The sequence below is a fragment of the Papaver somniferum genome, chromosome 5 (assembly GCF_003573695.1).
Source record: "Papaver somniferum cultivar HN1 chromosome 5, ASM357369v1, whole genome shotgun sequence".
Lineage (NCBI taxonomy): Eukaryota > Viridiplantae > Streptophyta > Magnoliopsida > Ranunculales > Papaveraceae > Papaver > Papaver somniferum.
In genome coordinates this window covers 199,887,327-199,959,415 of record NC_039362.1, presented here as the reverse complement: position 1 = coordinate 199,959,415, position 72,089 = coordinate 199,887,327, and the positions used below count along the sequence as shown (strand labels likewise).

Sequence of the window (72,089 nt, the reverse complement as noted above, 5' to 3'; positions counted from 1 at the left end):
AACAAAAGAAACCCAACTACCGGTAAGTGTTAACACACCTTTTCCTTCTTTTACGAAAAGTAGAAACCAAGAAGCACCCCAACATATATTCCCTGTAAATACCAAACCTAACCAAATCACGTGGTAATTGTATCGTACTTATTGTTTAGATTCCGAAAATAGTAAACAACCAGGAGACATAGCATACTAGTAGATATGAATCATTGTACATTGTGCCATACTCCCATTCAGAATTAAACTCTTTGAGCTGAATCCACCTACTCATGGTGGATGTGTACCTTTTGAATTCAACTTTGTCTTTGAACCATGACAAACAATAGATAAACAGGTAAGCTGTTTATGCTTTTGGATAAGCATGGAAATTAATAGTAGTACTGATTCACGTTCCAGAAAGTATTACCAATTTAGATATATCTACCTACTATAGTCCTATACAAAGTGCACACAAATACACACTCTACAGTAGGGAGACATAAATGATGACATTATGATGATGATTCAGTGACGACTCATGTCAATCCCACTAGTCGATATCACACTCACTATCTGTATGTTTTTATTAAGAATCTCTACCTTTTTCCAGTATGTAAATTGTGGCCAACAACATATATATAGTGGAAGACTGAAAGAACCCTGAGCATGTAACATAGACTTTTATTTATGGAATATGACTAACAATATGTCTTACAGAATCATTTAATTCTAGATTAGGAGCATTGCAACTGCCCAGATATGAGCGATAGATTACCTCGTATTCAACCTTGTGCTTCTGAGATTCTTCAAGAGGAACGTAGTACTTTGCAAGACGAGTTTTCCCTTGTCTGTTTTGCAACAATATGAATCAAATCTGCAGTAACATACAAACAATTAAAAAGATGCAGGAATGGTGGTTTCTAATAACCGTATACCAAATCAATCAGTACATTTGTTTCAAATCATATACCCATTATTCCAAAAAGGGATTAGCTAATAACCGTAGAGAAATCGAAAAGAAAATCATACATGCAACCCAGAAATTGTAATAGATATTCATACCTAAAAATTGCTGCAAACCCTAGAACTTGATACCAAATCAATCAACCCATCTGCTTCAAATCAAACACCCGATTAGTCCAAAGGGAGATTCACTGATAGCCTAAAAGAAATCGAAACAAAATCATGAAAACAAAATCAACCCACCTCCTTTGGGAACTGCTCGTTTCTGAAGGAGAAGAAGGAAAAAATGAAAACGATGAAAACGATGAAATGTTGTTTTCGTTTTAGGTGTTTTCGAAAACAAAAAACGGGTAAAAAACGTTTTTAGAAAAACTGCTACCAAACACGTTTTCCCATCGTTTTCTGTTTTCCCTGTTTTTGAAAAGTGAAAACTGTTTTGAAAAACACTACCAAACAGGCCCTAAGGCTTTTTACAATTGTAAAAAGAATAATGTTATGAGGAAAAATGACTAAGTTGTTGATCCAAGAAATAAGAAAAGATTTCCAAACCATTCTTCCATAGCTGAATAAAGTGTTGGATCAAAAGTGTATACAATTCCTGAATATATTCTTATCAATAATCGTGTTTCGGAACTCAATACCAGTATAAATAGACTCAAGTGTAGCATTAAGAAGGCAAAGAAGGCAGAAGCTTCAGATATCTCTTGTCCTCCTTTATTGTTTCTCTTAAGACTAACTCTGTTGATTTCCCTGATGATATTCAAGAAAGGAAAGGGGAGAATGTCAATACCCTTGATGAGCAATACCCTTTACGGATCATTATATAAGGGGGAGTGGTTTTCATTGTGAGTGAAGTATTGACTAAGGGGGAGTGATACAAATAAACATAGTATTATTGTCAAAGTTGTGATACAATTGAACTTTGATGTTATGTAATAATACTATGACACTGTATATCAATAATTGTGAACATTCCTTTTCTTATTGTTATGGCTACGGATCTTCAACAACAATGATGATGAGTTGAACACGTTCAAGGAATATTGAATAACCAAGGAAATCAAGCATGTTGGATGAGAAGCTACAAAGTTTACTTATTTTGTAATCCATATGTATTGATAGTTTTGTCACTAAAATTGACAAAGGGGGAGATGGTGGCTCTCTAAAAGAGTCACAGAAATGATACCTGCAAGTGCACAGGGTCAGTTGCAGTGAGTGTGCAAGCAGGGTTTGTCCACAGGGACAAGGTGGGAATATATTTGCTATTTTTGGTTTCTTGCTTCTTTTGCTAACTTGTTCTTAGGGGCAGTGAACAGTGAGGTTGTGTGGTGTTATTAACACCACAGTGGACAATTGATGGGCTGTAGAGACAGCAATGGAACAAGAGAAAAAATTGAAGGAAAACAGAAAAATAAAAGTGGACAGTGAAGGTGGATGAGTGAAGATGTTATGGATGGAATAGGTGAGAACTAGGGGTTTGAATTCACCCTAGCTTAAGCTATGCATTCTCCTATAGACATGTTAAGCTCAACTATGTTCTATTATTTCCAAAGCACTAATTGTCTTTCTAAGGTACAACTAGTCAAAAGATTTATGAATTCAGCTTCAGTTGCAGCTTATCAACAGCTCATGAACCTAACTACAAAGTATACTTGGCATACATTGTGAGAGTGATCTGTCACTAAACTAAGTTCATTCAAACTTGCTTAACATTCAGGAATACTACACAACAGGGCTAGGGCTTCGTCAAGTTTTAAACATGAAATTAAACTAACTAACATGTGAGAAACAAAAATTGAAAGATGGAATTAAACAGCAAAGAACAAACACGAACAGAAATTGAAGAACCCTAAATATTAAATTGAAAATTAAAACTAAAATTAAACAGTGATTAACCCAAATTTGGGGGTATCTCGGCTAACCAAGAACACCCTTTTACATTCCCTGCAACTTGCCTTTTATAGCTTTTCAAAAAGCCCTAATTTTGTGAAACCCTAAAATTCGAAAACCTAAATTTTTAATTGAAAAACATTCCTTACTGTTCTCGCGATTTTGATGTCGACCCATGCTTTATCTTCTCTTCCTCCTGCTCCTGCTACGTTTCTAGCTTCATAGCCATCAACCTAGTTCGTCACTTTCACACGCCAACAGTGAGAAGAGGGGCGTGAAATCGACGAACTCGACTGATAGCTAGTAGGGGAGGTCAGTGGTGATGATGGGTTTTAGTTGTTAGGGTTGTAGGGTGGCTGTGGTGGCTGGTAGGGGCGGAGAAGGTGGTGGCAGGGAGTAGGTGGATCTTTTGCAGAGGGATGGGGGAGAAGATGGAGAAGAAGGTGGTCGATGGAAAATTGGGTAAGGTCTGTTTGGCTGACGGGTATAGGTGTTAGGTGCTCGGGTGTTGGGCGGTTGTAGCAAATTGGATGAACAGCGAGGATGAGCCGTGGGATGTGGAGATGATGGATCGATCTAACGACGAGATGGAAGGAAGCGAGGAGCGACCGTTGGATGCGGAAGTACAACGAAACTGACGGCTCAAGATGGAGTTAGGTGCTATAGTGTTTTTCAGGATCTTCAGATTTTGATGCACTATGATGAAGCGACCGTACGATGCTGAGATGATCCAATCCGACGGCTGAATATGAAGGCGGGTATGGATATTGGAAATGGGTTTGGGTGAGGGTTTTGGGCCTTGGGTATGCCAATCCCATATCTTCTTTAAGAACAATTCTTCCTCTTCAAGCCCATTTCTGGTCTTGCGCACAACATTCTTCGCGGCTTCCTTGTGTGATTCCTCTTGGCTTCCACCACTTTTCTACTCTTTTTGCTCCGCTATTCATCCAAACTTTATTTATTACCTAAAAATGCAAAATTAGTTAATAAAAATATTTATTCTTGAAGACAAAGAAAATACAGAATATGGGATAAAATGTAGAATTAATGCACAAAAGATGAGTTAAATGCCAACAAAAAGATATAGAAATATGCACTTTTTAGGACTCATCAAATACCCCCAAACCTGAATTTTACTTGTCCTCAAGTAAAACAAAACTAAGGAAATCCTACCTATACCACTGTCGCTGGTCTCTCGAATGCATTTAGCGTATGCACTAATCCTTTTAAACCACTAAGTGTCCCTAGTGGACGAGTTAAGTCTCGTGAAGGTTTGCTTAGAACGTACCTACAAAGTTCTAGGTCAAAATATAAGCTCATATTACATCAAATGTGACATGTGCAAGACAGTTTAAGCTCACAGCAAAATGGAGATGTCAATCTAGCTATCAAAGGCACAATCCTAGCACTGATAACAAAAAAAGACATGTGATAAGAGTGTAAAGTGTATCTACACATGTGTAAAGAAAGATCTGAAGTTATGACTACTAATCACCAAGAGATAGTTTCTCAGGCTAAGAACCAAGGTCGAAATCTAGCTAGTTGTCCGGACTTTACGAGAATTGTGAATGAGTTGGAGGTATTTCACAATTACTCGCGTTGTACATCAATGGCATACACCCTCCTTGCTTATTACAATGAAACAACAAAATGACTATTTACATGACTCTTATTTACATTGACTACTCTCTTTTATTTTTGGAACAAGAGAGGATGGAATTGAAAAATACTTGATTTTTTTTTTTTATTTTTTTTGAATAAGGAAACATTTTTGATACATATACAAAAGGAAACAAAATATTACATGACACTTTGCAAGAGGTAGCCCTTTTTGATGCACCCAGTTAAATTCGATGGTTGTTTTTCTTAATGTAACCTCCACCTTCTATACCAACCAACCAAAGAACAAGCTAGTCAAGTTTCATTCAGTATTCTAAAGTGATTGGCAATCGTGACTTCCTATCAAACACCTTGAAGATCGAGGCTATACATGTATTGGTAGATCGTGCGCGTGCAAATTTCTTATCACTATGTGAATTGTGCTAGAATCAGGGTGCCTAAATATCTAGACTAAGACTCCTAATAATTACATATTTGCACAAGAGTCAACATTTCAAGGTAAATGAGCTCCATTTTTATGATTTTTCTATTTTTTATTTTTTTTCAATTTTTCAATTTTTTTTTTTCAAAAAGAAGGAGTTCTTGTTTTCAATTATGGCATATTATCAAAGTATCTACTTTTCACCCCCAAACCTAAACTAAACATTGCCCTCAATGTTTCAAAATATGAACAAAATTATAATACAACATATGAAGAGGATCATGTTGAGTAGAGAAAAAGGAAAGAGAATACCCGATTTCGGCGAAAGCAATATTAGAACTCCGTTATTCAAGGCAAGAATCCAACATATGTCAGCCGAGATCATATTGGATTAGCAAAATATGTACAAAAGGAACAAAAAGGTTTTAAGAAATTTTATATACTGGATTATATACAAAAATTCACCATACACTAACAATCTAAAGAGTTGAGGATCAACCCAAAAGACAAAGTGTAGAGGTTTCAACAGCTTCACACAAATATAACAGGAAAGAAACGCAAGTGAAACTGTGAAACAAAATGAGCTACCCCCAAACCTGGATTTTTCAACGGATAAACTTTTGGAAACAAAATCTCGCAGTTTTGGGGGTTCATCATGTATAAGATCCAACTCAAAGTAAACTGTGCTAGGGACGGGCAAACATGCTAATTCCAACTGTGGCTCCTCAAAGATATTATACTTAGATGCAAAATAGTCCAAAAGGACTTGGGAAGCACACAGTTCCAAACCTAGATTAGGGACTCTCAGAAAAGTCGGTTTGACAATATGGGTACAAACTAAATCTAGGTTGGGTGAAAGGCCATCAGATTGTGACTTATGTAGGACGATAGGCACATCATTATTAATCACATCAACATCTCCTAAGTCTTCTACACGTGTCACAACATGCTCACAATCATCAAACAAATTGGCAAGATCACAATCAGAGTCATCAACATCATCAGAAGAATTATTCTCATGCATCGGCAAATCAGTGGAAACATCACAACGTGACCCAGGTAGAGAATCAGACACAACAATTATATTTTCATGCATATTAGTGTCAACAGAAGATTCTATATTACCTAAGTCATCTTCATAGGACAGATGCACATGCTCAAAATCAGTATCAACATCACATGTATATGGAGTACTAGAAGAAACATCATTCATGAAGGTCGAGGCAGAGAAGCCTAATGTATTTGAACCCAAAGGTTCCATAACATTTTCAGTATAGACATGTTCTTCTAACATAACATCATAATCATCATCATCATCATGATAGGGATTTTGCAATCTAGGATAATTTTCAATCCTAAGGTCGGAGCTATCACAAGAATAAGACTCTAACTCATGGGGGTGACTCATACCATGTGGTGTTGTCCCTGTTTCCCTAACAGATTCCCATTGATGGGTTTTCTCTGCAATCTCAGCTAAAAATTTCCATGCATCATCCACAGATTTATCAAGAAATTTACCATTACACATAGACTCAACCATGGTTCGAGATTTAAAGTCTAGTCCCTCATAGAGGATGACGACAAGTCTCCACTTCTCAAATCCATGGTGCGGACATTTGCTCAACAAATCATTAAAACGTTCAAAAAAGTGAAAAACAGTTTCCTCATCCAATTGGACAAAACAATTGATACTTTGACGAATAGCGATGGTCCTATGATGTGGAAAGAATTTTTTGAAAAATAGATCTGTGAGTTGGTCCCAAGTGTTGATTGATTGTGGTCTCAAACCGTAAAACCATGTTTTGGCCCTTTCCTTTAGAGAAAATGTAAACAAACGCAATTTCAGAGAGTCTTCGGACATATGATCAGGTTGCATAGTTCGACAAATTTGTTCAAACTCTCTTACATGAGTACAGGGGTTCTCAGAATCGAACCCTCGAAATATAGGAAGTATTTGTATCATGCTTGCATTTATTTTAAAAGGGTTATTGGTTTGAGGTAATACAATACATGATAATGGAATTTTTATTGTCGGATACATGTATTCATGGAGAGCACGAGGTTGGCCCATATTGAAAAGACACAAAGCCCACTATTTGGTTTTAATGGGTTTGGATTTTTGGGAAAAATATTTGGTTTTAATGGGTTTGGATTTTTGGGAAAATTTTGGTTTTGATGGGAATGAAAAACATTTGGTTTTTATGGGTTTTGAAAACTTTGGTTCTTATTGGGATAAGCCCACTGTTTTGGTTGTGCTTTGGTGAGGCAATGGGTTTTGGGAACTGTTGTGAAACAGAGCCCAACTTTCGGCCTAGAGTTTGGGTACACGTCCCACTAACGACTTCAGCAAGCTCAGAAACTAACGAAGCCCACCTGAGTTGGTAGGTTCAGTTAAACTTGTTTAGGTTGTTTGTTGGGTTTTTTGAAACCCAAAATTTTGATAGGGACAATCCCACAGTTAAGCTCAAATACAAACCCAAAAGTTAACTTAAATTACAAGCCCAACAAAAAAAAATGGAAAAAATTATTACAAGCCCACAAATTAAAAATGGAAGCCCACAGGTTGGGTTCTCTTAATGGGTTTAGGCTTACTTGCTTAAGCACAGCCCAGCTGCTCTGTTTTTAGTTGCACAGCCCAGTTGGGCCTTGTTCTTTTCCTTAGATTGTGTAGCCCAGTTGTGTTTTGGTCTAGCTACAGCAGCAGCAGACAACAACACCAGATCAACTCAGCAACAGCAACCCAGCAGCTCCAGCAAGGGCAGCTGCAACAACAGCAGAGGCAACAGCTTCAGCAACAGCAGCTGCACCAGGGTCAGGCAGCTTCTCCTAGCACCAGCTCCAACAGCACCTGCAAGCAAGAGAAACAGCACCAGTTCAGTGCAGCAACAATGCCTAACAGTAACAGCCCAACAGGAGTTTCAGCAAGCAGCAAGGCAATGCACCTGTTGGTTTCAGAAGAGAAGAATCAGCAAGCAAGAGAAAAAGCAAAGAAAGAAAAAACAATTTCGCCGCTACCGAGTCCCCGGCAGCGGCGCCAAAAACTTGGTGGCTCTCTAAAAGATTCACAGAAATGATACCTGCAAGTGCACAGGGTCAGTTGCAGTGAGTGTGCAAGCAGGGTTTGTCCACAGGGACAAGGTGGGCATATATTTGCTATTTTTGGTTTCTTGCTTATTTTGCTAACTTGTTTTTAGGGGCAGTGAACAGTGAGGTTGTGTGGTGTTATTAACACCACAGTGGACAATTGATGGGCTGTAGAGACAGCAATGGAACAAGAGAAAAAATTGAAGGAAAACAGAAAAATAAAAGTGGACAGTGAAGGTGGATGAGTGAAGATGTTATGGATGGAATAGGTGAGAACTAGGGGTTTGAATTCACCCTAGCTTAAGCTATGCATTCTCCTATAGACATGTTAAGCTCAACTATGTTCTATTATTTCCAAAGCACTAATTGTCTTTCTAAGGTACAACTAGTCAAAAGATTTATGAATTCAGCTTCAGTTGCAGCTTATCAACAGCTCATGAACCTAACTACAAAGTATACTTGGCATACATTGTGAGAGTGATCTGTCACTAAACTAAGTTCATTCAAACTTGCTTAACATTCAGGAATATTACACAACAGGGCTAGGGCTTCGTCAAGTTTTAAACAGGAAATTAAACTAACTAACATGTGAGAAACAAAAATTGAAAGATGGAATTAAACAGCAAAGAACAAACATGAACCCTGAATATTAAATTGAAAATTAAAACTAAAATTAAACAGTGATTAACCCAAATCTGGGGGTATCTCGGCTAACCAAGAACACCCTTTTACATTCCCTGCAACTTGCCTTTTATAGCTTTTCAAAAAGCCCTAATTTTGTGAAACCCTAAAATTCGAAAACCTAAATTTTTAATTGAAAAAAATTCCTTACTGTTCTCGCGATTTTGATGTCGACCCATGCTTTATCTTCTCTTCCTCCTGCTCCTGCTACGTTTCTAGCTTCATAGCCATCAACCTAGTTCGTCACTTTCACACGCCAACAGTGAGAAGAGGGGCGTGAAATCGACGAACTCGACTGATAGCTAGTAGGGGAGGTCAGTGGTGATGATGGGTTTTAGTTGTTAGCGTTGTAGGGTGGCTGTGGTGGCTGGTAGGGGCGGAGAAGGTGGTGGCAGGGAGTAGGTGGATCTTTTGCAGAGGGATGGGGGAGAAGATGGAGAAGAAGGTGGTCGATGGAAAATTGGGTAAGGTCTGTTTGGCTGACGGGTATAGGTGTTAGGTGCTCGGGTGTTGGGCGGTTGTAGCAAATTGGATGAACAGCGAGGATGAGCCGTGGGATGTGGAGATGATGGATCGATCTAACGACGAGATGGAAGGAAGCGAGGAGCGACCGTTGGATGCGGAAGTACAACGAAACTGACGGCTCAAGATGGAGTTAGGTGCTATAGTGTTTTTCAGGATCTTCAGATTTTGATGCACTATGATGAAGCGACCGTACGATGCTGAGATGATCCAATCCAACGGCTGAATATGAAGGCGGGTATGGATATTGGAAATGGGTTTGGGTGAGGGTTTTGGTCCTTGGGTATGCCAAGCCCATATCTTCTTTAAGTACAATTCTTCCTCTTCAAGCCCATTTCTAGCCTTTTGTTCTTGCGCACAACATTCTTCGCGGCTTCCTTGTGTGATTCCTCTTGGCTTCCACCACTTTTCTACTCTTTTTGCTCCGTTATTCATCCAAACTTTATTTATTACCTAAAAATGCAAAATTAGTTAATAAAAATATTTATTCTTGAAAACAAAGAAAATACAGAATATGGGATAAAATGTAGAATTAATGCACAAAAGATGAGTTAAATGCCAACAAAAAGATATAGAAATATGCACTTTTTAGGACTCATCAGGAGATTGTTAGAGCACTGCTCGGTCAAACTCGCAAGCGTTTCTATCTCAATCTTGTTTGGCAAGTTTAGGTGATCAAAACTATAAGTCTTCATTTCTAGTCTACTTATAGTTATGTCTCGAATTAGGATGGAATGTGTAGTTGACTTTTAGACTTCATTGTGTACATCGATTGAAGAAGAAGATCTACTAAGGAGAGCTTGGAGGAACTTCACCAACAAAAGGTATCTGGAGACTAAAACATCTATCACTCAGAAGTCTATTATATTCTATCTCCTAATAAGACTAAGGCGTATAGCTATATAAACTTTTACATTATACACGTTTGATATTTCGAGCCGAGTTTATCCCGCTTATCTATTTCTCGAAATATGTGTTGGAAGCTTTTTGGTTTAGCTACATTCATCATAATTCTTGACGAGTTTCGTTAGAAATAATTTATTTGTTGGAAACTAAATAATAAGTCAAAAGATGATCATGTGAAAATTGCCTTGAAACACCTTTCATGATTTGTGTGAGACATTCACTTGATGTCGACTCTGACTGTTTCATATTGATCATTCGATCACTTGAAAATTACTTATAAGCTAATGGTATGTGTGAGACAGCCATTGTCGTCTTCTAAGGATGTTTCAATGATTCAAATGCGAGTTTAGAACAATTAACCATTGTCTGGTATATCACAGTATACAAACTGTTGTGGTATGATTCAGGTCGGGAAACCAAGTTTGCATACCAGTATGGGAATGGTTTTAACTATGAAAGTTCGAGAACCAAGTTTGCATACCAGTATGCGAACAATTCTACCTGAATTAGGTCCGGGACGACAGCAAAATTTCACATATGACAAAAGTGAAAAAAATACCTTCAGCAGCAGCAGTTTCAAAAACCAAAGGTAGTCAACCTCCAAAGACAACTCATATGAGAACAATTAATAACATTCCTTTTAGTTGTTATTATTGCGGAAACAAAGGTCATCTTGAAAGGAGATGTCGTTTCCGTTTACGAAATGAGAAACTTCATAACATTCTTGTCTAGATGTCTAAGGAAGTAATCAAACTTGTTTCTCATATTTCTGGTTTTAAATGTCCAACCTTCAGACAAGGAAAGTGTTATGATGACCCAATTCTTTCCTGTAAGAGTAACACAAAGGCTTTTTACAATTGTAAAAAGAATAATTTTATGAGGATAAATGACTACTTTGTTGATCCAAGAAATAAGAAAACATTTTCAAACTCTTCTTCCATGGCTGAATAAAGTGTTGGATCAAAAGTACTTATAGTTCCTTAATATATTCTTATCAATAATTGTGTTTCGGAACTCAAGACCAGTATAAATAGACTCAAGTGTAGTATTAAGAAGGCAAGGAAGGCAACAGCTTCAGGTATCTCTTGTCCTTCTTTATTTTTTTTCTTAAGACTAACTCTATTGACTTCCCTGATGATATTTAAGAAAGAAAGGAGCGAATGTCAATATCCTTGATGAGCAATATGCTCGTTAAATTACCACTTGACTGCATACAATTGTACGTCCTCTTTGAGACCGTGTGAGGATGCACATAACTCTCAAGAAGATACCTTCTTCTTGACAAAGTGTTATTTGTTATATCTGTTTTCTTTTGATTTAAAAAGTAAAATAATGATCATCTTACTGTTGAGATCTGCTCCAGTTAATTATTACACGGTGTAATATAAATGATCGATAACTCTTAAGAAAATTCTCTTTGTTGTTCACTTTGAAAAAACTTCGTTTTTTTCTCTTCCTATAAGACATTTGACTTGTTGTTTTTCAACAAATGTCTTGTTCTCTAAATCCCATTAGGATAAGACACTCTGTCATATGTTTAGAACTCGTTTTTGATATTTTGTCAAAATGTGCTTCTAAATTAGACACCATGGGTTCTTTGGTTCTGAATTTTAGTTCATAATAACGAACGTATGTGCACCTGATCCATGACCGAACGTAAACGTGTAACCCTAGGGTTACCCTATGAAAACACATATAAATATATCAAGGATTATTTTTCTTCTGATATATGATCGTTCTGTAACATCAAGAATTCTCTTGTAATATCATGGAGTGCACAATGGATGGACGCATATAGGAAGAAAAAGTTGAAGTGGGCAAAGTTTTTGAGTTTCATAGGAACCCCCTCTTCATAACCTGCTATCATGCAGTTGATCATGAAAACTGTTAGAGCACTGTTCGGTCAAACTCGCAAGCGTTGCTATCTCAAGCTTTTTGTCAAGTTTAGTTGCCAAAACTATAAGTCTTGATTTCTAGTCTACTTATAGATAGGTCTCGAATTATGATAGAAAGTGTAGTTGAGCATTAGACTTCACGTCGTTCATCAATTGAAGACGAAGTACTACTAAGGGGGGCTTTTGAAACTTCATCAACAAAAGGTATGTGTAGACTTGAACTCATAAATCACTCAAAAGTCTATCTACTCTATCTCTTATTTGAGACAAAATTCATATAGCTATATAGACTTCAATTATACACATTTGATATTTCGAGCTGAGTTTAACTCGCTTACATATTTCTCGAAATATGTGTTGGTAAGCTTTCGCTTCAACCAAGTTCATCTTATATCCTTGACGAAAGTCAAAAGATGATTATGTGAAGATCGCCTTGTAACATCTTACATGATTTGTGTGAAACAGTCATTTGATGTAAACTTAGAATGTTTCGTATTGATCATTCAATCACTTGAAAAATGCTTCGATGCTAATAGTTTGTGTGACACAACTATTATCGTCTTCTAAGAATGTTTTAATGATTGAAATGGGAGTTTAGAACACTTAACATAATTGGATTATAAACACAGTATGCGTACTTGCATATGTGTTGATCCAAAGCCGGAATGTAGTATGCATACCCGTATGAGTACTGGCGAGGTCAGGTAAATTCCGGGAGATAGAGTATGCGTACCTCCACGCGTACTGGCAAAGTCAGTTGAAGTCCGTTTACTATAGTATACATACATGTACGTGGACTGGATTTAACTGAAGCTTGGAAGTATACAACAGTATGTACCCGTTTGCATATTGGAGAACACAGTCCAAGTCCGTCTACTTAGGTATGCGTACCCGTTTGCATATTTGAGTATGCTATGTTCTAAAATCGGTTTGTTCATAAACTAATACATTTATATAATAAGGAATGCAATCTTTTGCAAACCGTGGATATAACTTTCATGAATTGATTCGAGTGAATCAAAATCGATTTTGCTTCAAGTGTGTCTTGTATACTTCTATGAGAATATAAACAATTCAACAACTCTAGAACTAGTTTCATTCGAGTAATTTGAACTAGTTATGGTTAAGATGAATAAAGTTGATATGAAAGTTTTCATATGGCTAACTTCGGTTAACTATTTTTGAGCCAACAAAGGTGTACACGTTTAGGTACGGTTACTCATATCTAAATGAAGTCACTTTTCATTTGTGTGTAACAAGCTAAATTCGATCTAAAGGTTGAAAGATATTAGCTTGAGTTTAATCAGATTTTCATCTAACAATGAATATTCAATTTTTTGTTACCAAGGTAACATTGATTGCAAACCTTGATTTGAAGACTATATAAGGGAGAACTCTAGCAACTGGGAAACCTAATCCACACACCTCATGTGTGACACTAGTTGCGACTAAAGTCGATTCTCCTTTAACCTTAGGTTTTTCCAAAACCCTGTAGGTTAACGAATTGAAGACTTCATTGGGATTGTGAAGCCAGACCCAACTATTTTCTATGTAGTTGCGTGTTCTGATCTTGTTGTTTCCTATCGTGATTGAGTACTATCTTCTCTAAGATTTGCTCGAGATTTAATCTCCGATAGGCAAGATAAAAAGTAGTCACAAACTTCTTCGTCTCATCGTTTGTGATTTCACAATATCTTATTTCGCTTCCATACGATTAAGATTATTGTGAGGTGATTGATATTTCTAGGTTGTTCTTCGGGAATATAAGTCTGGTATATCAATTGGTTCCTGTTCACCTTGATTTATAAAAAGATGGAAGAAAACTCATAGGTATATATGTATGAGACATATTTATATATTCAATAAAAAAAATTGTGTGAGACCGATTGGTTTATCAAGTCTTCGACTTTGGGTCATAGCAACTCTTAGTTATGGGTGAGATCAACTAAGGGAATCAAGTGCGCAGAATCTGGCGTGGTTCTAGAGGCGTAAGGAACGTGACTATACCTTGATCAGTGTGAGATTGGTTAGGGTTCAACTACATTCCAGTACGAAGTTAACTTGGAGTAGGCTAGTGTCTATAGCGGATTAATACAGTGTGGTGTTCAAATCTGGACTAGGTCCTGGGGTTTTCTGAATTTGCAGTTTCCTCGTTAAGAAAATTTTCGGTGTCTGTGTTATTTTTTTTCCGCATTATATTTTCTATATAATTGAAATATCACAGGTTGTGCGTAAGTTAATCGATTGTGAATCCAACCTATGGTTGTGGATTAAATTGACTGACATTTGGATATTTGTTTTTGATACCGTCCAAGTTATTTCTTATATTCAATCGGGCTCGCAAATTCCTATTTATTTTATTACAGATTGAATTGAGGAATAGAGATATAACTCTTTGATATACTTTTCTTAAGATTGAGTCTGACTGTCTAGTTGATTCTCTTGAAAGTATATTGGAGTTAATCGATACATATTGCTAAGAGAAATATTGGGTGTGGTTGTTAGACCCCCGCTTTTTTATGATCAATCTTCCAGTCCAGATATCGTCTCAATTGGTTGGAAATTTTCTTCGAGATTTTAGGGTTTTACGTGACCATCTTGAAATTATAACAAAGAATCTTGAATTTCTGAAAACTTAACCGAAGAAAGCAATCGATGAACTTGTATTTGTTCGATCTCTAGTTGCCGATTATGTCTAAGTCTGTTCAGTCTTGTTTTTAGTTTTTGATTGTTTTTATTTTGTCTAGGAATCTTCTTATGAGAATTTATTCTTGTGTTTTAAGAAGTATAACTAGGGTTTGGAATAGCAAATATTGTGATTACACATAGCTATTGCCAATGATTTTCATCTTGCAATGTTTTAGATTTATTTATTTAAATTCAAAGTTATCTGGAAGATGATTTTGCAGTATTAATCTTTATTGTTTTTATATATTGCAAAAGTATTATGGGATATGTGTGTTTACGTCTGTGAACTATGATTATCTCATATATGTCAAAAGTTAAGTCTATTATGTCTTTATGCGAATATTGATAAAAAATAGAATGTACTTTTGAATATTCCGCAATATTGATCTTTCCCTGACCCACTTCTATGTGAAAGTACTGTATGAATCCGTAAGTTTTCTTATGTTGAGCATTTGCGATTAAATTAATCATTAAGGTCTTCTTGTGGTTGATTTATTCGAGTTTTCTGGATACATATTCATGTTTCATGTGATTTGTGAAAAAGCGGGGGTCTAACAACACCACCCAAAATTTCTATTAGCAATCTGTATGGACTAACTCCGAAATACTTTGCTAGAGAATCAACTAGACAGTCAGACTCAATCAAGATAAAAAGTATCTCAAAGAGTTATTATCACAATCTCTCGATTTGATCTTTACTCAAGCAAATAGAAATCTGCGAGTCTTTATCAAAGAGAGATAACTTGGACGGTACCAAAGACCAATATCCAAGGATCAATCAATATCAATAAACAACCAAAGGTTGGATTTCCAATTTATGATCACGAACGCACAACCTGTATTATTTCAATTATATAATATAATGCAGAAAAGAAATAACACAGACACCAGAAATTTTGTTAACGAGGAAACCACAACCGCAGAAAAACCCCGGGACCTAGTCCAGATTGAATACACATTGTATTAAGCCGCTACAGACACTAGCCTACTCCAAGCTAACTTCAGACTGATCTATAGTTGAACCCCTACCAATCTCTCACTGATACAAGGTACAGTTGTACTCCTACGCCTCTGATCCCAGCAGGATACTGCGCACTTGATTCCCTTAGATGATCTCACCCATAATCAAGTGTTGCTGTAACCCAAAATCACAGACTTGATAATACACAGATCTGTCTCACACAGAAAAGTCTATCAAAGGATAAATTTGTCTCCCACAGATAAACCCTAGGTTTTGTTCCGTCTTAAGATATAAAATCAAGGTGAACAGGAACCAATTGATAATCCGGTCTTATATTCCCGAAGAACAACCTAGATTAATCAATCACCTCTCTACAATCCTTCCTGACTACACAAGCGGATTGTCGAGGAATCACAAACAGTGAGACGAAGATGTTTGTGACTTCTTTATCTTGCCTATCGGAGAACTCTCATGATCTCAAGCCAATCAATCGATTGTACCCGTACGATAGAAGATGCAAGATCAGATCACACAACTACGATAAAGTAGTATCGGTCTGGCTTCACAATCCCAATGAAGTATTTAAGTCGTTAACCTGATTTTAGACAAGAGGTTAATGGAGATCGACTCTAGCGAGCGCACTAGTAGCACACAGACGTGTGGGGATTAGGTTTGCTCAATGCTAGATGTCTCCTTTATATATCCTTCAAATCAGGGTTTTGCCTTGCAATCCTTATTCACCGTTAGATGAAAACCTGATTTAGATTCAAGCTAATATTTCTCAACCGTTAGATCGAAAACTTAGCTTGTCACACACACTTGGGTAAACGTTTACTGGTTTCGTGAAAACCATGCCCAAACGTGTACGTGTATGTTGGTTCAACATAGTAACCCAAAAGGTCAACCATATGAGCATTTCATATTAACCTTGTTCTTCTTCACCATAACTAGTTCAATTGACTCAAATGAACTAGTTAAAGAGTTGTTCAATTGTTATGAGATCTTATGTTACTACACAAGACACAATTGAAACAAAGATGATTCGATTCGATTGAATCGGCTCATGAACTTTAAAGCCACGGTTTGCATAAAGCATTCCTTAGTAATTTAAGTTTCATGTTCAGAGCACATCTTTAGATCATAACCACTTAAGCTCACAAAAAAGTTCGCGGACTTAAGTTAATCGGTTGAGTTTTCCAAATTCAGCATAAATTCTTGGAAAGAGAACTTCCGCCAATTCGCGGACTGGGTTCGCGGACTAAGAACATAAACGAGTTTCGAAAAATCCAGCAGAAATTCTCGGTCGAGAACTTCCGACAGTTCGAGGACTGAGTCTGCGGACTGGGTTCGCGGACTTGGTAAGCCAATTCCACAATCCTCATGATTTCTCTTGATCAACAAAGTTCGAAAACTTCGGTTCAAGGAATGCATGGTTATGTAATCTATACTCTCATTTCAATCATTGAGACATTATCAGAGGACGCTATGTAGCCATTATTCACAGACCGATTCACATTAGAGCAATTCTCAAAGTGATTGAAACTTTCATGACTTTCATCACTAGGTGAAGATAAACTTGATCAAAGCGAAACGCTTTACCAACACACAATTTCGAGATAAAAGATAAGCAATGAATGCTCAGCTCGAAATGTCAAGTGTGTATGATCTAGTCTATACAACATACGACTTTTGTCTCATAAGAAGTAGGAGATAGAATAGATAGACTTTTGAGTGATAGATAAGTTCAAGTCTCCACATACCTTTTTGTTGATGAAGTTCCACAGTTTCTTGTATAGATCTTCGTCGTTGTATGATGAATCGCCATGAAGTCCTTGAGCTTAACTACACTTTTCCTATCCTAGTCCGAGACTTAGCTATGTAGGCTAAAAATCAAGACTCACAGTTTTGATCACTAACATTGACAAACATGCTTGAGATAGCAACGCATGCGAGGTTGACCAATCTATGCTCTAACAATCTCCCCCTTTGTCAATTCTAGTGACAAAACTATTAATACATTTGGAATACAAAAAAGATAAACTTTAGTGGCTCCTATTCCATAGTCTAATCTTCAACGTTCCCTAAAATCTTCGTCCTTCCAAGTACTCCAATGATCCCAAAGGTTGTAAGTTTAGCATCACCGTCGTTGAAGATCCGTAGCTATAACAATGAGAGAAATCGAGATTCTCGATCATTATTATACAGTTTCATAGTACTATTATGTAACATCAAAGTCCAATTGTATCACGACTTTAACAATAATACTATGGTGATATGTATCACTCCCCCTTAGTCAATACTCCATCTTGATCATGGAAACCACTCCCCCTTACACAATGATCCGAAAACCATATGTATTTTTAGTGTGAACTACAATATTTCTCCCCCTTTTTGTCAATAAAATTGGCAAAGGTACAAGAACGAGATCACAATGAAATTTCCACAAGAGACATTTCATAGACTAAAAGAAAAAATACATACCAACTTAATTTAGATGCAATCATAAAGCCGAAGCTAAATGCATTCATCAAGGAGTTTTAAGATACAAGTAATCCCTATAAAATTCCACAGCCGCACTCCCCGCAAGATATTACTATTAAGCACAAGTTCAAAAGAACTGTCCCCCATTTGATGTCATTCCCGAAAGAACAACAAGAGCGACCTTAATTTCGAAATAAAATAAGGATTTTTTATTGGATACCAAAAACCATGAGAATGATTTTCTATATCCAAAATTCAACCAAATTAACCATAAGTAAACCCATGATTAATTTAATTGGAATTCACAACTAAATCAAACCACAAAAGTGATCAATTTAATTGAAGGTGTTCAACATAAGTAAACTTACGGAGATACGACTAAGGTAATCATACGGAGACGACTAACTTAATCGTTCACATACTCAACATAAGGAAAACCTTACGGAATATACGACTATATTAACCAATAGAATATGATTAGTATATCCGTTCATATACTCAACACAAGAATTTGTGGAATATATGAAAACTCAACTGGACTAATTACAAGAGAACCTATAATTAATCCAATTCGAATACAAATAACCATACTAATCACCAAAGTAACCAATTCAATTATTTTGGGCTCAACATAAGAGAACTTATGGAACCCCGACTAAGTTCATCATAGAAAATGACAACCTTAACCGTACATTACTCAACATAAGAAAGAAAACTTATGGAGTACAAACTAAATAACCAAACTAGTTGATTAATTTAGTTCTTAATGCTCAACATATAACATCTTATGGAACAACCAACAAGCCAATAAGAAGAATCGACTTAGTTGTATCGTGCTCAACATAAGACACACAATGGAGCCTTCACGGTAAAAAATAATAAAATGGATCAATGAAGATCAATACCATGGATAACATACAAGGATCTATTCTATTTTCCATCATGACGATATAATAGACTTTATCCTTGTCAAACAAAAGATTTTATCCTATTTTCTATCAAATACATGATTGCATAGGCATAACTTTTGTATTTGTCAAAAGTCCATTCGTTCTTTCATCAATACGAATACTAATTCATGAACGACTTTTCTTTTGAATGCAATATGGGACCTTCAAGTTCACGGATGCAAACAATACATATCCCATAAAAATATTGCAATATGTCAAACCATTAAAATACTGCAATAACATCATCCTCCAAATATTTTTAGAATTTAATACCAATAAACCTAAAAAATAGCTATGTGTAGTCACAATCATCGCTATTCAAAGAACTAGTTATTCTTCCAACAAATCCAAAAAGAAGACATACTAGGCATCTAAACAAACTCTTAGACCAAAAACCAGACACTAAAAATCAGATGGAAGGTTTTGAAGACTCATGAGTCTTGTGATCACCGAGCTTATGAGAAACAACAACCTCATCAACCTTTGAGGAATCACCCTTATTGAGAGGTTCTTTAACACGGTTCTTCATAAGAGCAAGGTTACAGATAACCTTTTTCAACTCAGCTTTTACAGCATCGAGACACTTTATAGTTCCAACAAGTTGCTGAGAATCAGTGATCACTTTTGTTGGAATCTTCTCCCCAATATCTGAGTAAGAAACAGGAGATTGAAGAAGAGATCCTTTAACTTCAACAAGAGTTCCCTTCTCTTTATCAAACTCAAAATATATACCGTTATCAATAAAGTCTTCAGGAAAATCCCACGAAGAAGAGGCCATTGATAAGAAACCTAGAGTGAACAGGCTACCACTCAATAGGAAGGGTATATAAAAGATTTGAGAGAATTAGGGTTTAAAGGTAGGTATATGAGACAAAGTCCAAAACCGCACACAACCCCTTACGGGTAAGACAAAAGAGCCCGTAACGGAACTTGAAGATTTAATAAATAATAAGAAGACAAAACAAACTAACAAGAGGTTTAAACAATAATGACAAAATACTCATGCAAAAGTAAATGATTGATTATCCATCTAAGGACGATAAGAAATTAGCTAGATAATCAAGGTTCCTTTGCACAGAGTATACCTATTTAATTCTCACGCCACTAGGATTTTTGATGGGTGAGGGATCAACCTTGTGATTAATTAGCACAAGTATGAGCATTTTTCTCATTAAATGACCATGGATTTTGTTTACCCTTCCTTCTTTGGTTATCCCTCAGTCCAGAAAAACAAGACACACAATGTTTAGTATATCCTTCTGAAGACTTCCTTTGAGGACTAAATCTAGGACCTCTTGTAATTGGTTCAAGGGGATCAGAAAAGATGGGAATCCATTTTCTAGATTTAGATTTACCAAAAACATTCTTATAAACACTAGGAATAAATTCATTAGTAATATGAGAGTTAGAATGTACCTGAGTCTTGGGATGACTTTTAGGAAGAATTCCATGTTTATAAGGTTCTTGGTTTTCTGTGGGTATATGATTCACTGCAGTAGTCAACTGACTATTAGTTCCATTGATAGTGGATAAAAACAAATTACGAAGCTTATAAATTTGTTTCTTTCTGGAAAAACAACAGATAGCATAGTGATTTCCTTTTCCACAGAAGGTACATATTCGTGGAGAAGAAGCCTCAAATGGTACTTGTTAAAACTTCATAGCCACCGGAGAAAATTACAAGTTATGAAAACTTTTCTTGACACAATCTTCTCTTGGAGAAAATTTCATTCTGTACGGTAACTCATGAGAATTAGTTTGCGTAGAATAATTTTTCTTTAAAACAAAGTTTTCCTTTTCCAAGGATTTGCACTGTCCATGGGCTAAGACAAGCGATGCTTCAAGTTTCTCCTTCTCAACACGAAGTCTGTCTAGATCGGATGAATGCGTCTTGATCAAACAACTTTCTCTAATTGAGCCTTCTTTGACCAGCTTTTCAAGATCACAAATCTTTTCACGCTGTATCTTATTTTCTTAAAGAAGTTTCTCAATTTCCTTAGAGAATGACCCCATAATGTTGTAGAGTACTTGTTCACGATCAATAGACTTTTCAAATTTATCCATGAGATGTACATGATTCTTGATATCAACAAACTCTGTAGAATTTTTTGAAATTATGGTGAGCTCCATTTCAGCTTTTTCCATTATGTCCAAAGTCTCATTGGAGGAAGAATGACCGACACCGGATGAAACAGTCTTCCTACCTCGGGATTCAGAAGAATCATCTAAGGAGTGACCCTTTGAGGTATTTCTGAGACGCTTGACAATGTTGACAGCTTTAGGAGGCATTTTAGTATGCGTATGAGATTTTATGCACAAACTCAGATTATCACAAACACAAACTTATGAGGTCTTTAACGTGTTTTCCTGCTCTGATACCAATTGAAAAAGCGGGGGTCTAACAACACCACCCAAAATTTCTATTAGCAATCTGTATGGACTAACTCCGAAATACTTTGCTAGAGAATCAACTAGACAGTCAGACTCAATATAGATAAAAAGTATCTCAAGGAGTTATTATCCCAATCTCTCGATTTGATCTTTACTCAAGCAAATAGAAATCTGCGAGTCTTTATCAAAGAGAGATAACTTGGACGGTACCAAATACCAATTTCCAAGGATCAATCAATATCAATCAACAACCAAAGTTTGGATTTCCAATTGATGATCACGAACACACAACCTGTATTATTTCAAATATATACTATAATGCGGAAAATAAATAACACATACACCACAAATTTTGTTAACGAGGAAACCGAAAATGCAGAAAAACCCCGGGACCTAGTCCAGATTGAATACACACTGTATTAAGCCGCTACAGATACTAGCCTACTCCAAGCTAACTTCGGACGAGACTATAGTTGAACCCATATCAATCTCCCACTGATACAAGATACAGTTGTACTCCTATGCCTTTGATCCCAGCAGGATACTGCGCACTTGATTCCCTTAGCTGATCTCACCCACAACCAAGAGTTGTTGTAACCCAAAATCACAGACTTGATAATAAATAGATCTGTCTCACACAGAAAAGTCCATCAAAGGATAAATCTGTCTCCCACAGATAAACCCTAAGTTTTGTTACGTCTTAAGATATAAAATCAAGGTGAACAGGAACCAATTGATAATCCGGTCGTATATTTCCGAAGAACATCCTAGATTAATCAATCACCTCTCTACAATCCTTCCTGACTACACAAGAGGATTGTCGAGGAATCACAAACAGTGAGACGAAGATGTTTGTGACTTCTTTATCTTGCCTATCGGAGAACTCTCACGATCTCAATCCAATCAATCGATTGTACCCGTACGATAGAAGATGCAAGATCAGATCACACAACTACGATAAAGTAGTATCGGCCTGGCTTCACAATCCCAATGAAGTCTTTAAGTCGTTAACCTGATTTTAAAGAAGAAAATCAAAGGTTAACGGAGATCAAACCTAGCGAGCGCACTAATAGCACACAGAAGTGTGCGGATTAGGTTTGCTCAATGCTAGATGTCTCCTTTATATAGCCTTCAAATCAGGGTTTTGCCTTGCAATCCTTATTCACCGTTAGATGAAAACCTGATTTAGATTCAAGCTAATATTTCTCAACCGTTAGATCGAAAACTTAGCTTGTCACACACACCTGGGTAAACGTTTACTGGGTTCGTGAAAACCATGCCCAAACGTGTATGTGTATGTTGGTTCAACATAGTAACCCAAAAGGTCAACCATATGAGCATTTCATATTAACCTTGTTCTTCTTCACCATAACTAGTTCAATTGACTCAAATGAACTAGTTAAAGAGTTGTTCAATTGCTATGGGATCTTATGTAGCTACACAAGACACAATTGAAACAAAGATGATTCGATTCGATTGAATCGGATCATGAACTTTATAGCCACGGTTTGCATAAAGCATTCCTTAGTAATTTAAGTTTCATGTTCAGAGCACATCTTTGGATCATAACCACTTAAGCTCACAAACAAGTTCGCGGGCTTAAGTTAATCGGTTGAGTTTTCCAAACTCAGCAGAAATTCTCGGAAAGAGAACTTCCGCCAGTTCGCGGACTGGGTTCGCGGACTGAGCTCGCGGACTAAGCACACAAACGAGTTTTGGAAAATCCAGCAGAAATTCTCGGTCGAGAACTTCCGACATTTCGCGGACTTGGCAAGCCAATTCCACAATCCTCCCGATTTCTCTTGATCAACAAAGTTTGAAAACTTCGGTTCAAGCATACGACTTTTGTCTCATAAGAAGTAGGAGATATAATAGATAGACTTTTGAGTGATAGATAAGTTCAAGTCTCCACATACCTTTTTGTTGATGAAGTTCCACGGTTCCTTGTATAGATCTTCGTCGTTGTATGATGAATCTCCATGAAGTCCTTGAGCTTAACTACAGTTTTCCTATCTTAGTGCGAGACTTAGCTATGTAGGCTAGAAATAAAGACTCATAGTTTTGATCACTAACATTGACAAACATGCTTGAGATAGCAACACATGCGAGGTTGACCGAGTTATGCTCTAACAATTTGTTAATGTCCAAAGAAACCTTTCTTTTCTTGTACAAGTAAGGTTGCTCTTGTTCTTCTTATAGAAATGCCATTTTATTGGGGAGGGGGAGCTTAATTGAACTTGTGCTTAGTTGCCAAATCTTTGTGGGAAGTGCGGCTGTGGAATATTATATATTTATAAACTCCTTGATGAATACACTAAGTTTCGACTATGTGAAGTCATCGAAATGATATGTTCTCTTTTAGTCATGAATAATCTCTTTGAGAATTTCATTATGATCCCGTTAGTTTTCGTACCTTTGCCAATTTATATTGACAAAAAGGGAGAGAATTATTTTTTAGTTCACACTACATACATATGGTTTACGGATCATTATGTAAGGGGCTGTGGTTTTCATTGTGAGATAAAGTATTGACTAAGGGGGAGTGATACACATCAACGTAGTATTGTTGTCAAAAGTTGTGATACAATTGAACTTTGATGCTATGTAATAATACTATGACACTGTAAATCAATAATTGAGAACATCTGTTTTCTTATTGTTATGGATACGAATCTTCAACAACAATGATGCTGAGTTGAACACGTTCAGAATAACTGGAGTACTTGGAGTAACGAAGGGATGTTGAAGAACCAAGGAAATCAAGCATGTTGGATGAGAAGTTACAAAGTTTATTTATTTCATAATCCATATGTATTGATAGTTTTGTCACTAAAATTGACAAAGGAGGAGATTGTTAGAGCACTGTCCGGTTAAACTCGCAAGCGTTGCTATCTCAAGATTGTTTTTCAAGTTTAGGTGATCAAGACTATAAATCTTGATTTCTAGTCTACTTATAGCTATGTCTCATATTAGGATAGAATGTGCAGTTGAGTTTTAGACTTCATAGCTTTCGTCTATTGAAGACGAAGATCTACTATGGAGAGCTTGAAGGAACTTCATCAACAAAAGGTATGTGGAGACTAAAAATTATCTATCACTCAGAACTGTCTTATATTCTCTCTCCTAATGATACTAAGTCGTATAACTATTTATACTTTTACATTATACACATTTGATATTTCGAGCCGAGTTTATCTCGCTTATCTATTTCTCGAAATATGTGTTGGAAGCTTTTTGCTTTAGCTACACTCATCATTATTCTTGACGAGTTTATTTGGAAAAATTTAATTGTTGGAAACTAAATAATAAGTCAAAATATGATCATGTGAAAATTGCCATGAAACATCTTACATGATTTATGTGAGACGGTCGTTTGATGTCGACTCAGAATGTTTTGCATTGATCATTCGATCACTTGAAAATTACTTATAAGCTAATGGTATGTGTGAGACAACCATTGTCATTTTCTAAGGATGTTTCAATGATTGAAATGGGATTTTAAAACAACTAACTCTTGCCTGGATATAATACAGTATGCATACTAGTATGCAAAGTGTTGTGGTATGATTCAGATCGGAAAACCAAGTTTGCATACCAGTATGCGAACGGTTTTAACTGTTAAAGTCGGGGAACCAAGTTTGCATACTAGTATGCGAACTGTTCTACCTGAGTTAGGTCCGGGACGACAGTATGCCTACAGGTTTCCGAACTATCGGACAAGACCAAAAGTCTGAAACTTAAGTTTGCTACCCGTTTGCAAACTTAGTTGGTTAAGTTCTAAAATTGATTAAGTATGATTTCATACTCATGAACAAATACATTTATAAATTAAGGAATTAATCTTTGCGAACCGTGGCTAAATGTTCATGAATTGATTCTCATGAATCAAATACGATTTTGCTTCAAATGTGTCTTGTATACTCCTATGAGAATATAAAAAATTGAACAACTCTATAAGTAACACAATTAGATTCATTTGATTACAATTTGATCTATAAATTTTAGATGAATGTGGTTGATACAAAAGTGTTCATATGGCTAACTTCGGTTAACAATTGTTGAGCAACTCAATATACACATTTAGGTAAAGTTACCCATATCTAAATGAAGGTATATTTCATTTATGTATAACAATCTAAGACCATCTAATGGTGGAGATATATTGCTTTGGTTTTAAGCAAACTTTGCTTGAATCTTGAATCAGATTCTAACGGTAAATATTGATTGCTTTGATTCTAAGCTATCAAACCCTGATTTCAAAGACTATGTAATAGAGAACTCTAGCAACTAAAAAACCTAATCCCCACACTTTTGAGTGATACTATTTGCGACTAGAGTCGATTCTCCTTTAATCTAGGTTTTCCCTAAAACCATTATAGGTTAACGAATTTAAGACTTTATTGGGATTCTGAAGCCAGACCCAACTATTTTCTTTGTAGTTCCGTATTCTGATCTTACTTGTACTATCGTATTGAGTACTGTATCCTCTAATATTTGGTCGAGATTTATCTCCGATATGTAAGATATAAAAAGTAATGACAAAACTCTTCGTCCATAATAACTTCTTCTGCTACCATATGGCCAAGTTATTGTGAGGTGATTGATATTTCTATGCTATTTTTCGGGAATATAAGATCAAATTATCAATTAGTTCATGTTCACCTTGATTTATCAAAAGATGGAACAAAAACTTCATAGGTATTTCTGTGGTAGATAGATTTATCTATCAGAATAGACTTTTCTGTGGGAGACAGATTTGTTTATAAAGCCTCCGACTTTGGGTTGTAGAAACTCTTACCTGTGAGTGAGATCATCTAAGGGAATCACTTACGTAGAGTCCTGCTGGGATTCAGAGACGTAAGCAACGCGACTGTACCTTAATCGTTGTGAGACTTAGTTAAGGCTCTACTACTTTCCAGTCCGAAATTAACTTGTAGTAGGATAGTTTCAATAGCGACTTGATACTATGTGGTGTTCAAATCTGGACTAGGTCCCGGGGTTTTTCTACATTTTCGGTTTCCTCGTTAACAAAACTTCTGGTGTCTGCGTTTTTTCTTTTCCGCATTATATTTGTTTTTTAATTGGAATATCACAGGTTATGCGTAGTTTAATCAATTGGTAAATTCGTTGATTGAAATTGATTTACACTTGAACATTGGTATTTGGTACCGTTCAAGTTGTTTCTCATATCAATCAGGCTCACGGATCACTATCTGTTAAATATCAGATTGTATTGATAAATTGAGATATAACTATTGGATATTTTTCCTTGATTAAGTCAGACTGTCTAGTTGATTATCTTGGAATTATATTGGAGTTAGTCCATACAGATTGTCGAGCGAAATATCGGGTGTGGTTGTTAGACCCCCTCTTTTTAACTGTAGAGGGAATTAGTAAACGTGGTACAGGTGGTGAGTGAAACATGAGTTGACGTAAGAGGTAGTGGTGGTGACTGCGAGGAGCTAGAGTCGATGAAGGTATTGAATGACTTTCTCTGCTAAAGAAATAATGAATATGTTTGGAAAAAAAATTCAAATCTGATTTCAGGATATGATAATCATCGTAAGAATTAGTTGGCACCCATCCATTTCACCAACAACAGCATTTTACTCGTTCACCATAACCATATTTGTAGATTCTCTGGACATTGGACCTATTTTCTTAATTTTCTAAAATTAAGAAACCAACATTTATTTGTCCGCGTTAAAGAATAAAACACTACAATTTTGTATTTTGGTATTTTAGTGTTATCGGTACAATTTTAATACCATGACAAAATCCTCTTTATGAAAAGCTAAAACATTTAGTTTACTCTAATATATGATATTCTACTATAAACAAAAGGGAAATCTTAATGCCACAATTCTAAAAGTGGAATACAAATTATAGAGTTATGGGAATGCAAAATCAAAAAGTAGATTTAGGAACTCTTTGAACTAAAAGTTAAAGTAAATACTCCTTCTGTTTCTGGAAAAGTGTTACTTTCACTTTTTCAATTTGGCCTATTTATAGGTTAAAATGAAAAAAATGAAAGTAACACTTTTCTAGAAACGGAAGTAGTACATAAATAAGCAAATCACGAGGTTTTTAAAGTATATCGACACTGTAAAATCACCTAGAATGTTGATTCAAATATTTATTTATAGTTGTAGCTTTGGCATGGAATTGTCAATGTTGTTTTAAAAAACTTCTTAGAATCTAGCAAGTAGGAATTAACGGTTACTCCCATACTAATTGGGTTTTAGACACTTTAATCATGTCTTTTCAAGCCTAACATCAAGAAGCCCAAACTTACACCAATTGATACGAGTTAGTCATTTTGTAAACACAAAATTGGTAAAAAGACCAAAACCCATAATTCCTGGGTGAAATAGACTGGTAAGATTGGATACTGTTCAAATAGACAGGAATCAAAAAGATATTGTTCAAATATTATGTTTGGTTATTCCACCCAGAATTTTACCTCATATTATAACAAGACTGACCTATATGCCCTCATCACTTACAAATTAACATCACCATCTATTCATCACCGTAAACAACCAATGATCACAGCGTCCCTGTTTTGCTTTGTATACTCGAGCTCAAACTATCCATTCTTTCACAACAACCCATTTATTCTTGTTTCTCTCTCGATCTCATCAGCACCATGAGACCACATCCCTGACCTTCTTCATCGATAATGGCAGCAGGCATCAACCTAACTCAGTTCCTTCATCATCAAGAACTAATGGCACAACTCAACAACTCGACTCATTTTGAGATCCATATGGATGCAGTCGATCCCACAGAGCCACTTACATTTACAGAACTCAACACCCCATTTTTTTTTTAATGTTGTTAATCGGCAGTGGAGATTGAGAGCCATTAGATAAGATTAAAAAGTAACCTTATTTTGAATTCATTTGAAATTTAATAATGGATCAACAAGTCAAATGTGTATCTCTCTTTCACACATGCTTAATTACATTTCTCACCATTGAAAATCAATTTTTATTTTTCGATTCTAATTTTAATGGTGATGGTGTAGTGTTTTCATTACAGAAGATTATGTTTTTAATGGTGGTGGTGGTGGTGGTGAAGGGATGCAGGTGATAAACGAGATGAACCCAGATTCATCCTGCTTTAGATGGGGTTGAATATGGTTTCATCTATTTTTAAGCTATGATGAAACTAGTTTCATCCTGTTATATATATAGTTGAATTTAATTTGGTTTTATCTGTGTTTAAGCCATGATGAAACTGGTTTCATCCTGTTTTAGATTGGGTTGAATTAGTTTCTTCCAAGGTTAAGCCAAGATGATATTGGTTTAATCCTGATTTAGATTGGGTTGAATTGGATTTTTCCAAGATTAAGTGAGGATGATATTGGTTTCATCCTATTTTGGATTGGGTTGAATTGGTTTTTTCTAAATTTAAGCCAGTTTCATCATGTTTTTAGATTTAGTTGAATTTGGTTTCATCTATGCTATGATGAAGCTAGTTTCATCCTGTTGATATGGTTGAATTGAAGTTGGTTTCATCTATGCTATGATGAAACTAGTTTCATCTTGTTTATATGGTTGAATTGAATCTCGTTTCATCTGTGTTTATGCTATGATGAAACTCGTTTCATCTATGCTAGGGTCCGTCTTAGATGAGGTTAAATTGGTTTCTTTCAAGTTTAAGCCAGGACGAAACTAGTTTCATCATATTTTAGTTGTATTGAAATTAACAAATTGAATTATTTACTTTCTGAAGTTACTTGCAAGAGATAATTTGAGTAGCGATGGTGGTGTTAATGGTGAAGGATATATTGAATCTTGCATGTGCATCTAGTTTGAACTTGGATAAATCCACACACATCCAAATTGTGGAAAATTTTTATGGAATTTAAAATAAAATTAAAGCTAGTTTTGTTAATCGGAATTCATGTCACTGTCGGTGAGGCTGGAAACCATGGCGGAGTTGGTCGTTTTGGTGGAAGTAACAACGAGGGAAGTTGGTGATGGTGGTAACAATAAAGAAAGTTAGTAAAGATGGTGGTGGTGATTGTAACAGTAAAGGGAATTAATAAACATGGTAGAGCCGGTGAGCGAGATAAGAGTTGAAATAGGGGGTGGTGGTGGTGACTGTGGGGAGAATTGATGAAGGTATTTGATGAGTTTCGCCGCTAAAGAGAGATTAAAATATGTTATAGAGAAAATTTTGAATATGGTTTGGGGTATAATTGTCATCATAAGAATTAGTTGGCACCCGTCCATTTCACCCAGACTAATAGTCTACTCGTCCATATGAGCGGGAAAATATTTTTTTTGGCTAAATAGCCCATTTTCTGTTTTGTAAACAAGTAAAGTAAGTCCAAAACATTTTCTTTTCACAACAAAAATACCCATCAACCATTTTAACCTCGTTAGTTTCATTCATTAGTTTCTAATCGATATCGATTGTTCGTTGGTTTCTTTTCTTCTAGGAGAACAAATCCTAAAATGTAATCTCGTCTCCATGAAAGCTCAATCAATCCCTAAATATGAATTTGACAAAGAAACACGTTAATCAAATTGATTGAACTAACGAACCCTACATTATTATTTTTTTAATAGGAAAGGAAAAAATATATTGATAAGCGAGCTTATAAATTGTTTTTATCTTGTTGAATCAATAGATTGATCCCGTCAGAAATATTTTTTAACCAACAAAAATAAATTGTTTGGGCTCTTACATACTTTGCTATAGAGTCAGCAATATGATTTGCTTCCCAATGGGCATAAGTTCAAACTCATGAATCAAAATAACTAATGATAACCGATGCATCATGGACTAAATTACTTTGTCCATTTAACTTGGTTATGGTATGACTCGGTTGTCATCGGTGTTCATAGTGTGTCAACGTGGACCACCAAGGCAATCCTGCCGGTCTCCGTACCACGACACGGCACACACGTAAGAGTTATGACTTATGAGTACTCTTGCCGACCCGACAGTTTAGATTCAAGTTCTCTCCCGCTCATTCTTCCACTCCCCTTTGTTTCTTCTCTCTCTTCAAAAACACTGTATATTTCTAGGTCATCTCTTTCATTTTCCTCCATTCTCTCTAGATATCTTCACAATGAAGAATTGCATATCACCGAACCCTAATAGTAAACTAAGATCTAAAACAAAATCATCGAAAGAAAACGTTCCACCATTATCATCTCCCTCTGTAGCCACAGCTAAAATACTTTCTTCTGTTGCTAAAATGAAAACACCTCTTCCTGTTCCTCCTAGACCACTTTCTTCTAAATCTTCTAATCCTTTAAAAAGAAAAGTGATAATGGAATGTGTTCATGAAAACAGTGTTCCTGAATCGCCTTCTGTAACTACTACTAAAACAATTTCATCTGTTGGTAAAAGGAAATGCCCTCTTCCTCCTGTACCTCCTCCCTCTTCTAATTTTTCTTGCAACTCAAAAGGAAAAGTGATAATGGAATCTGTTCCTCGGTTTTCCGATTCTGGTGTTCAGGTATGCAGCTCTTTTATCTCGTTTGCCCTAATTTCAAATTTAGGGGAATCTTGCTGTAAGAAACCCTAAATTCTATTAATCAAGATCTAATAAGCTTATATGTAGGGATATTTTGAGATTTGTTTCTATGATTTTAGTTATTTTGGTTTTTAATTTTGGTTTTTTAAATAATTATGAAGGTAATAGTTCGAATTCGTCCTCCAAATGTGGATGCGGATGATGAGATTGTAGTAGAAAAGGTGTCGGAAGAATCTTTATCTGTCCTTGATCAGACCTTCACCTTTGATTACGTTGCAGATACAAGTTCATCGCAGGTAAGAATTTCTTCAATTTTTGTAGTGTTGTTTGGGGTAATTTTGTTGTATCTTTCATTTTCTGCTTCTAATAGTATCAATTCTATCACTAATTTCTTTCAGAAAGATGTATACCAGCTAATAGGTGCTCCTTTTGTGGAGAATTGCTTGGAGGGGTTTAACAGTTCCATATTCACATATGGGCAGGTATTGGGATACTAATTGGATCTTATTAACACGAATGCAAAGAATATGTTTGTTTTTTGGGGGACAAAATATGTGCTCATGGTTGATTTTGGATCTTGCCTCTGTATGTTCTGTCAAATATGATGATAATGGTGAGCTTGATTAAGCTCGGATTCAGCTAGATTGGGGGGTGTAGGAACATATTCGGCTAGATTGGTCTTGGTGTAAACCTTAGGTACAGGAACATATTTCACGGTTGTAGGAGCTAAAAGATGTCAAAAAAACTTTGCCCAGTTCTCATGCTTCCGCTTAATGTAAATTCTTGTTATTCACGTGATGTCGCGTGATGTTAATTGAAGGAAAATATGCTGTTGTTTTCGTACTTCAACTGTGTTGATTCAACTTGTTGTGTTTCTAATAAAGTATGTGATTCTCTTTTTTGGATACGATGAGTACTGTTGCTTAGTCCAAACTCTATGGTATTGTGCAAGTAAACTGGAATCGATGGGTATAAGTTTAAAATCTTTGAGTTGTTCACATTTTTTAACCTCGCGTGTGTTAGAGGTCTCCGATGGAACAAAGTAAGGTATCTGTATAATGAAGCATTGGTATCTGAATTCACTTAATTCAACAGACTGCTAGTGGAAAAACCTATACAATGTGGGGACATTCCAACGCATTGTTGGAATACAATCCATCTGGTGCTCAACATGGTTTAGCTCCTCGTGTATTTGAGCAGCTTTTCTCACGCATGAGTGAGGTGAGTTTCATCTCTGTAATAAATAAAACCCATCAAAATTGGTTGATGTTGTTAAACGATATATTTCCTTTTACTAGGAGGAGGCGAAGCAAGCTGATAAGCAACTTAAGTATCGATGTCGCTGTTCTTTTCTTGAGGTGGGATTCCTGAATGTTTTTTGTTTAAGTTCATTTAAGCTGTTTTTTGTTTCGGTGTCTATGGTTTCTCATATATTCTTGCAACAGATTTACAATGAACAGATAACAGATCTGTTGGATCCAAGTCAAAGGAACCTCATGGTAAATATGATGTATCATCATCTGCGTATCTTTCTTTTGCTATGCTTCGGTGTTTTCTTAACATTGATGTGGTAAATATTTTCCAGATTAGAGAAGATGTAAAAGCTGGTGTCTATGTTGAGAATCTTACTGAGCATGGTGTATGTACCATGAATGATGTGAGGCTGCTTTTGATTAAGGTGTGGAAATATGAAGTCCGTCTTTAAATTTATAATGTGCTATTTTCTATGTTCATGCTACTTGTTGGTGGTACAAATAGCTATTAGTTAGTTCACATTCTTTGAAGGATGTGCGTAGAGTGTTTCTGTTCACCACATCCTAGAATTTTGAGGAAAGTGGAGTGCGTATGATGTGTATGTAGGGGATGCCTAGATGATCATCATACTAGTGTACTAACAAGAAATCCAGAAACAAACAATGAACCCTGAATTAGAATTGTCTCTACAAGGATGTAATTTCAGTAATATATAAATTGTCTCTATACAGAATTCAATTGTAATTTCCCCATCATGTAATACACAGGGACTGGCAAACAGGAGGACTGGCGCTACAAACATGAATGCAGAAAGTTCTCGTTCTCATTGTTTGTTCACTTGTACTGTGGAGTCACGATACAAGGTAATCTTTTGGTTTGGATTAATTTTATTTAATCATTCAAGATTTCCATCTAACCTAGGGTTCCGTTTATAGGGTATATCAGAAGGCTTGAGTAGTTGCAAGACAAGTAGAATAAATCTGGTTGATCTCGCTGGATCAGAAAAGCAAAAGCTTACAGGTGCTGCTGGAGAACGTTTGAAGGAATCAGGCAATATTAACAGATCCCTTTCTCAGCTTGGGTAATACTTCTTTCATCTTTTTTCATGCGTAGTCTGGTACCTCAAGATTATCCCCCGAATTAGTTCACTTAGTTGGCTAGTTAGGTCTTGCATTTTAGATTATACCCTGAATTTATTCACTTATATGGGTAGTTAGGTTCAGTTTAATATGTATTCATGCTTCACTATTTTATGTCTAGATCAAAAGTCATCTGGTTGAGTTTGACATGCATTCATGCTCATAACATCTGTAATAATGTCATGGTAGTGATTGTGTAGGTTTTGATGGCTATTTTTTAATTGAATTTTCAGGAACGTGATAAATATTCTTGCTGATGTTTCACAAACTGGGAAGCAAAGACATATCCCATACAGGGACTCCAGGCTGACTTTCTTGCTGCAGGAATCCTTGGGTGGTAACGCAAGACTAGCAATGATATGTGCTATTTCCCCCGTACAAAGGTAATTTTTTGGATGTTGCTTTACTGCGGACTATAGTAATTTCTATAATCTGGAAACTCATGTGGATGGAAATGATACAGCTGTAAGACCGAAACAGTCAGTACCCTGAGGTTTGCCCAGCGTGCAAAAGCAATTAAAAATAAGGCAACTGTTAATGAAGTAACACAAGGTGATGTGAAGGTCTTGCAGGAAATGATTCACCAGCTAAAGGTACTACCTTTGCAACTTCAAGTTAAAAATGTTTTACTTAATTTTCTCATTTGTCTCATCTCTTTTGTTCCTATTAACAGGATGAACTTCTTCGTGCGAAAGCAAATCCAGCAGCAGCAGGCACTAACGGAGGATACACAACAAGTTCGAAAGCACGCAGAAGCTTGAGCATCTTGAAAATGAGCCTCAATTATCCTTTGACATTACCTCATGTCGATGATGACGGTGATGTGGAGATGGAAATTGACGGAGAGTCAGTTGAAAAGCTCTGCACTGAGGTAGAAAATCACATCAACGAAAGAGAGGCCTCTGAAAGCTCTCAAGGAAAAGCTTTCTCCTCCAGTGATCCCATAACTGCCCGTGTTAATAAGCTCATGGAAGAAGCTGATGTTAATATGGAAGTTTGTTCAAAGGTATGGAACAAACGCCAATTGCTGATGTTTTTGTTGTTTATGTGCCAAGAGTCTTGTGTCTCATTGTACTTGTTTCACCTGCAGGCAGTAGAAAAGGTCTTAGCTGGAGCGATTAGGAGAGAAATGGCTCTTGAAGAGTTCTGCGCCAAGCAAACTGCAGAAATCTCAAAATTGGATCTTCTTGTTAGTGCTTCTATTCTTTCTCTATTTACACATATTAGCTTCTCAGAAGATGACTTCTTAAACTTTTCTCCGGGCTATTTGTTAGTACTTACGCTTTTTCTTTCTTTCTTTCTTTCTTTCCTTGCATTTATAGGTTCAACAGTATAAGGGTGAGAGAGATGTATTGGTGGCAGAGGTTCAGCATGTGAGAAACCAACTCGGCTATTACGTCGAGTCTTCTTCGTCCCCTTTACCATCTTGAAAAAGAAGTCCGATGCTACAAATGACAGATCCTTGTGAGCTGACCGCGACACCCTTATGCGTAGTTCCTGAGACAATTGAGTGAGGTCCGTGACTTAAACTGTTGAATTTTGGATGCCATTTCGGTGCATGTACAGCTTGAAGCTCCTACCGAGTTAAATAACTTCGGAATATTTGGAACTAAATTGTATAAATGTCAGAAAAAAATTTGAATTCCTGAGCTTGGATTATTATTACCAGGCTTTAGAGTGAACCTGGGAATGCGATCTAAAAGCGTGTTAGGAATACTAGAACTAGGAAGGCAGCTTCTGGTTATGCCAATCCAGGGCAGCTGCAACAGTACATGCCATAGAGACTGTTGAGGAAGTACAATCTTGACTGACATGATTTACCAAGTCACTGTGCAATTTTAATTGTTGTGAAGGATGGAGCCATTGTTCGACTCAAATACTCCTTCTCCTCTGTTTTAAAGCAAGTTAGCTTACACTGAAACAAGGTACAAAGTTGAGGAAAAGTTAGCCCCTGTACAATCCCGTCTTACATTGAAAAACGGTGCAAGGTTGATGAAAAGTAAGTTAGCTTGGTACCTTCGTTTTTGACAAAGAGAAACATTAGATGAGTTATCGAAGTCATTGAGTGAGAAGACAGAATGTACAATGTATTAAGAGTTTGTAAGATCTTGATAAAATCTTAACTGACAATGAACATCAATCCCCACATTGATGAGCTACAACAAGCTGGTAAAAGTACTAATCCAAGTAAGTCTCTAATAATTTTATCCCATGCTACTCATTTTTGCTTGAATGGCAGGCTTTTGCACTGAACTGCATGCTTTTCAACTGAATTGCATGAAATTGGAGAGAGTGCAAATTCTCGGAGTTCAATTAGGGTGCAGAGAATGGGGGAATTAGATGTGAAACCGTATGGTAACTTGGTAATGCATTGAAAGGCATTTGTAGCTCATCTTCTGCGGATCCAGTTGCCAATCTATCTGCCCTGCCTTGCAACTTTTGGGAGCAAAGGCTCGGTCACCAAGTTTAGCGTTAACTTGAAATCACCTTGGTGGATGGCAAACATCAGTGATATATCCTTCACTCTCTCTTGCAAGTAACACTAACACCAGCAGTTGAACCGTAGATTTCATGCTAGTATTTGGCAGTTATAGCTCCTATTGTTTGCAGGAATTAAGATAAATTGTTGAAAGGCTTGAAGATCTAATTGTAGAAGTCGACCGGCCATGAAAACACCTTCATCCAAAATGCATTTTCTCGCACAACCAACAAACAGTGTTCTCCAGATTATTGGTATTTGGTTTGATTGGCATGTATTCACCGAACTTATATGCCTCTTCAATAAACTCAGCTCGGCAAATTAGATCAACCATGCCGGTCAAATCTATTGGCATGTATTCAACCGCACGTACCACTACACTAGTTTGTTCAGATCCACACCTTGCATCTCAAATACAAACTGAGTCTCCAACTCTCTACAATTAGCTTCTTCAAACAAAAACAACTGAACCCTGAATCAGCAGAAACTCTAACTCCACGTATCTATCGAACAAAAACTCCATTTCCACAGCGAATCTTCAATTCTAGAAACCCTAACCCTGATTTTCACTTATTCTTTCTAAATCTGTCTCACAATTCTTCTTCTTCTTAGGTTATCATCATGAGTATCGGTGGAGTATCTGACCATCTCCTAAATGTTGAACCATCTGAGCTTCGATTTACATTCCAATTGAGAAGGAGTAGTTCCTGTGTTCTTAAATTAACTAACATAACTGATGAACACGTTGCTTTCAAATCAAAACGACGAATCCAACAAATTATTGTGTTCGTCCAGACACTGGAATTATATCGCCTGGAAAAACATGCAGCGTTACAGTTACTATTCGAGAACAGACGGAAGTACCAGAAGATATGAAATGCAAAGACAAGTTCCTCATTCAGAGCGTTCAAGTTTTTAACAATAAAAGTGGCAATCAGGTTTCTGAATTCAAGTTGAGGGCGAGTTTTATTGTTCCAGCTACTCTGCCGCCGGCATTTCAACGATCTGAGAATGGGGGTCAAGGTTCCAGTTTCTTTAAGAGAATTAGCTTATGGAGGGGAGGAGCAGCAAGAAACGCTGTATACTCTAATTCTATTCAATCCAATCAAAGGTGGTGGCAGCTGACCTACAACAGCTGCAAGATCAATGTTAACGTTCTTGTGGAATTGTCGAGGTTTAGGGAATCCCTCGACAATTTGGGCACTTAAGCAATTTCTCAGAGCTACTAATCCTACTGTGGTGTTCCTGTCTGGATGAATTACAACAATTCTTCCTCTCTTTGTAACTCGTTAAATTTTCCCAATTTCTTTGTGATGCCGGAAAATGGTAGGAGTGGTGGGCTTATGGTTCCGTTATCTGCTGATATAGATATTACGGTGGTCTCTGCCTCACAGAATATTATTCAGCTACTCATAAATGGTAACAACTATACCCCTCCTTGGAATTTATTTTGTACTTATGGTCCTCCACAGCAAAATCTGAGAAATAGTTTTTGGAGGGAGTTTTCTATGCTAACTGCTTCTATTGAGGGTTCTTGGTGTGTAATAAGTGTTCTAAATGTGATACTTTATGATTATGAGAAATGGGGTGGAAGAAATGATGATTCCAATTGCAGGGAGTTTAAACAAATGGTTCAAGATAGGAACTTCGAAAAAATGTACAAGAATGACATTCCTCCACCATTTTTTCCTGTTAATAACGTCCTGCAAGAAGACCAAAGGGATCAGCTCAATTGTATACCATCCAGTGAGGAGATAAAGTCGGCGCTTAATCATATTGGTGATCTCAGAACTCCTGGTCCTGACGGGTACCCTGCAGTTTTCTTCAAGAGATGTTGGCATCTGGTGGGCATTGAGGTTACTAATCTTATCAAGAAATGCTTCATCTCTGGAGCTCTCCCTGCAGGTATAAATCATACTAACCTAATCTTAGTTCCTAAATGCAAAAATCCTGAAACGGCTTCCGAGTATAGGCCCATTGCGTTGTGTAATGTGACATACAAAATTATAAATAAGCTGATAGCTAGAAGACTAAGACCCTTAATGGATGGGCTGATAGCTAAGAACCAGTCTGCATTTGTACCAGGTAGACAGATTCTAGACAGTATAATCACGGCTAAAGAACTAGTCCACTCCATGAAACAATCCAAATCTGTGATAGATTCGTTTGCGCTTAAACTCGATATGAGTAAGGCATATGATATGGTGGATTGGACTTTCTTGAAGCATATTCTTATGGGTATAGTTATTACAGGGTCTCTTCTTGTGTTAATTATGAATTGTGTGTATGTACGGCTTCTTTCTCTGTCTTGATCAATGGAAACCCTATGGGTTTTTTCCATGGGGTAAGAGGGATCAGACAGGGATGCCCGCTTTCTCCCTACATGTTTATTCTTATATCTCAGGGTCTTTCTTGGCTCATGGAAAACTTGAACATGTAAACCTCTACAATGGGTATAGAATTAACAAGTACGCCCCTACTGTTCTTCATCTTATGTTTGCAGACGATCTAATGTTGTTTGGAGTTCTGAATGAGAGCACTTTAACCACTGTGCAAGACATTCCCAGCATCTATACAAGTTGGTCGGGTCAAAAGACGAATTTTCAAAAGTCAGCTATTCACTTCAGCAAATGTGTAAACCCTTCAAGCAAAGAGAAACTGCGGAAAGAGAAGTATTTGGGCACTTATTTACACAAATCTGATAAGGCCTGTGATTCCTTTAAATTCCAGGAAGAGAATATGTGCTCTAAACTGGCTGGATGGAAGAGATATTTTGTAAATCATGCCGGGAGAACTACTCTGATCCAAGGAGTGCTTGCTCTAATTCCTCCATTTTACATGGCGTCTTTTCTAATCCCCAAAAAAACTATTGCTAAGCTTACAAGGATAATAAGGGGCTTTTGGTGGGGTCATAACATAGATGAAAGAAGAATACACTTGATTGCCTGGAGTATAATCAATGACACTAAGAGCAATGGGGGATTGGGACTTAAAAGTCTAGAAGATATTAATAAGGCACAGATAGCGAAGCTTATTTGGATATTTCTGAATGAACAGGATAGCTTGTGGGCTGTGATTTTGAGATCTAAATATATAAAATACAAAACCTGCAAACAGATAAGTAAGTGCACTAGCACTTGGGGTGCAATGTTATGTTTAAGAGGAATCATGAAGAATGGCTGCTGTTGGCAGATTGGCAATGGGACTGCTATCTCTACTTGGAATGACCTGTGGATACCCTCTATACAAGATTTTTAACCACTTTCGGTGGATGCTAGTGCTAGAACAGGGCTTACGGCTGACAGTTTTATTCTAAGCAACCCCAAAAGGTGGAACAGTGAAATGCTGAGCAATGTATTTACTCAATGGGAGGTGGCCCAAATCAGTAAAATCCCGCTTGCCGAAGACTTGGATGAAGATAAGTTAGTATGGACACTCACCAGCAAAGGTGAGTTCACATCCAAATCCTTCCATGTGCTGCTGGCCTCCTCAAGAGGCTCCACTTCTAGTCCTGCTAATGCTGATTTCTATTGGAGGAAGTTTTGGAGTTTAAAATCTATGCCACCGAATGTTCAAACTTTCATGTGGAGGATTATTCATAATGGTGTTGGGGTTCTAGCAAATATTGGCAGGTTCATACCGGGGTATGCTACAAAATGTGAACTCTGTGAGGGTCATGATGAAACGGTGAATCACCTCTTCTTACAGTGTACTAGCACACAGGCCCTTTTATTTGCATCGCACTTGTCCTTGCGTGCAGAGAATCTGGAGAATGCATCTATCAAATCTCTGTTTACTAGCTTTCTAATGATTAAAAGATGAGGGAGTTGCATTTGGATTCTAGCCTGTATTTTATGGTATTGGTGGAAGGCGAGAAATAAATTGGTGTTTGATGGTCAAGCCCCGCATATCAGGAAAGTTCTTGGTGAAGCTGCTTCCTTGTTCTCTAATTACTATAATGCTATGCATCAAATTAATATGGAAGAGACCCAGTCTACAGATCAGATGATGCAGGTACCTTCCAAGTGGTCTCCACCCCCAGCTAACATGATCAAGTTCAACGTTGATGCCAGCACAAAGGATAATGATAGTGCAGTGGGTATTATTGCCAGAAATGATAGAGGTGGGTTTATGGCGGGTCATTCAGTCTACTTCCAGGAAAGATCTCCACTTTGTGCCGAAGCAGTTGGTTTTATTCATGTGTTGCAATTCGCCAAGGAGAGGTGCAGATAATTGTATTGTGGAAGGTGACACACAGGTGATTGTTAACCTTATAACTCCAACTCTCAAGTCCCCCCTTGGAGAATAAGATGTCATATTGCAGAGAGCCGCAGATTATTGAAGGAATTCAGTTCGATTACAGTTACTTTTATCAACAGTAGTGGGAACAAGGTTGCCCACAATCTAGCCAACTATGCTAGAATCAAGCATGTTAGTGAAAAATGGTTGCTTTCTCCTCCCTCATGTATCCTAGCTGCTTTGGCAGCTGAGACGGTTTCTGTTTAGTTAGTCACTTTTTCTTTCCCTGTTGCCGTTTCTGTGCTTTTGGCGAGCAAAAAAAAAGGAATAAATACTTTAATGTGGCGTCTTTAACAGCCTAACTTTCAAATTACTATACTATTTCTTCGATAGAAGCCTTGGTAAAACTCAGTCGAAATTGCGTACAATGTCTCCTATTTAGAATTTTAGATTGTAAATTTGTGTCTGAACTCATCTTTTGTCTATGCAGGACCCAACACAACAAACCGAAACTGATAACTTCATGGTGCGAGAACTTGACGGAACTACCAACGAGTGGGGTTGGTGCAAGCAAAAGGTATTTGACAGAAGAAAACTGTGGTTTAGCTCTGTAACTTCATCAAAAGCATTAGTTGATGGTTCACAGCTTGGAGCCAATGCTATCCTAGCAGTGTCTCTTGCAGTTTGCAAAGCTGGAGCCAGTGTTTTGGACATTCCCCTTTACAAGGTAATTACAAGCTTGATAAATATGTATTATCATTATGTAGTCATGAATGTAAAAATGAATTTCTTCCTATTTCTGTAGCAGATCTAATATGATTTTGTTCTTTTTCTGCAGCATATTGCCAACCTTGCTGGTAACAAAAACTTGGTACTTCCAGTTCCTGCTTTCAATGTTATTAATGGAGGATCACACGCCAGAAACAAACTTGCAATGCAAGAGTTCATGATCCTTCCCGTTGGAGCCAAATCCTTCAAGGAGGCAATGAAAATGGGAGTTGAAGTATACCACAATTTGAAGGTTTGTACCAAACTATTTCATCTATTTCCCGCTTATTGAACTGATTATGTTGATGTTAGGAACTTTGGATGGTGGTACTTCATTTTTGAATATGCATATCCAAGTTGCTTTTTTATTTTGTCACGGTTTCCTATTTCTTTGTACATGTGCCTACTCTTTTTTCTGATTAAATTAACACGACTAAGAGAACAGAGAAATCTGAACTTAAATCATATGGTGGCTCATATGTCTATTTCACTTCCTAACCTGATAGACCATCTTGTTTGCAGTCCGTCATCAAGAAGAAATACGGTCAAGATGCAACCAATGTTGGTGATGAAGGTGGCTTTGCTCCCAACATCCAAGAGAACAAGGAAGGACTTGAGTTGCTTAAGACAGCCATTGCTAAAGCTGGCTACCCTAAAGAAGTTGTCATCGGAATGGATGTTGCTGCCTCTGAGTTTTACGGATCGGACAAAACCTATGATTTGTAACTTCAATGCTGATAGTATTGCATGATTGGGATAGGCATGAAGGTAATCGTCGCTTAATGAGATTCAAGAGAAGGTACATCACAAGGTTCCTTCCATGTTACCAAGAAATGGGCTCCTCTTTTGATATTTACATTTACTTTAATCTTGTTATAAAATTTGTCCTTTTTAAGAATCGGTCGCATGTTGTTGGAACTTAGAACAGATCTTACGAGTGAGCATTTGAAAGGAGTAATTATATGTTTCTTTAGAGTTGCAACTTCTTTGTTGGGCTGACCGAGCGTAGCGAGGGAGGACCTTTTTTGTTAATAGTAAGTGATCAATTTACACAAAAAAATTGGATTTGATGTTCATGGTTGGTCTTTTTCACTTGACACAATTATCCATCCCTAGTCTAATTATTGTGTATCCTATTTTTTAAGAGTATAATTGGAAAACAAACTTTATTATAACATATCAAGAAATCTGTGTCTTGGAATTTTACAAACTTTATCTCGTTGGAAAGGTCATAAAAAAAGCTACACGATGAGTATAAACAACAATATCAAATTTAGAGTTTTTACGAAAAATTCGGAGGTATTTATCATTTTAGGCACAATTTTAGAAAATTATGTGTAATGAACGCATTTAGTTTCGACTATATGATTGCATCTAAAAAAGTTGATATGTGTTTTTCTTTTGGTCATGAAGTATCTCTATGGAAATTTCATTAGGATCCCACTAATTTTCGTACTTTTGCCAATTTTATTGACAAAGAGGGGAGAATTAATGTGTACTTCACACTACAAATACATATGGTTTTCGGATCATTATGTACGGGGAAGTGGTTTTCATGTGAGATGAAGTATTGACTAAGGTGAAGTGATACATATCACCATAGTATTGTTGTTGAAGTTGTGATACAATTGAACTTTGATGCTGTGTAATAATAGTATGACATTGTATAACAATGATTGAGAGCTATTGTTTTCTCATTGTTATAGCTACGGATCTTCAACAACGATGACGCTGAATTGAGTACCTTTAGAATCATTGGAGTACTTGGAAGTGACGAAGATTTTGAGTAATGTTGATACATATCACCATAGTATTGTTGTCGAAGTTGTGATACAATTGAACTTTGATGTTGTGTAATAATACTATGACACTGTATAACAATGATTGAGAGCTATTGTTTTCTCATTGTTATAGCTACGGATCTTCAACAACGATGGCGCTGAATTGAGTACCTTTAGAATCATTGGAGTACTTGGAAGTGACGAAGATTTCGAGTAATGTTGATACATATCACCATAGTATTGTTGTCGAAGTTGTGATACAATTGAACTTTGATGCTGTGTGATAATACTATGACACTGTATAACAATGATTGAGAGCTATTGTTTTCTCATTGTTATAACTATGGATCTTCAACAACGATGACGCTGAATTGAGTACTTTAGAATCATTGGAGTACTTGGAAGTGACGAAGATTTCGAGTAATGTTGAAGAACCAAGGAGATCAAGCATTTGGATGAGAAGCTAAAAGTTTATTTATTTTGTATTCCATATGTATTGATAGTTTTGTCACTAAAATTGACAAAGGGGGAGATTGTTAAAGCATTGCTCGGTCGAACTCGTAATCATTGCTATCTCAAACTTGTTTGTCAAGTTTAGTTGCCAAAACTATAAGTATTTCTTTCTAGTCTACTTATAGCTAAGTCTCGGATTAGGATAGTAAGTGTAGTTGAGCCTTAGACTCCACGATGTTCATCGATTGAAGACGAAAAACTACTCAAGGGAACTTGTGTAACTTCATCAACAAAAGGTATGTAGAGACTTGAACTTATCTATCACTCAAAAGTCTATCTATTCTATCTCCTGTTTTGAGATAAAAATCGTATTGCTATATAGACTTCGACTATACACATTCGTTATTTAGAGCCGAGTTTATCTCGCTTATTTATTTCTCGAAATATGTGTTGGTAAGCTTTCGCTTTGGCCAAGTTCATCTTTACTCATGATGAAAGTCATGTTGATTATTTCAATAACTTGAAAATCGCTTTGATGAAAAATAGTTTGTGAAATAACAACTATATAACATCCTCTTAGAAAATTTCAATGATTGAAATAAGAGTTTAGAATATGTAACCATCTTTGGATATAAACATAGCGTGTTCTCACATTTGTGTAAAAGTCCAAAACCGGGAACCCAAAGTATGCGTACTGGTAAGCGTACCTGCGGTTGTTGGAAATCTGGGTAAGTATGCGTACCCGTAAGCATACTGGCGGAAAGTTCACGTCCGTGAATTTTTGCTGGAGTTTGAAAGTGAAAAACAAACTCAATCCGGTTACTTAAGTATGCGTACATATTTGCATACATAGGTAGGTTACTTTCTAAAATTGGTTTGTTCATGAACTAAAACATTTATATAGTAAGGAATACAATCTTTACAAACCGTGGATATAATGTTCATGAATCGATTCGAGTGAATAAAAACCAATTTTGCTTCGATTGTGTCTTGTATGCTTCTATAAGATCTAAGAAATTTAGCAACTCTCTAACTAGTTCATTTGAGTTATTTGAACTAGTTATAGTGAAGATGAATAAGGTTGATATGAAAGTGCTCATATGCTAACCATTGGTTAACTATTGTTGAACCAACTAAGCGTACACGTTTAGGTACGGTTACTCAAACCTAAATGAAGTTACATTTCATTTGTGTATAATAAGCTAAGTTCGATCTAACGGTTGAAAGATATTAGCTTGAATCTAATCAGGTTTTTATCTAACGGTGAATATTGAATGCTTTGTTACCAAGGTAACTTAGATTGCAAACCCTGATTTGGGGACTATATAAAGGAGAAATCTAGCAACTGGGAAACCTAATCCCCACACCTCATGTGTGTTATTAGTTGCATAGATAGAGTCGATTCTCCTTTAACCTTAGGTTTTTCATGAAACCTGTAGGTTAACGACTTAAAGACTTCATTGGGATTGTGAAGCCAGACCCAACTATTTAATCTGTAGTTGTGTGATTTGATCTTTCCGTTTCTATCGTGATTGAGTACAATCGTAAGATTGTCTTGAGATTTATATCTCCGATAGGCAAGATGGAAAAGTAGTCACAAACACCTTCGTCTCTTCGTTTGTGATTCCACAATATCTTGTTTTGTTAATCGATTAAGATTATTGTGAGGTGATTGATAACTCTAGGCTGTTCTTAGGGAATATAAGTCCGGGTTATCAATTGGTTCATGTTCCCCTTGATTTATCAAAAAAAAGGAACAAAAACTCGTAGGCATATCTGCGGGAGACAGATTTATCTATTCAATAGACTTTTATGTGTGATACAGATTTGTTTATCAAGTCTTCGACTTTGGGTCGTAGCAACTCTTAGTTGTGGATGAGATCATCTAAGGGTATCAAGTGTGTAGTATCCTATTGGGATCAGAGACGTAAGGAGCACAACTGTACCTTGAGTCAGTGTGAGATTGATTAGGGTTCAACTACATTCCAGACCGAAGTTAGCTTTATAGTAGGCTAGTGTCTGTAGCGGCTTAATACAGTGTGGTGTTCAAATCTGGACTAGGTCCTGAGTTTTTCTGCATTTGCGGTTTCCTCGTTAACAAAACTTCTGGTGTCTGTGTTATTTCTTTTGTGCATTATATTTTGTTATATAATTGAAATATCACAAGTTGTGCGTTGAATCGATCAATTGGTAAGTCCAACCTTTGGTTGTTGATTGAAATTGATTGATCCTTGAACATTCGTCTTTGGAACCGTTCAAGTTATTTCTCGTATATTCAATTAGGCTCGCAAATTCTTATTTGTTTGATTGCGGATTAAATTGAGAAATTGAGATATAACTCTTTGATATACTTTTGTTAAGATTGAGTCTAACTTTCTAGTTGATTCTCTTTTAAGTATATTGGAGTTAGTCCATACAGATTGCTAAGCGAAATATTAGGTGAAGTTTTTAGACCCCAGCTTTTTCACCAAGAACCGATCAAGTCGTATCCAACAAACTAGGTCAGACGTATCTACTATGACTGGTCAATGCACAACCTGTGATATTTTCAATTGTACATATAAACAATATGTTAGAGCATTGCTCGGTCGAACTCACAAGTGTTGCTATCTCAAGATTGTTGTCAAATATAGTTGTCAAAACTATATCTTGATTTCTAGTCTACAATTAGTTAAGTCTCGGTCTAGGATAGAGGTACTTGAGAAATGAACCAGTCATCATTAGCTTTCTACCGTTTGAAGGCGAAGATCAACCAAAGCTTTTGCAGAACTTCATCAACAAAAGTTAAGTGAAGACTGAACTACCTATATCTAAAGTTATATTCACTTTTCTATCCTTGAGATGTTTGTCGCATAACTAATTAGATTAGCTATCATAGACAAGAATTTCGAGTTGAAAACTAATTATTTAGTTTATAACTTTGTCTATTGCCATCGATTTCCAAACCACCTTCATCGAAATCTTGTTTTTGATCGTAAAGGATTATATAGGCTTAAACTGTGAGAGGCATATTGGGTTTAAAGTCTTCAATTGAGTTGAAACAACTCTTAGATGGTGTGACGTCATCTAAGGGAATCAATTGTGTGGAGTCCTACTGGGATTCAAGAAGCGTAAGAGCGCGAATTTACCTGAATCGGTGTGAGACTGAATCCAGGCTCAACTACGTTCCAGACCGAAGTTAATTGGTAGTAGGCTAGTGTCTGTAGCGGCTTAATACAGTTTGGTGTTCAATCTTGACTAGGTCCTGGGGTTTTTTGGCATTTTTGGTTTCATAGTTAATAAAAATTCTGGTGTCTGTTTTGTTTCTTTTTCCTCATTATATTGTTTATCTTTATAATTAAAATATCACAGGTTGTGCGCTAAAAAATCATGGTAGATACATCCAACCTTGTTTGTCAGATACGACTTGATTGATTCTTGTACATTGGTCTTTGTTTCCGTCCAAGTTATCCCTTTGTAATTAGGTTCACGAATTTAGTTCAGGAAACGTTCTAATTACGAGAGAGAGAGAGATAGAGAGAGGGAGATAACTCTAGACATTATTTCTTGATCGAGTTTAGCTCTCGGAGCTGTGACGAGTTTGTCCATATAGATTGCCTACGACAAAGTTGGTGTGTATTTTGGTACCCCATTATTTTCAGTGTTTATCTGATTTGTTTTCATGGTTAGAGATAAACTTTGTGCTATTACTGAGTTTTTAGTAAATAAGAGATCAATCCATCAAGAATTTGATGAATCGGTTATTCTAATTGAGATTTAAGACTTGTTTTTGATGAGGATACCATTGTAGGAATAACTCGAGGATTTCACCAGGAAAATGCATTTCCATCTTCCTTTGCAAGCATATGCTTCGCATGCATGTTTCCTTAAGTGTGCTTTCATATTTAGCTTCTCATCATTCCAACTTACCCTTGTTTTGCGAAGGGTGTACTTCCTTAAAGGCTGGTGATGATGCATTACTGGCTTTCGATTACCTTCCAGGCATAATGCATGCCTTGGACTTGGGCATACAACATTGTAATTTTATTTCTGCTGCCTTATTTCGCTTTGGAATTGCGCAGAAAACATGCACTGGTCTTGCTTGAGCCAAGGGTGTATCAGTCAGGATCATGAGCATAAAAGGAATATAAATACCCCATCAAGCATGGCAACAATCATCCATCATAATAGCGAGCCAGATGATACGAGTTACCAAAATATCGCAATCATATCCCTAATTAGATGATATGAGCGACAAAATGCTGGACCACTGATGCTGCAACTAATTGTGTCTGCATACGTACTCTAAGAAGAAGGGATAAAGAACAGAGTGTAATTCATAAGCCTTAGGGACAAGAAACTACAACCAAGTTTTATTGCAAGCCCAAAGTCCAAGCATATCCTAGTCCGCTTAGGAAAAATGGTCTTCTGCAAATGATAAGAAAGAATGTGCATCATTTTCTTTTCCTTCATTTTGTATCGTGGTGGTGCATCCTTTGTTTCTCAACTCCACAATAATGATGCTTAACAACACTCCATGATGATGCGTTCGCATCATATAGGCTTTTCTGGTTAGGTTTTGAATCTTACTAGTGCATTTACGCTATATACACCTTCAACCAACTACCCCTCCTTGTATATGTCTTATTGATATTTTTACAACTGAAAGTTGGGGACTAGTTGAATGATGAGCCATCATGGTGCAACATTTCTCTCGGCTAGTCACATACTGGAGTGATTCACTGTGATGGTGAAATATTTCCCTCGGGTACCCACCACTGGCGTGATGCACCATGATTATGTGATATTAACTCTTGGCCAATGTAACTTGCGTAATGCACCATGATGGTGCTTGGGCCAATATTCCTTTTAGCACACAACATTGTCTTGAGATGACACTTCATCTCATTCAAATGACGCATCTTTAAGCATGCGCCCTGATAAAAGTGTAAGTGTTACAGAAAGTACAACAATTGTCGAAAGAAGTTTTTGGACGTTTTGTACCTTTAGATTAACGAACCTACAAACTCAATCAAAAAAGTGTCTGCAGAATCTTTTCTAATCATAGATTTGGGTTCACGAACTTAAGTAAATTTGGGTTCAGTTTTCTTTCTCTCTCCACTAGGTTTGCGAACGCAAAACATAGATTCGTGCACTCAAACCAAGCCGAGTTCAGGAAAATTCATTTCTCTTCAAGGTTGCGTACTTAAAAATAGGTTTTTTTTTAATTATTATTATTTTTTTTTTATTTTAAAACATAGGTCCGCAGTGTAGTATGTATATATTTTAAATTTCAAATAAATTTGCGAACCTACACTTTCGAAACTCATGAGAAAATATTTACTTGATGTTAGTTTCGAAAAAGTGACAAACATGAACTTGATATCGGAACTTCACTAAAACTAAGCCGAATATCTAGTCTATGACAAGAACCATCTTCACAATTCGATTATTTACTAAAGTCTACAGTTAGCTAATTCTCGGTCTAGGATAAAGGTAGTTGACAAACAAACCAGTTGTCATTGCGCTATACCGTTTGAAGGCGAAGATCAACTGAAGCTTTTGGATAACTTCACCAACAAAGGCAAGTGAAGACTTAACCACCTATTTCTCGAGTTATATTCACTTTTCTATCCTTGATATGTTGTCGCGTAACTAATTAGACTATGATGCATAGACAAGGAGTTCGAGACGAGTTTATCTTGATAATTAGTTCTCGAAATATAATGACTAAGCTTAATGAACATTTGTTCATACTTGAAGAATTTGGGTTAAGGAAAATTTATTGTTCTGAATCAAAATCATGATTCAAGTTTTATTGTTTGAAAATAGTCTGAAATAGTGATATGTGTCATTGATGTTATTCAGGAATGTTTCGAATCGATTTGGAGAGAAATATAGAACTACTATAGATTCAGATACAAGACAATGTTATCAGTCTTACAAACTGGGAAAAATGTTAGTCTGAACCCGTATTACATGTACTCGTACACGTAGTGAAGTATCTATATATATCGACTAGCAGATTTGTGGTAAGCATATTCTTATGTGCACCATGTAAAAATATGTTCAACTCGTGAACCGGATCGGTATGCATACTCATATGCAAACCATTTAGGAACTGTGGTTACGGAACCGGGTTAGTTTACAAACTAATACACGTACCGAATATATCTGAGTTCTAGAACTCGGTTTAGTACCCAAACTACGCCAACCATAATAGTTTTGTGGACTCTGGAACTGGTCCTAGTCTTAAGGTTTCCAAACCGGTGCACATACCTAAATTGTTCTGTTAACTCCGGAACTTGGTTTGGTTAAATGTTTACAAACCGGTATATGTAACCTGACTGACGTGTGTCACGAACGCCTATGGTATTTGTAATTTGTGCATTTACTAACCATGTCGATTATCTTCAAGTTCGATTAAATTATTTCTACGAGATAATTAGCATTTAATTAATTCTCTAAAAAACACTAGACTTATTTGATCACATGATTGTGACTCAAGGTTAATTTCTTAAGAGTTCATCAAAATGAGTATTAAGCTTTTAAGTTCAAATCGGCTAGTTTCGGCTAACCATTTTGAACATAGTCTTTATACACGGTTCGGTTATGGTTTCACCTAGGCAGAGTGTATATCTTGTTTATGTAAATCAAATTCAAAGATTCATCTAATGATGGATATTGTTTGATTGGTTCCAAAGATATCTTAGATTAAACCTAAAGCAACCTATTCTTTGAATGTCTATAAAAGGGGAACTCCAAGCAACTAGGATCTTTGAACCCCGACGCTACTTTTTGGTGTGTCCTAGTTGTATCTAGAGTTGTCCTCTCTAGAAACCCTGCTAGGGTTTAACGACTACAAAGACTTCACAGGGATTCGTGAAGCCAGGTCCAATTATCTTTTATCTTGATAACTTGAGTATCATGACTTGTTCGATTGTTGATTTATCACTTGAACAAGATAGATAGAAATGACAAAGTTCTTTTCGTCTCAACTTTGTGATTCCACATGTTTTATACTTGTGAGGTGAATAATAATCTAGACTGCACTTCGGTTGCATAAGTTCGGATTTTGAGGTTAGCTAGACTTTGCCTATTGTTATCAATTTCCAAACCACCTCGATCGAAATATTATTTTTAATCGTAAAGGAAATCACTTATATAGGCTTAATCCGCGGGAGGCATATTGGGTTCGAAGTCTTTAATTGAGTTGAAACAAATCGTAGTTGGTGTGGCGTCATCTAAGGGAATCAATTGCATGGATTCATGTTGGTATTCAAGAGGCGTAATGAGTGCGACTGTACCTGAATCGGTGTGAGATTGAGTTCGGGCTCAACCACATTCCAGACCGAAGTTAATTGTTAGTAGGCCAGTGTATTAGCGTCGTAATACAGTTTGGTGCTCAATATGGACTAGATCCTTGGGTTTTTCTGCATTTGAGGTTTCCTCGTTACTTCTGGTGTCTGTGTTATTTCTTTTTCCGCATTATATTGTTTATCTTTATAATTGAATATCACATGTCATGCAAGATCCAACAGTGTCCTATTACAATTTGTTGAAAATGATGCCATGCTAGCTTATAATAAATCTGTTACTAAATTATGTTGCAGGGGGAAAGCTAACTCTACCTTCTATGTCAAATTGTGCAATATTGCGCCATCGATGACTCAAACCTGGGACCTCCTGGAACGCATCAAACCTTTAAGAAACTGAAATGTCCTTTTATTATTATTATTATTATTTGATAAAACCTTTTATTATTTGGGAACCATAAGACTATATGGTCGGTATTTTTAAGTTTTTGTACAATTTTAGTGCATAAATCGGAGTTCCAATTTTCCCACTAAAGAACTTATTTAAATCCGCTAGAAAACTAGTTTGGTTAGTTGGTTTATCTTTTTTCCAGTTGGTTCTCCCGATTCAATAGATTTAGCACGCCTTTTCTTATAAAAATGTACAAGGTTGTCAATTTTCATTGCTTCAACAGTCTGCTGGCACGATCAACTAGTTATAAATATATTGTCTCCGTCATGAAAAAATCCTATCTCACTTTTAATTTGAATGTAAATCGCTTTTATCAAATAGCGATTATCGCTTTAAAAAATAGAGGTCGCAAGGTTGACATGCAGATTTTGGGTAGGGTACTAGTTGATAAATTTCGGGTTACTAGCTAAATTTTGGCCCTAATAATTTTAGTCCTGGTAATATTTTGGGTCACCTAATCTTTTTGGTCACGTGTTAGATTCAAAGTAACCATGAAAAATTTAGATCAACATGCATACTTTAACCCCTAAGACATATTTGGGTCACATGGCCTACTTTGAGATACACTGTAAACCATTAGCTGCGAGATAAATTTCGGATCACCAATTTGTTTAACGGAAAATGGGTCATTTGTCCAAATATTTTTAAATCACGGTTCAAATGGACGAGTAAAAAATAGTTTGGGTGAAATGGCCAAAAAAAATAGTAAGGATGAAACTGGATTCATCCTAGTTTAAATTTAAAAAATAGCAAGGATGAAACTGGATACATCCTGTGTAAATTAAAAATAAGAAAAAATATTTGAAAATGGGCACGATGAAACTGGTTACATCCTGCCTATTTTTACATTTTCGTCCATTTAAAAAGTATCAAAATCTAACTGTCCATTTCATCCGAGAATTGTTAATTTTGGTCTTTTTATCCAATTTTGTGTTTGCTTAATTTGTAAATTGCAAAAAATATTTCTAGATTCCGACGATAAATTTTAACACATGAAACATCGTGATATTTTATATTCAAATCACACGCTAATAAAGTAACCACACGATAATAAAGATTAATCAAAAATTTCACGGTTAAACAAAAGGATCCTATTGCCATATGGAACTAAAACTTTCATCGATTGAAACCAAAATATGCAAATAAGAGTGAAAATCCACCTCTTGATCAAAATTTTGAAAAATTTGCTCTCACTGTACATTGTATTTTTATTAGAATCGCAGGGCCCTGAACTTGTATTGTATAATTTTTTTAAGATAGAAATTATCAATAAAATAAAAGATTGTTCATTTGTTTGGAGAAACATTTGTCACGGTTTAGATGTCCTTAGGGATATTTGTGATGTAATTATTTTGGTGAAAATAATGACATTATTTACTTATTCTCGTGTATGAAATCATATTAAAATTAATTAATTATAATTGATTAATTGTTTTAAGCAAATTTAGAAAATTTTTGAATGAAGAATAATGGTAATAAATATTATATTATACATACATAGAAACGTTTTGTGTTAATTAATACTAAATATTCTTATTAAGGACATAATAATGGTAATAATTAAGCAAGAAGTTAAAAAAATATGTAAATAAGGAAATGTAAGCAAATTTTTACTCCTTCCGTTACTTTTTAATAGGCTAGTTTTATTTTTAGAAAAATTTAAGGAAATTAAGAGAACTAATCGTTAAAAGTGGTCCTCATGACACTTGTCAATACAAGAAGTGAAGTGAAATGGTCCCCATGACACTTCTCAGCCAAAGAAGTAAAGTGAAATGGTCCCCATGACATTTGTCATCGAAAGAAGTTAATAGAAAAGTGGTCCCAGAAAATTAAAGTAACATTTGACTTTCCCAATTAAGAAACCAACCTATTTTTTTGAAACATTTATTTATAAAAACCAGCCTATTAAAAAGGAACGGAGGGAGTATTAATTAACGATTTGTTAGTACGTTATTACTATTGGTTAGATACGATTATTAGAAGTCCCGATCGAACTTGAACACAAAATCTGGTCGTCTACGATGGTATCTTGCCAGGCATATGACGGGAAAGTCGGAAGTTCGAACCTCATCACGTCCATTTTTATACTATTGTTTCTTTACAGGCCTGAGCAGGCCCAATACAGGCTCATGCTTAAGCTGGCCAGGCCTAACAGGCTATAAGGCCGAAAACTACCGCCCAGTCTGGGCCAGTATTTAGCCTGGGCCAGGCCAACTTAATACACGGGCTAGGCCAGGCTTTAACCTGTTTATACAGGCCAGGCCGGAGCAGGCTCAGGCTGGCCTGGCCTCTTTGACACCTCTAATCGCTAGTGAAGATAAATTGGTCTCTCCTCATGACAAAAATGGTTCTTTTTCTGTTAAATTTTTCTATAATTACCCATGCTAACAATCATAATCAGGTTTAGAACGTAGATCTTATCTATAAGGCCATATGGAAGTTAGATGTCATATCTATAGTTCAGCTGTTCATTTGGAAGTGTTATCAATAATGCTAGCACGCGCTGCTGTTGGTGGCCGGTCTTTTTTCAACTCCATTGTTAGATGCACGACAAGCGAAAAGAAAGGTAGGTGAGTTCGGAGTTCAGTTTCTTCTATTTTATCTAAACATTTCTTCACAATAAATCTGCGCTTGCACCCTACCACTCAAAAAATAATGATTATTGTAGCATGTGTGATAGTAACTCACAAGAAACAATATAACACTTGATTTTTCAATGTCTTTTTGCTATGGATGTTTGGTCTGCTCTTGCAGGGAGTCAACACATTATACAAGACTTAAATGGTGTTATCTCTGCTCAGGATTGGATAAGGAAGTGTGTTACTCATAAGAATCTTAGTGACCATTTGGGTGCCATCTTTACTAGTACTTGATGTATTTGGCGTGACAGGTGTTATAAAATCAGAATCCTTTATCGACATCTAGACTGGATATGCAAATGGTAACTGACTTGAATAGTATATATTTGTAACAATGATTGACTTAGCTGTTGATGTCCCTGATAGTCATATTTTTCAGCAACCAAGCTTGCGAAATATACCACTTGACTGCAGATTGTTTTATTGTGGTGCTAGCTATGATGAAACACTAACTCCTCGGGAATTGGTATTGTAATTAAAGATGTTAGAGCATTGCTTGGTTGATCCCATTAGCGTTGGTATGTCAATCTAGTTATCAAATTTAGTTACCAAAACATGGATAATTGTTCCTAGAAAAAATTTCCTTAAAACAACATAGCAAGATGTGAAAAAGCAGGGGTACAACAACCACACCCAATATTTCGCTTAGTGGTAGCTCAAGGAATGAGACCTAAAAACTACAACCTATGTTTTACCTACAAGTATACAGGGTCTTGATGAAGATAGAATGTAAACAGAGGTTTGTCCACAGGGACTTGGAGGATTTGCTAAAGTTTTCTAAATTTCTAAAGTTATCTGAATTCAAAAGAAGGTACTAAGGTTTTTGATTCCACTACTTGACCCTAGGCTAAGGAAATTATGATGCAATGTATGTCTTGTTCTTTCATGAAAGACTACAATGAGGATTCTACTAACTATCCTAACCAAATTACCCCTAGCATCAGTTGTCTTTAATCAGCACAACTAATCACAGGCATTTAGCTCCTCTAGCTAGTTTAGCTTAAGGCAATCTCTCTAGAGGATTGAATTCTTGGACAAAGACCTAGCTCCACTCCTAGTATCAGCTGTCTTCTAACAGCACAGGTGATCACAAGCAGGTATCCCAAATGGCTAAGCATTCATCCTAAGGAAATTCAGCCAATAAAAGAACATACAAATACATTAACATTCCTAGCATTTGATCAAGAGCTTCCTCTAAACCCTAGCAAGTGAATTAGAACATGGACATGATTGTAATCATGATACTAACAGGTATAAACATGCTCCACATTACACAGCATACAATTCACATTCAACTTTTATGCATAAGAGAGATTCAACATGGATAAATTGAAAATTAATTTCGAAATTAATATTGAACTGCAAATATTGCTCACTGGCTAGCCCAGAGATGCCGAATTTTACAACCCCTAACACCCTTTTATAGTTACAACAAAAAAATTCCAAAATCCCCAAATCAGTGAAATTAGGGTTTTACAAAAAATCCTTACCTAATCTCTGAAAACGATTGATAATTATCACCCATGCTTCCTTGTCGTCTGCTAATGCTACCCATGCCTTCGATTTATCCTCTAACCTCACCTATTTCATCAACTCCTAACCTAGGGTTCCTGTGAGATGAAACGATTAGGAGGTGATGTAATAAGTGGCTAGAAAAGTAGGTCTTGGTTGTTAGAAGTGATGATGGCTCGAGTGGTGGTGGTTGAGTGATTTGGGGGGAGAAGATGGTGGTGATTGAGTGATTTGGGGGAGAAGATGGTGGTGATGGAGACAGCGTCGCTGTTGCAGAAGAGGGGAAGAAGGAGATGGCTCGATGGGTTTTGGCTAGGGTGTGTTTGTTTTGGGTATAGGGTTAGGTTGTTCGAGTGTGAGGCGGGTACAACAAATCTTGATGTCTTGCGAATCTGAGCCGTGGGATAATATCTTCTGGGACGGATCTAACGGCGAGATGGAGACAGATCATGAGCGACCGTTGGATGCCTGATACAACGAAACTGACGGCTCAAGATGGAGTTAGGTGTTGTAGTGTTAGACAGGATCTTCAGACTTTGATGTAATGGCGATGCTGCGACCGTAGGATGCTGAGATGATCCAATCTGACGGCTAGAAAGGGAAACGGTTATGGATATAGGAAATGGACTTGGGTGAGGGTTTTGGGCATTGAGTATGCCAAGCCCATATCTTCTTTAAGAACAATTCTTCCTCTTCAAGCCCACTTCTAGCCTTTTGGTCTTGTGCATAACATTCTTCGCGGCTTCCTTGTGTAATTCCTCCCGGCTTTTCACTACTTTTCTGCTCTTTTCGCTCCGCTATTCATCCAAACTTTATTTATTACCTAAAAATGCAAAATTAATTAATAAAAATATTTATTCTTGAAAACAATGAAAATACAGAATATGGGATAAAATGTAGAATTAATGCACAAAAGATGAGTTAAATGCCAAGAAAAATATATAGAAATATGCACTTTTTAGCACTCATCAAATACCCCCAAACCTAAATTTTACTTGTCCTCAAGTAAAACAAAACTAAGGAAATCCTACCTATACCACTGTCGCTGGTCTCTCGAATGCATTTAGCGTATGCACTAAGCCTTTTAAACCACTAAGTGTCCCTAGTGGACGAGTGAAGTCTCGTGAAGGTTTGCTTAGAACGTACCTACAAAGTTCTAGGCCAAAATATAAGCTCATATTCCATCAAATGTGACATGTGCAAGACAGTTTAAGCTCACATCAAAATGGAGATGTCAATCTAGCTATCTAAGGCACAATCCTAGTACTGATAACAAATAAAGACATGTGATAAGATGACTCTTTACATGACTCTTATTTACATTGACTACTCTCTTTTATTTTTGGATAAGAGAGAACTATTTTCTTTACATGACACAAATGGAATTTGAATACTTGATTTTTTTTTTTTTTTGGAACAAGGAAACACTTTTGATACAAAAGGAAAAAGAAACAAAAAATTACATGACACTTCGCAAGAGGTAGCCCTTTTTGATGCACCCAGTTAAATTCGATGGTTGTTTTTCTTAATGTAACCTCCACCTTCTATCCCAACCAACCAAAGAACAAGCTAGTCAAGTTTCGTTCAGTATTCTAAAGTGATTGGCAACTAAAAAACTTCCGATAGAACACCTCAAGGATGAGGCTATACATGTATTGGTAGATCGTGCGCGTGCAAGTTTCTTATCACTATGTGAATTGTGCTAGAATCAGGGGTGCCTAAATATCTAGACTAAGACTCCTAAAAATTACATATTTGCACAAGAGTCAACATTTCAAGGTAAATGAGCTCCATTTTTATGATTTTTTTCATTTTTTCCTTTTTTATTTTGATTTTTCATTTTTTCAAAAAGAGGGAGGAGTTTTGTTTTCAATTATAGCATGTTATAAGGGTATATACTGATTATCACCCCTAAACCTAAATTAAACAGTGTCCTCAATGTTTAAATAGTGCAAAAGAAAGAACTGTACAGAAAAGGAAAAACATAAAATAAAATGGAACGTTCAACCTGGTTTATGTACAAGGGTGGACCAATCAGGACGCATAGACGGGATCCTCCAGATCGGTTGCCTCAATGTCAGGCGGAAGTGGTTCAAGGAACGGTTTCAATCGCTGCCCATTCACTTTGAAAATGTTCTTGTTGGAGACATCTTCAAGTTCCACAGCTCCATGAGGGAATACCGTGCATACTAGGAACGGGCCGGTCCATCGGGACCGCAATTTTCCTGGAAAAAGATGCAGCCGAGAGTCGTATAACAAAACTTTCTGACCCGGTGTGAATGACTTGCGCAGAATACGCTTATCATGAAACAACTTCATCTTTTGCTTATACAGCTTGGCACTGTCATAAGCCTCATTCCTTAATTCTTCTAACTCATTGAGTTGAAGTTTCCGTTGTGCACCCGCCTTGTCGAGAGAAAAGTTAAGTTTCTTGATAGCCCAGTAAGCTCGATGTTCTAATTCCACAGGAAGATGACATGGCTTTCCATACACTAGACGATAAGGGGACATGCCAATTGGTGTCTTATAAGCTGTTCTATAGGCCCACAAAGCATCATTCAATCTCAATGACCAATCTTTCCTTGACGGGTTGACCGTCTTCTCCAGAATGTGCTTAATTTCCCTATTAGAAACTTCTACTTGTCCGCTTGTCTGAGGGTGGTACGGAGTTGCAACCTTGTGGGTTATGCCATACTTGCGTACTAAAGACTCAAAGTACTTGTTACAGAAATGTGAACCACCGTCACTGATTATAGCTCTAGGGGTACCAAAACGTGAAAATATGTTCTCCTTCAGAAATGAGAGTACCACCTTGTGGTCATTCGTCTTGGTTGCAACAGCTTCAACCCACTTCGAAACGTAATCAACAACAACTAGGATGTATAATTTGCCTTCAGAAATAGGAAATGGACCCATAAAGTCAATCCCCCACACATCAAATAGCTCAACGATCAAAATCGGATTCAACGGCATCATGTTTCTCCTCGAGATACTTCCTAGTTTCTGACAGCGCTCACAAGCAATACAATACTCATGGCAGTCTCTAAACAGCGATGGCCAGTAAAACCCACACTGCAGGATCTTTGCAGCGGTCTTCTTGGCACTGAAATGCCCTCCACATGCTTGGTCATGACAGAAAGATATCACATCTTTCTGTTCCATGTCGGGTACACATCTCCTAATGATTTGGTCTCGGCAGTACTTAAACAAATATGGGTCGTCCCAAAGGAAATGTTTAACTTCAGCCAAGAACTTGGAGCGGTCTTGTCTCGACCAATGTGAGGGCATTCTACCTGTAGCAAGGTAGTTAACAATGTCGGCAAACCAAGGAAGGTTTGACACAGACATCAATTGTTCATCAGGGAATGATTCTCTAATCAGCTCAGATTCATCAATAGACTCACTAGTTAATCGGGACAAGTGATCAGCAACCACATTCTCACAACCTTTCTTATCACGGATTTCGATGTCGAATTCCTGTAATAAGAGTATCCATCGAATAAGGCGAGCTTTAGCATCCTTCTTAGAAAGAAGATACTTCAAAGCCGCATGGTCAGTGTATATGATGATCTTAGATCCTATCAAATAAGATCTAAACTTGTCTAATGCAAATACCACGGCAAGTAACTCCTTCTCGGTAGTCGAATAGTTGAGTTGAGCATCATTAAGAGTTTTACTAGCATAGTATATCACATATGGTAGTCTATCAACACGCTGTCCTAAAACAGCGCCAACGGCATAATCAGAGGCATCACACATGAGTTCGAACGGTAGTTCCCAGTTGGGTGGTTGGACAATAGGAGCTGAGGTGAGGAGAGTCTTGAGTTCTTCCCATGCCTTCACACAAGCAGCATCGAAGTTAAAGACAACATCTTTGACAAGTAGATTACACAAAGGTCTTGAGATTTGGCTAAAGTTTTTGATGAATCGCCGGTAGAACCCAGCGTGACCTAAAAATGATCGAATCCCCTTCACAGAGTGGGGTTGTGGTAAATGTTGAATGAGGTCGACTTTAGCTTTATCTACTTCAATTCCTTTTTCCGAAACGATGTGTCCTAGAACTATGCCGGAGTTTACCATGAAGTGGCATTTTTCCCAGTTTAAAATCAGATTCTTTTGCTTACATCTAGACAACACAAGGACCAGATGGTCCAAACATTCATCAAAAGAGGAACCAAACACAGAGAAATCATCCATAAAGATCTCGAGAAAACTATCTATCATGTCTGAAAAAATGCTCATCATGCAACGCTGAAAAGTGGCAGGTGCATTACACAGCCCGAAGGGCATACGTCTAAAAGCAAATGTCCCAAATGGACACGTAAATGTAGTTTTTTCCTGATCTTCCGGTGCAATGTGAATTTGGTTATAACCGGAAAAGCCATCTAGAAAACAGTAGTGACTGTGTCCAGACACACGTTCTAGCATTTGGTCTATGAAGGGAAGGGGGAAGTGATCTTTTCTTGTTACTGTGTTCAACTTCCTGTAGTCGATACATACTCGCCATCCTGTGGTTGTACGTGAAGGGACTAACTCATTCTTTTCGTTCCGAACTACAGTAATGCCTGACTTCTTAGGCACAACTTGAATGGGACTAACCCATTTACTATCTGAAATCGGATATATGATACCCGCATCAAGTAGCTTCAAGATCTCACTCTTAACAACGTCTCTCATGTTAGGATTAAGTCTCCTTTGCATTTCCCTAGATGGTTTGGCATTCTCTTCAAGATTAATGTGGTGCATGCAAATGGTGGGACTTATCCCTTTGAGATCTGAGATGGTCCATCCTAAGGCTTCTTTCTGCTCCTCAAGTACTCTAAAAGCTTGTTTTCCTGTTCTATGTTTAATCGTGAAGAAATGATAACAGGTAAAGTATCAGAAGGACCTAGAAATGCATACTTCAAAGTATCAGGTAATGGTTTCAATTCCTGTTTGGCCTTAGGAGACTCATCCGAAGATATAACAGACTTCTCAGAAAGTGGGAGTTGTTCCACTGTAGTCTGCCATTTAGTGATGTCCATTTGAGGTACAGATTCGAGCAAAGATTGGACTTCACCAATGTATTCATCATCATACAACTCCAAGTTAACATCTTCCAAACATGCTTGCAAGGGATCTTTTGACATAATGCCAGTCAATGAATCTTGTATCAAACTCTCAATCATATTGACCTCATGTACATCCTCATCATCAAGATTCACATGCTGTTGACTAACATTAAACATTCAGCTCTACAGTCATGTTTCCAAAAGACAGCTTCAACACTCCATTACGACAATTGATGATCGCATTAGACGTCGCCAAGAAAGGACGTCCTAAAATGACAGGAATGTGACTATCCGGGTTTTGTACAGGTTGAGTGTCTAAGACAATAAAGTCTACAGGAAAGTAGAACTTATCAACCTTAATCAAAACATCCTCAATTACACCTCGAGGGACTTTGACGGATCGGTCCGCCAATTGGAGAGTTATGGGTGTTGGCTTCAATTCTCCAAGACCTAACTGCGCATAAACAGAATATGGCAGGAGGTTCACACTTGCACCTAGATCTAATAAAGCTTTATTGACCATGTGGTTTCCTATAGTGCAAGAAATTGTTGGACAACCTGGGTCCCTAAACTTAGGTGGAGTTTTGTTCAGAATGATGGAACTCACCTGTTCAGCTAAGAAAGCACGTTTGTGCACATTAATCTTGCGCTTTTGAGTGCACAAGTCTTTGAGGAATTTGGCATATGCAGGGATTTGCTTAATTGCCTCAAGAAAAGGAATGTTGATGTTGACTCTTTTGAACAGTTCTAACATCTCATTGTAGTGGGTGCTTATCTGTTGGCGAACTAACCTCTGAGGATATGGAGCAACATGAGCATTAGGAGTTAGAGGGATATTCACAACAGTGGGATTGTCGGCTTCACTAATGTGCTCAGGCTCCTTTTCTAAGTTGGAGGTGTTCTTTGGTGGTGCAGGCAATGATATGTTTGGCTCAGATTCATTTGATTGTGGTATGCCTACATTGTTCTCAACAATCTTACCACTTCGGAGAGTGGTGATGGAATGGACTTGATCGGGTGAGGTTTCATTGCAAGATGATGTGCCTGCTTGAAATATCCTCTTTGGATTTTGTTGGGGCTGGCTAGGAAGTTTACCCTTTTCTCTTGTATTCAGTGCATCGCAAATTTGACCCATCTGTAGTTCTAGAGCGGAGACTCGTTGATCAGTTGCTTTCTCATTTTTCATCAGATGTTGGGTCAACTGATTGATACTCTCTTCGATGCTAGACAATTTCTTGTCAGCAGTGTATTGAGGGTACGACTGCTGTTGAGGATTTTTAGGGTATTGATAGCCTTGATTGTTTTGATAGCTTTGAGTGGGTTGAGATGGTCCTCCTTGAATGGGTCCTTTAGACCATGAAAAATTGGGGTGGTTCCTCCATCCTGGGTTGTAGGTCTGTGAATAAGGGTTATGCTCTTGTTTTTGAAACATAGCATGTGCCTGTTCCAGCCTAGATTCTTGGAATGCATGCATTTCCGGACAATCACTGACCTGATGGTCAGAACCGTTACATATATCACAGATAGCCATTTCGACATGTTCACAGAAAGCAGTGGTAGAAGGTTTTACGTTTTTCTGAAGTTCTAACGCTTCTATTCTTCTTGCTAGTGCTGCCATTTTTGCATTTCCCTCAAAATCAGACTCAATTCTATGGACCTTATCTACATGTAGTCTTTCTAGGTTCACGAATGGACTCCCACTGTTGAGTTTTTTCAGCAACTTCAATTAGGAAAGCCCAAGAGTCATCAGCACTTTTATCTGTGAAGAGTCCATTGCACATAGACTCTACAATTGTTCGGGTGGAGACATCTAAACCTTCATACAAAATTTGCACAAGTCTCCATTTTTCAAAACCATGATGGGGACACTTAAGCAACAATTCATTGAATCTCTCAAGATATCTAGCTAAGGTTTCACCTTCTAATTGTACAAAGCTGTTCAGACTTTGACGAATTGTCGCAGTCTTGTGATTAGGGAAGAACTTTTTGAAAAACTCTTTTGTGAGGTTGTCCCATGTCCTAATTGACTGTGGATGTAAGCATACAGCCATGACTTGGCCTTTTCCTTCAAAGAGAAAGGGAATAGTCTCAACTTTAGGGTTTCGTCAGACATCTGAGTGAAACGTATAGTTCCACAAATCTCCTCGAATTCTCTCACGTGATGGTAAGGGTTTTCATTTTCAATTCCTCTAAACACGGGAAGCATTTGTATTGTGCTCGATTTTAGCTCATAATGACCAGCAGCTTCTGGTAAAACAATGCACGAGCGTTGACTTGTCCTTGTGGGATACATGTAATCCTTGAGACTACGGGGTTCTTCCATTATCTCAGGTTGGTCCGGTGTGTTTTCCTCAGAAGATGTGGGTATGTCAATTGGGTCTATTGGGTTGACTCTAATTAGTCGGTTTGATTGGTCTCTAAAGGTCACAACCATATCCTAATAAGATCATTGATCGATGAAATAACATCTAACAAGCCCAAAGTCAATGAAAAAAAAACGACCTAAAATTTGGTTTGAAAGGGTTTTGGTTTCACAATGGGTTTTGGTTTATAAAATGTAGAGCCCAAATTTTTTGGTTTGAAAGGGTTAGAAACTTTGGTTTAAAATGGGTTTAGAAAATTTTTGGATTAATTGGGACAAAGCCCAACCAACTAAAAGGATTTTGGTTCTTGGGTTCTTTGAAGAATTTTGGTGAGAAAAATCTTAACTCACGGCCCAACAGAATTTTGTTGCCTCTAAGCCCAACAGAATTGTTTTTATAAGGTTAGGAGCCCAATGGATGGGATATAAACCTATAGTCCAAATTAAAGTGCAAGCCCACAAAAGAAAAAAAAATAACAAACAAATAATTACAAGCCCATAAAAGAAAGAGAAAAAGAAAAAGAAAAATAAAAATTATTACAAGCCCAAATAGAAAATAAAGAAAAAAAAAACTAAAATTATTACAAGCCCAAATATAAATACTTAAATACAAGCCCAAAGAAATTTAATGAGGCCCAGTTGGGTTAGCTCATGGGTTAGGCTTACTTGATTTTTGGAGGGAAGCCCAAATTTGGGCTTTTTATCCCTTTTGTTGCACTAGCCCAGTTGGGTTTGGATCTTCCTTAGCAACCTTAATCAACAGCTCAGCAGAATTGCACCAGCAGCTTCACAGCAGCAGCAAGCAGGAGGGAGCAGCAACAACAGCAACAGCAGCTTCACAGCAACAGCAACAGCAGCTAAACAGCAACAGCAACAGCAGGAACTTCAGCTCCACTGCAGTTCCAACAGCAACAGCAGCTTGGCAGCAGCTTTGGCTCCACAAAGCTAACAGCAACAACAGCTGCAATAACAGTCAGTGCAAGGTAGTGCAAGGCAATGCTCTTAGTGAAGCGAGAACAAGAGCAATGCAAGAGCAGGAGCAAACAAGGAAGTTGCAGGTCAGGAACAAGCAAGATTAGCAAGAAAGAAAAAAAAAGATAATAAGGAAAACACAAAACAAGCAAACCGCTACCGAGTCCCCGGCAGCGGCGCCAAAAACTTGGTAGCTCAAGGAATGAGACCTAATAACTACAACCTATGTTTTACCTACAAGTATACAGGGTCTTGATGAAGATAGAATGTAAATAGAGGTTTGTCCACAGGGACTTGGAGGATTTGCTAAAGTTTTCTAAATTTCTAAAGTTATCTGAATTCAAAAGAAGGTACTAAGGTTTTTGATTCCACTACTTGACCCTAGGCTAAGGAAATTATGATGCAATGTATGTCTTGTTCTTTCATGAAAGACTACAATGAGGATTCTACTAACTATCCTAACCAAATTACCCCTAGCATCAGTTGTCTTTAATCAGCACAACTAATCACAGGCATTTAGCTCCTCTAACTAGTTTAGCTTAAGGCAATCTCTCTAGAGGATTGAATTCTTGGACAAAGACCTAGCTCCACTCCTAGTATCAGATGTCTTCTAACAGCACAGGTGATCACAAGCAGGTAGCCCAAATGGCTAAGCATTCATCCTAAGGCAATTCAGCTCAATAAAAGAACATACAAATACATTAACATTCCTAGCATTTGATCAAGAGCTTCCTCTAAACCCTAGCAAGTGAATTAGAACATGGACATGCTTGTAATCATGATACTAACAGGTATAAACATGCTCCACATTACACAACATACAATTCATATTCAACCTTTATGCATAAGAGAGATTCAACATGGATGAATTGAAAATTAATTTCGAAATTAATATTGAACTGCAAATATTGCTCACTGGCTAGCCCAGAGATGCCGAATTTTACAACCCCTAACACCCTTTTATAGTTACAACAAAAAAATTCCAAAATCCCCAAATCAGTGAAATTAGGGTTTTACAAAAAATCCTTACCTAATCTCTGAAAACGATTGATAGCTCTCACCCATGCTTCCTTGTCGTCTGCTGATGCTACCCATGCCTTCGATTTATCCTCTAACCTCACCTATTTCATCAACTCCTAACCTAGGGTTCCTGTGAGATGAAACGATTAGGAGGTGATGTAATAAGTGGCTAGAAAAGTAGGTCTTGGTTGTTAGAAGTGATGATGGCTCGAGTGGTGGTGGTTGAGTGATTTGGGGGGAGAAGATGGTGGTGATTGAGTGATTTGGGGGAGAAGATGGTGGTGATGGAGACAGCGTCGCTGTTGCAGAAGAGGGGAAGAAGGAGATGGCTCGATGGGTTTTGGCTAGGGTGTGTTTGTTTTGGGTATAGGGTTAGGTTGTTCGAGTGTGAGGCGGGTACAACAAATCTTGATGTCTTGCGAAGCTGAGCCGTGGGATAATATCTTCTGGGACGGATCTAACGGCGAGATGGAGACAGATCATAAGCGACCGTTGGATGCCTGATACAACGAAACTGACGGCTCAAGATGGAGTTAGGTGTTGTAGTGTTAGACAGGATCTTCAGACTTTGATGTAATGGCGATGCTGCGACCGTAGGATGCTGAGATGATCCAATCTGACGGCTAGAAAGGGAAACGGGTATGGATATAGGAAATGGACTTGGGTGAGGGTTTTGGGCATTGGGTATGCCAAGCCCATATCTTCTTTAAGAACAATTCTTCCTCTTCAAGCCCACTTCTAGCCTTTTGGTCTTGTGCACAACATTCTTCGCGGCTTCCTTGTGTAATTCCTCCCGGCTTTTCACTACTTTTCTGCTCTTTTCGCTCCGCTATTCATCCAAACTTTATTTATTACCTAAAAATGCAAAATTAATTAATAAAAATATTTATTCTTGAAAACAATGAAAATACAGAATATGGGATAAAATGTAGAATTAATGCACAAAAGATGAGTTAAATGCCAAGAAAAATATATATAAATATGCACTTTTTAGCACTCATCAGTTAGTAATCTGTACGGACAAACTCCAATATACTTTCTAGCGAATAAACTAGACAGTCAGACTCAATCTAGATAAAAAGTATATCAAAGAGTTTATATCTCAATCTTTCGATTTGATCTTTACTCAAAAAAATAGAAATCTGCGAGTCTTTATCAAAAAGAGATAACTTGGATGGTACCAAAGACCAATATCCAAGTGTCAATCAATTTAAATCAACAACCAAAAGGTTGGATATTCTAATTGATTGAACAACGCACAACCTGTGATATTTCAATTATATAACAAAATATAATGCGGAAAATAAATAACACAGACACCAGAATTTTGTTAACGAGGAAACCGCAAATGCGGAAAAACCCCGGGACCTAGTCCAGATTGAACACACACTGTATTAAGCTGCTACAGACACTAGCCTACTCCAAACTAACTTCCGTATGGACTGTAGTTGAACCCCAATCAATTTCACACTGATCCAAGGTACAATTATGCTCCTATGCCTCTGATCCCAGCATGATGCTACGTACTTGATTCCCTTAGCTTATCTCACCCAAAACTAAGAGTTCCTACGACCCAAAGTCGAAGACTTTAATAAACAAATCTGTATCACACAGAAAAGTCTACGATAATAGATAAATTTGTCTCCCACGAATATACCTACGAGTTTTGTTCCGTCTTTTGATAAATCAAGGTGAACGGGAACCAATTGATAAACCGTACTTATATTCGCGAAGACCAACCTAGTAATATCAATCACCTCACAATAATCTTAATCGACGCAGCGAAAAAAGATATTGTGGAATCACAAATGATGAGATGAATTTTTTTTTTGATTACTTTTCTATCTTGCCTATCGGAGATATAAATCTCAATCCAATTATTACAATTATACTCGTAACGATATAAACAACAAGATCAGATCACACAACTACAAGAAAAGTAGTATCAGCCTGGCTTCACAATCCCAATGAAGTCTTTAAGTCGTTAAGCTGGTTTTAGAACAAAAAAACTAAAGGTTAAAGGAGAATCGACTCTAGCTTAGCACAACTAGTATCACACACGTAAGGTGTGGGGATTAGGTTTCCCAATTGCTAGAGTTCTCCCTTATATAATCTTTCAAATCAGGGTTTGCAATCAATATTAGCTTGGTAACAAAGCATTCAATATTCATTGTTAAATGAAAACCTGATTAGATTCAAGCTAATATTTCTCAACCATTAGATCAAAACTTTAGCTTGTTACACACAAATGAAATGTCCAATTTTGGGTTTATGTAACCGTTCCCAAACATTAACATTTGTTGGTTCAACAATAGTTAACCAAATGGTTAGCCATATGATCACTTTCATATCCACCATATTCTTCTTCACCATAACTAGTCCAAATGACTCAAATGAACTAGTTAGAGAGTTGTTCAATTGACTGGATCTTATGTAACTACACAAGACACAGTCGAAGCAAAAACGGTTTGATTCGCTCGAATCGGTTCATGAACTTTATAGCCACGGTTCGCAAACTCATTCCTTAGTTTATATAAACATGAGTTCAAAAATAATCGATTTTAGATATAACCTGCTCAAGTTCGCGGACTGGGTTCGCGGACTTAAGCTCACGGAAGGAGTTCATAAACTCCAGCAGAAATTCTCGGGTCGAGAACTTCCGCCAGTTCGAGGACTGAGTTCGCGGACTTGGATCACGCCGCATTCCGTTTCTCTTGATCAACAAAGTTCGCAAACTTTGGTTCGAATAAGGACTTATACATCTATGTGTTTCCACAACAATGCTTATATCCTACTAATGGTTATGTAATCTAAACTCTCATTTCAATCATTGAAACATTCTCAGAGGACGTTATATAGCCGTTATTCTCCACCATTTTTCGTCAGAGCAATTTCCAAAGTGATTGAAACATAACATGACTTTTGTCACTAGGTAAAGATGAATTTGGCTAAATCGAAAGCTTACCAACACATATTTTTAGAAATAGATAGGCGAGTTAAACTCGGCTCAAAATAGCAAATGCGTATATTGAAAGTCTATATATCAAAACGACTTTTGTCTCAAGAATAGGAGATAGAGTAAATAGACTTTTGAGTGACAGATAAGTTCAAGTCTCCACATACCTTTTAGTCGATGAAGTTCCATCAGTTGCTTGAGTAGTCCTTCGTCTTGTATGATGATTGCCATGGAGTCTTGAGCTCAATTACACTTTCTATCCTAGTCCGAGACCTTTAGTTATATAGGCTAGAAATCTAGACTTATAGTTTTGATCACTAACATTGACAAACATGCTTGAGATAGCAACGCATGCGAGTTCGACCGATCAATGCTCTAACAATATCCCCCTTTGCCAATTTTAGTGGCAAAACTACTAATACATATGGAATACAAAAAATAAATAAATTAACTTTTGTAGCTCCTATTCCACATGTCTAATCTTCAACATTACTCTAAATCTTCGTCACTTCCAAGTACTCCAATGATCCCAAAGGTTGTAAGTTTAGCGTCATCGTTGTTGAAAATCCGTAGCTATAACAACAAGAAAACAATAGTTATCAATCATTGTTATACATGTCATAGTATCATTACACAGCGTCAAAGTCCAATTGTATCACAACTTCAACAACAATACTATGGTGATATGTATCACTCCCCCTTAGTCAATACTCCATCTCACATGGAAACCACTTCCCCATACATAATGATCCGAAAACCATATGTATTTGTATTGTGAACTATAATAAAATTGGCAAAGGTACAAGAACAGGATCCTAATGAAATTTCCGAAAGAGACATTTCTTGACCAAAAGAAAGTAAAAATATATCATATTGTTTAGATGCAATCATAAAGCCGAAGCTAAATGCATTCATCAAGGAGTTTGTAAAGATACAAGATAACCCCTATAATATTCCACAGCCGCACTCCCCACAAATATTTGGCAATTAAGCGCAAGTTCAAAAAGAACTCTTCCCCATAATATGTCATTCCGAAAGAACAACAAGAGCGACCTTAATTTCGAAAGAAAAGAAGGATTTCTTTGGACATAACAAATCACATACGAGTATGAATTTGAATCCAAAGTACTCAATTAAATTAACCATAAGAGAACCCATGATTAATTTAATCGAAAATGCTCAACATAAATGAACTTATGGAGACTCAAAAATATACAATTAGATTAATCACAAGAGAATCCATAATTAATCTAATCGAGATACACAACCAAACTCATCACAAAAGTAATTAATTTAATTGGTCATACTCGACATAAGAGAATCTATGGAGCAATGACTAAGTTAATCATGAAAATAATCAACCCAGTCTAAAACGCTCAAACAAAAAAGACTTATGGAGTCATAACTAAATAACCAAACAAGATGATTAATTTAGTTCAATATGCTCGACATAAAGTACCTTACGGAACAACAACAAAGCTAATCATAAAAAATAATCAACTTGGTTATTTAGTGCTCAACATAAGACACATTAAGGAGCCTCACAGTAATACATAAAATATGGATCAGGGAAGATCAATTACTGCGGAATACACAAGGATTCATTCTATTTTTCATCACCATTTGCACAATGACAACAATAGACATAATCCTTGAACACAAAGATTTTAACCTATCTTCCATCAATAATTGACAATATAGGCTTAACTTTCGTATTTGTCAAAAGTCCATTCATTCTTTTATCAACGTATGAATATCGACTTACGAAAGACTTTACTTTTGACAAAGATATGGGATAGTCAAAGTTCACGGACGTAAATGCACATATCTCATAACAAAATTGCAATATATAAAACCATAAAGATTAATACTGCAAAAATCATCTTCCAAACAAATTTAGAATTTAAACCAATAAATCTAAAAACATGAAGATGAAAACGTTGGACATAGCTATGTGTAATCACAATAATGGCTATTCCAAACTCTAGTTATTCTTCTAACAAAAACAAGAAAATATAAGATTTACTAGGAAATAAGACCTTTGAAGAATTCTTTATCATCCCCGAACTCCTTGTCGTCAACAACCATCGGGATTAAGGTTCATTAAAGTAGGAGTTTATATCAATAAACCTTCTTGGCTGATGATGTCGAACCAGGGCCTTCTGAATCTCATGAGTCTTATACACAAAAGCTTTTATTTGTTGAATCTCCTTTTATATCTCCTTCAACTCTTCAAGAATACTAGAAAACTTCTGACAGTTTGAAGGAACGACTCTTGGCTTTCTCACATTCCTTATTTTTCTTTTCAAGGTAGGAGATAACGGAGATTTCTCATTTTCCTTCATGATTGATGGCTTAACAATCATATTAACATCTTTTTCATCAGAAGACATCATGCTTGGAGTATCCATAATGTATGGGTTTGTGAGAGGAAATCACAAATTGAACACAACAAGTAGTCTTGAGATAAAAAGAGGTTTTGAGGAAGGAAAAAGGAATTTAGGGTTTCAGAACCTTTAAACAGGTTCGTACACGTCCAACTCACAACACTATAAAGAGTAGAATTATCGATAATAACCCTCCTTTGTTGATAGACAGGGAAGAACAAAAACTAAGAAAAGAAGAAAGAAAACTTTTCCTAAAGCCTGAGAGGTATAAAATCATTGTCTCTTTTGATCAGGCACATGAGACAAGATTTCCAAAACAACACAATCAAGTTGTGTTGCGGTGAACAACTTTTCCACCATTTTCCTCTAAAGAGGGATCAACAGACCTCTGTCTATCAAAACGGTTCGACCATACTCTCTTCTCTAGTGGTCTTGGATTATCCTTGGAAACTAACTTCTTAGACAAAGATAAAATCCTACATACCTCAGCCGTCTTCTGAGCAAGTTTAAGCTTATTTGCTAATTGATTTGCTCTTCACTGAAGTTCGTTGACGTGCCTCAGTTGGTGTTTGTACTTGTAACACCTTGATAGTTCATGACCCTTTAGAGAAAAATACGAGCACGTCAAACTAGGATAATAATCAGGCTTCTGAGATGTGCATGCATCTAGACACATGGTGGAACCTGACACATTACATACAGATTTTCTAAGAAATTTGTCAATTTTTTCTTCCAGATTAGTTGGGTTCTCTTCTGAAAGAATATTGAGATTGATGTATGTATTGTTGCAGTTATCAAAATCAAGATTTTCACCAAGAAGTGCAACACTTGATTTCTCGTCTTCATTAGAATCATACTTGTTAGACATTTCATCAAGAGTTGCAGCAAGACTTTTGTTCCCAGTGTATTTTCTACGATTTGGGCACTCGTTTGCAAAATGACCAAATCCTTTACACTTAAAGCACTGAGGCATATCCTCATCATCAGTTTCACCAATATCCCTATTTTTAGGAGGAACACGATTATGAGGTTTGACTGATGCCTTAGGCTTATCTCTGGAGAACCGTTTACTTCTCTTCAGCAGAAGATCCCTAAACTGTCTTGTGATCATGGAGACTGATTTGTCAAGATCTTCATCTGATGAGTCCGTCTTAGAGTGATCATCTTCATAGATATACACTTTTTTAATTTTATCAAGTAATTTAGTGTCCTTTAGTGTTTTAACCGCAACATCCTTAGTTTTGGATGAATGTTCATGATCAAGGATCTTAAGCTTCCCAACCAATGTATTTCTAGAGAGATTATCAAGGTTATTTCCCTCAATGATGGCATGCTTCTTAGAATCGTATCTGGATGGAAGCATCTGAGAATTTTCATCACAATGTCTTTTTCAGGAATAGTCTTACCAATACAAAAGATGCATTAACAATTTCAGACACCTTGTGATTAAAATCATCAAATGTTTTTTCATCTGTCATACGAAGGTTTTCCCAATCGGAATTAAGGTTTTGAAGCCTAGATTCCTTTTCACTGGTATTACCTTCAAAAACGGTTTCTAAGATATCCCAAGCTTCTTGCGACTCAGTGCAATTTGACACATGGTGTTGAATATTTGAGGTAATGGCATGTATGATGGCATTCAAACCGTCGGAATTTTTCTTTGCAGCAAGTATCTTAGCAGGGATGTATTCACCAATAGGTTTGGGAACGTTTACATGTCCAACTGCCACGATGGGAGGATCATAGCCATTAACAACATATACCCATGATTGAAAATAACGCGCTTGAAGAAAAGCTCGCGTAGCAATTTTCCACCATAAGTAATTAGAGCTATCTAAGACTGGTGGTACGTTAATTGAGATAGCACCTCTGTCCATAGAGTCAGATCGCTACAAACACAGACTTGTAAGGTCTTAAACGTGTTTGCTTGCTCTGATACCAATTGAAAAAGCGGGGGTACAACAACCACACCCAATATTTCTCTTAGCAATCTGTATGGACAAATTCAAATATACTTTCTAGAGAATCAACTAGACAGTCAGACTCAATCTAGATAAAAAAGTATATCAAAGAGTTTATATCTCAATCTCTCGATTTGATCTTTACTCAAGCAAATAGAAATTTGCGAGTCTTTATCAAAGAGAGATAACTTGGATGGTACCAAAAACCAATATCCAAGTGTCAATCAATGTAAAACAACAACCAAAAGGTCGGATATTCTAATTGATTGAACAACGCACAACCTGTGATATTTCAATTATATAACAAAGTATTATGCGGAAAAGAAATAACACAGACACCAGAATTTTGTTAACGAGGAAAGCGCAAATGTAGAAAAACCCCGGGACCTAGTCCAGATTGCACACACACTATATTAAGCCGCTACAGACACTATCCTACTCCAAA

General features: G+C 36.9%; 3 protein-coding genes across 3 annotated transcripts; all 3 read left to right on the top strand.

Annotated features, from left to right (window-relative positions):
• Positions 1–30,416: 30,416 nt before the first annotated feature.
• Positions 30,417–35,261, top strand: LOC113278453 (kinesin-like protein KIN-12B). The gene is made up of 14 exons (XM_026527284.1): positions 30,417–30,907; positions 31,087–31,221; positions 31,324–31,407; positions 32,021–32,146; positions 32,224–32,283; positions 32,371–32,424; positions 32,511–32,603; positions 32,947–33,042; positions 33,115–33,260; positions 33,552–33,701; positions 33,782–33,911; positions 33,992–34,324; positions 34,409–34,507; positions 34,641–35,261. Exons 1-14 carry the CDS (start codon positions 30,515–30,517, stop codon positions 34,746–34,748), a joined length of 2,007 nt encoding a protein of 668 aa, XP_026383069.1. The 5' UTR covers positions 30,417–30,514; the 3' UTR covers positions 34,749–35,261.
• A 1,408-nt stretch (positions 35,262–36,669) lies between these two features.
• LOC113280552 lies at positions 36,670–37,005 on the top strand. The gene has a single exon (XM_026529165.1). The coding sequence runs from the start codon at positions 36,670–36,672 to the stop codon at positions 37,003–37,005; it is 336 nt and encodes a 111-aa protein (XP_026384950.1).
• Positions 37,006–39,852: 2,847 nt separating this feature from the next.
• LOC113284259 (enolase-like) lies at positions 39,853–41,635 on the top strand. Its single transcript, XM_026533674.1, has 5 exons — positions 39,853–40,055; positions 40,527–40,613; positions 40,683–40,763; positions 40,875–41,057; positions 41,327–41,635. Exons 1-5 carry the CDS (start codon positions 39,864–39,866, stop codon positions 41,528–41,530), a joined length of 747 nt encoding a protein of 248 aa, XP_026389459.1. The 5' UTR covers positions 39,853–39,863; the 3' UTR covers positions 41,531–41,635.
• Positions 41,636–72,089: the final 30,454 nt, after the last annotated feature.

Bases quoted from the DNA above. Each gene is read 5' to 3' on its own strand.
- LOC113278453 (XM_026527284.1), top strand. From the start codon at position 30,515: ATGAAGAATTGCATATCACCGAACCCTAATAGTAAACTAAGATCTAAA. The intron at 32,284-32,370 runs GTGGGATTCCTG...TTCTTGCAACAG, and splicing joins GTCGCTGTTCTTTTCTTGAG to ATTTACAATGAACAGATAAC. The intron at 33,912-33,991 runs GTACTACCTTTG...TCCTATTAACAG, and splicing joins AAATGATTCACCAGCTAAAG to GATGAACTTCTTCGTGCGAA.
- LOC113280552 (XM_026529165.1), top strand. From the start codon at position 36,670: ATGAAATGCAAAGACAAGTTCCTCATTCAGAGCGTTCAAGTTTTTAAC.
- LOC113284259 (XM_026533674.1), top strand. From the start codon at position 39,864: ATGCCAGCACAAAGGATAATGATAGTGCAGTGGGTATTATTGCCAGAA. The intron at 40,764-40,874 runs GTAATTACAAGC...CTTTTTCTGCAG, and splicing joins TGGACATTCCCCTTTACAAG to CATATTGCCAACCTTGCTGG. The intron at 41,058-41,326 runs GTTTGTACCAAA...TCTTGTTTGCAG, and splicing joins AAGTATACCACAATTTGAAG to TCCGTCATCAAGAAGAAATA.